At 38.5% G+C, this 72,089-nt stretch overlaps 1 protein-coding gene across 2 annotated transcripts; it reads left to right on the top strand.

Annotated features, from left to right (window-relative positions):
* The first annotated feature begins 26,823 nt into the window (after positions 1-26,823).
* On the top strand, positions 26,824-69,762 carry LOC124289748 (acetylcholine receptor subunit alpha-L1-like). 2 transcript variants are annotated; one of them, XM_046726401.1, is made up of 5 exons: positions 26,824-27,156; positions 48,644-48,688; positions 51,390-51,499; positions 54,559-55,576; positions 68,904-69,762. In XM_046726401.1, the coding sequence occupies exons 1-5, from the start codon at positions 26,953-26,955 to the stop codon at positions 69,069-69,071; spliced, it is 1,545 nt and encodes a 514-aa protein (XP_046582357.1). In that variant the 5' UTR covers positions 26,824-26,952; the 3' UTR covers positions 69,072-69,762. The 2 variants fall into 2 exon arrangements, with proteins under 2 accessions (XP_046582357.1, XP_046582353.1); XM_046726397.1 differs by lacking the exon at positions 51,390-51,499 and adding an exon at positions 52,193-52,302 and having other exon boundaries at positions 26,826-27,156.
* Positions 69,763-72,089: the final 2,327 nt, after the last annotated feature.

Genomic DNA, 72,089 nt, shown 5'->3' with positions numbered 1-72,089 from the left:
TTGTAAGTAGAGGAACCAATGCATTTTGTAAGTGGATAATTTTGGGTTTTCTCAAAAGCTAATGCTGCTTGTAAGTGGAGAACAACGTTTTTTTCAGAAACTAATGCTTGTTTAAAGGGGAGAACAACGGTTACGCTCGCTGATCGTTATGCATGTCTTCGTATGCCTATTGCGTAGATCGACACTCATAATGTCAATCACTGGCTCGAATTCGACCAACCACCTTCATATAGTTGGAACATTGGAGTCCTGCGTCAAAGGCAAACCAATATAAGGTACCGACCATTTTCAATATATTATATTCTCCATAGGCGAGAGAAAACATATGTTCAGTATGAACTCTCAAAGCTATCTAGCGGAGTTAATTCAAGTACATATGTACTTGAATCGGTTTTCGTCTTGTAAATAACGGCAATGTGTCCTTCTATATGTCCGGCTTTAGATTGTTGACATTTTAAGGAAAGGTTTAATGGAGCTGAAATCTTCAGTATCAACACCTCAATTAAATTTACATTTCCAGAAATCCTTCCTTCCCACGTTAAAAACACGGAAGCAAAATCAGTTATACATTTTTCCCTATATCTCTATCGATAAGGACAACTGTATGACTTCGAGCGTGTAAAATATGATTAATCTGTTTGGAGGAGATAACACTTAATTAGTGTATACAAATATACTTTATAAATTTTCGAATGACAATATTTAAACAGCATCCTCATAAGAGTGAGTCAGTTAAAATTAAACGTCACAACGACAATATTTAAGCCATAACGTGACGAGAATCTAAATATACATTCTAATAGTTTGGGAAATAAGCCTGTCATCAATGGACAATATAATAACTAGAATATCACAGATACAATGTAACACTTATTAACAGCAGTTGAAAAGAATGAATTATTTATTAATCAGCAAGACAATATAAAAATAGGCTTCTTCATAAGATGATCTAATATTAGCGTATTGTCATTTTTATCATTGACAGTAGCATATGCAACGGATAAACTGTTGAGCTTAACTTCTACAGAAAAAACGTCCTCAAATTTACAATTAACGAGAGATAACAGTACAACTGTAACCGTTAAAAAGCCATCCTTTTAGCCTAATGACACGGCAACCAGTAATCGCACTTAGTGACGGGTGTGCCAGTTCCTACCAGATGGAATCACTCTTCAAACTCTGTACATAATGGTAAGGTTTGGGGTTGGGGTCCGAACCTCCTCAACCCAATCAAGTAATCTAACGAGATAAGGAAACGAAAATATTCCTCATCTGTTACAGAAAGTTCTTGGTGGCTACTGGACGTGGTGGAATGTAATTTCCCTTTGATAATGAGCTGGCGTAACTGCTTGGATTTATCACAAATGTTAAATTACCCTTCTGAGTATGTCAATTAAACGTCGAGTGGGGTTAACAGGAACATGTGTGCCATAGTTACAACCAATAATACAACATCTTTGGTGCTAGAAAAATTCAATCGAACCTTATTATGACTCGTAGGATAAGTAGGACAACTGCTATCGATTACTGTTGATAATGTGGAAACGTTATAGGGCTGTATATTGTTCCGAAGTAATATCAAACATTGACGAGCTAAAGTGGATCATTTCATTATTTGGTTTGGGTTTTTTCCTTTCTGTGTTTACTGTTTAATCACACATATTTCAAAACTTGAAATCTGTATAAACATATGTTTCTTTGACCCACTGATAGAGAAAACAGTTTGAATCCTGAAATAAGCCCCTGTGACAAACTTGCATGCAGTGTTTTTGTAAGTGAGGTGAGGTGAGGTGAAATTGGGGATTAACGTCGTGCTTGAGAATATTTCGCTCATATGACGACATGCATGCGAGTGTATGTGTATGTGCGGCTGCTTGTACTAGCCCAGACTTAAGCTGGTTTTATAGTGCTAGCCCACTGAGATACCATGCCGCACTGAAGCACTCAGACACATTATACTGACTCCGAGCCAACCAGTCCTTGTTGTACCCATTAATGCCGTGCGCCAGGCAGGGACCAACAAGTACCATATTTTAACGTCTTTTGGTATGACGCGGTCGGGGATCGAACCCACGCCCTTCCGCTCTCCCGGGCGGACGCTCTAACCACTACACCACGGAGGCGGTTGTTTTTGTAAGTACTCAATGCACTAATGTTAGTAATATGCAAACCATAAAGCAGTTTTAAATTTCATGAATGTGACTCTCTTAGGGGTTACAAGAGCCCCTATAGAAATACCTTTCCCTTCATTGATACCGTAGATTATATCGCTGATATCCTCGGATATTGCAAAATGTCCCTTTAAAGACATTATTCTTCGTTTTAATATCTCATATCAGTTTATGTTAGTCATCAACTTCTGACATTAATGCTGTGGGGACTGCACAAAAACAAGCACATAAAGATTCAATAACATAATCACTGGTTGATATCAAACAGAAAGTAATTGAAAGGAAACCATGCGTGACGTTTGTTGGTGTTAACTCGGTACAGGAAAACATGTTAATGTGATTTGTTCAAAAATTGACATTATGGTCCTGTTCATGTTATCAACAGATGGGACACACATTTCAGAGACATTGGCTCATGCACAATAGCTTTGATATCTTATGCTTGAGTTAGCGAATATGGTGTTAGATTCTTTTGATCAAGGGCTACACTCAAGGTCAAAAATAACTTACCCCAGAAAGACATAGCGATACATACACCTAGGTTGGATGTTTTGTCAATGATGAAACTAAATGATTATATTACGACCCGAGAAGCTCCGGGTTAGAGTTGGTCTTCAGCAACCCATGCTTGTCGTAAGAGGCGACAAGCACGATTTGGTGGTCAGGCTCGCTGACATGGATGAACCGAGTCGATTCCGGAGATCGATGTTCATGATGTCAATCACTGCCCCATTATTACAGGACATTGCTCAGTGCAAAGTCGAACAACAAAGAATATTTTGACAAATATGTGTTTTGCTTGGTCAAACAGGTGAATACTCCCATTCACTTCTTGTAATCAACCCGTGAAGATCCGGGTTAGAATTGGTCTGCACCAGAGACCATATATGGTCATACTTGTCGTAAGAGGCGACTAACGGGATCGGGCGGTCAGGCCCGCTGACTTGGTTGACACATGTCATCATTTCTCAGTTGCGTAGGTCGATGTTTATGATGTTGATCACTGGATTGTTTGGCCCAGACTCGATTATTTATAACTGGCTGGGTTATTGCTGAGCGCGGCGTTAAACAACAAACAATCTTTTTGTAATTAGAAATGAAATATAGAGGGGTTTTTTCTAGCCTCTAGAAAAAAGGTTATTTAATAGCTACTGTTTACAGATATATGTTTCCAATCTCATATGAAAAAATACGTACCCTGGATTGAAAACAATCGTCTTCTTAATGCCACAGATACTCTCAATGTCAGTTACATTGTGATCAAAAACAGTGAGATTCAAATGGCTACTTAGATTTATTGGACAAGTAAGTGGCTGACCCAGGCAGACTGATCTTCACGAAATGTATATTCTGTACCTACATGGACCAAATGCTTTTTGGAACTATGATACGTCATGACTCTCCAAGAGGACGATTGAAATTTCTTACTTCAAGTAACCTATTCTTTTCTTGGTGTTCCTAATCAAACTTGCCAACTTGACAGAACTCACCAGGTATCTCTGTACGCGATTTTAGTGTACATTTGTAATGCACAATTTAAATATAGTAGAAAACTCATATACCCTTTTATTTGATTCTTAAAACACCAGATCAGCATTAAGTTGATTGTTTCAGTAAGGGTTTATTTTATAGGCACGAATGCATGCTATCTTTATCAATACACCTGCTTATTTTTATTTGCCAATAAATTTCACGATAGGAACTTAATTCTTCCTCTTTTTTAAAAAAAGATACTTTATCAAGGACCTTCTCTTTGAACATTGTTTATGTGATGTGTCCTAGATAAATTGTGCATGTCTTTAGATAAGGTGCATATTTATTGCTTCTAGAGAAGTTGGGTCTGCAATCTCCAGTTTCAATCAGTCTCATCATTGTGGCTAGTAACAAAGCTTCTCAATTCTCATTTCCCACTTTATTTACATTAGTATCCAGTTTACACAAGAGACCCCTGTGCCCCTCCTAACTTCACACTGCTAATTTCTGACAGCAACACGTCTCTCCCAAAACACGCATCGCTCTCACATCTATTATGTTTGGACTACCCAAATAAATAGCTCCACTTACTAGCGCAGTGGAAAGCCAAATAACGGATGCTTGGTAATGAATGGAATGTAGACACTACACTCGTGAATGCACAGCTGTGTATTATTGTATAAATCATTTCCAGTTTATCCTGCTGTTTTGTAATATTTGATATTATTAGCAATTACAGCGCCACGTATGCATAAATTCAATTATTCTTTTTATTATAAGATATCGATTCTGAATTGTCGAAAAGCTTCTAATTTTTACATAATATTTTATTGTTCTAGAAATGATATTATCATATTGTCCTGAGATCAGGGTTTTTTATCTAATAAGAATACAGGATCCCAGTTCACAAAACGTTCGTGGTGCTACGACATTCGTAAGCCTATGATAAACTATAGATTTACGACAGGTCGTAAAGTTAAGAACGCTTTGTGGATCGGGACCAAATATTACAAAAAAGTAAAAGAGTTAACAGTTTATTGTCAGCAGCTAAATATACTATTACAGGCGATCTAAGGGATCAAGGCCCCAATCAACGCTGATAAGGATCGCTGATAAAAAAAACATGAGCAAATATACAACCTGATTAGCTGAGCAACGGTATAACCGTTAGTACCGAAAATAGCTAAAACCACTCACTGGCAAGACAATCGACAAGATGCAATGACACCCGACGCACGGACGTCAGAGAAAGCAGCTAGCGCTAACTAGCAAGGTCCAGTAAATGCCCAGTTAATATCCTGATTTTTTAATTATTTTTTTTAAATGCACGTTAAGCACGATTGGAAAACTAACCACTAAACCACCTGAGGAGATGTACGTACCAAAGTAAGAGATGAACATAAGCATGAACATTTACAACCAGCGGTGTAAAACTCGTATTGTGGCTAAAATGACCGCAAATACATGAACAATATCCAGATAGTATTATATCATCAGTGTGCAAATCAAGGTTACTGAAACGTCTTCAGTGCACGGATACGCATATGGGATTACCTATATCAAAACAATACATGATATACGTATGCGATTAAACTGTCAGTAAATAAAGCAACGGACAACTATTCCCAATGAGTATCAAGGTACCGTGCTGAGTCGATGTAAGCCGAGCTGTGCCGACTGTCGGATAGTGATGAGTAGGGAAGGCGCTTTGGTCTCTGGACCATAAAAAGCCTTGTTTTACGTCCCGGTGACATATACGTCAAAAGGATATCGTCATGACGAATCTCATGAATTTTGCTGTTTATATGAAATATCACATTTTGCACCGCTGGTCTTTTACTATATTCCACTTGGATTAATCCGAAATTGACATCAAAGGTAACTAAAATTGAAACCTTCGATTGAATGCAATAGATTCAGTTGCTATCATCGCACTCAATGTTTATTTAACCACTTATCAAATTCATTTTATTATTTGTTTCGTAATTTGCAGCCATATTGATTTTGAAACTCTGCCAAGAGCAAAATGAACAAAAACCAGGTTGAGGTCCCCAATATTACAGAGTTATCTCCCCTGAGACCCTTTCGCTTGCATGCTGAACTTAATCTCCACCACACTGACAGCCACGTCAAAGGTCTTTGACGCAATCGGAACAATATTGACTCTGAAAGTGCTCTTTTTCGCAACAGAAAACTAAGTAGCTTAGCAATTGATACTACCAGATAGAAACACTATCATACTTGTGGAATTTCGTGTAGAAAAGCAATTATTTCCATTTTACGATTACTTTGAGGTTGTGACAATCTGACGTAATCTGGCTCCACTGACAGATTAGGGAGCCACGACATCAGTCCCAGGAGCCCAATACGCTAATGAATGTTTCTTTTCCTCTCTACACAATTAGGTATGGGTAGCGTACCGTGAGCTAGATCAGTAGAAATCCAGAATTCAGCAGCATGCCAGTTGTTGTGGGAAGGCATACAGAGCAATGATCAAAGAACAAAACGATCGCAAGACTATAGACAAATGTTATGGTTACAGCTTATATGTTAGATCTTTGTCGGTGAAGTGGACATGTGATTCCATTGCTTTCAACTGACCGAGGATACCCCATCTTCTACTTTAAAGCTTTACATCAGGAAAATGCAAACCTCCTAACGATATTCAACGTTTAATTCTTCGATGTCTTAGTTACATTTTTCTACAGGAGTCTGTTATTCAGTTTGTAATTACGATGGTATGGACATACAATAGTTACATGAGTGTAATTTGTTAATAATGTAAATACAAATCGTACGTTAAAACGACATTGTTGGGTTGAGTTTCTTTTTTCGGAACTTTATTCAGATGTTGAGTTTTGTTTTTCTGGAACTTTTTTTCTGCTTTGCCAACAACAATTCTACTCAGACGCATAAAGGGTTTATATAACACAACGCATATACAGGAATACTTCGTAATAATTGTCGCAGTTACCTCAAACTTCATAATTGTCATCTATCTGTACCAAAAGGCGAAAAACAGCTTTTGCTCCTGTTTTCTAATCAATCATTTAATTATTCTTTATTATTCTGAATTAATTATGCACATGAATGCCTTATGTATTAAGCATTAAACGTAAATGTTTTGATGTTAGAAAAATTAGTAACTACAAGCGACAAAACTCTTTAAAGAATAATAGGAAATCTCTGTTTCAAGCACAATTCCTTCCACAATTCCGACTATCAATAGACCATAATTATTTTCAAAAAATATTAAACAACTCTTTTAATGATAATACAAGAATTGAAATATTCTTTACATTTTCAAACAAAATTTACATTGTAACATCGAATAGTTGCATGCAAAAGAAAATGTAACCCTGGCCCTTTCTAACAACACACAGTACAGTAAAATGTTATAAGAATATTCTTAAAATGAAAAGGGGAATGCACAGCTATTAACTTATAAACTTATAAACTTATTAATAAGATGTGACTTTTCGCCCACATTAAGACGAAAACCCTTGTAGTAAAGCCAGATTCTTCAATGGCAATATTGCATTGTGCATTTCGCATGAATAAGTTTCGGGGTTTTTTTCAGGGGGACATCTCCACGATGTCAGCTTGCCGTAGAGAAGTGGTGTCATCGTCAAGGAACGTTATAACCGTAAGTTTGAGTCCAACTACGATTCTTGGTTTTCAGCACGTTACCTGTGTTCGAAATTTTGTTAACATCCGGGACACACATCACGTCTGACTTTCATCACGAAATTTGATATTATGTCAAGTAAGAGATCATATGATCATCTTATTGTATGGTCTCTGATGAAGTAGAAGACTACTAGGCTGCATGAAGCTGTACGGAATTACTTTTGTATGATGTAATCCGAACGATCATTGGTCCGAGTTCTCACTGCTTTTCCTCTCGATGGAGCCTGGTCGTTCATGGAAAAACAGATATGGTCATTCACTGACGATCGAGGAATATTCACAACCTCCTTGAAGCAACGACACTATTCTGCTACGGGTTCAGCAGACGAACAAATCTGTTGTTAAACTATCAGTTACACAAGTAACACGGTACATAAATGTTATGTTAAATATAGTACACGAATGGAAGTGTGATCTTCATAAATATATTGTACAATTGAAGATGGGATTTACATTTCCAGAAATCCTTCCTTCCCACGTTAAAAACACGGAAGCAAAATCAGTTATACATTTTTCCCTATATCTCTATCGATAAGGACAACTGTATGACTTCGAGCGTGTAAAATATGATTAATCTGTTTGGAGGAGATAACACTTAATTAGTGTATACAAATATACTTTATAAATTTTCGAATGACAATATTTAAACAGCATCCTCATAAGAGTGAGTCAGTTAAAATTAAACGTCACAACGACAATATTTAAGCCATAATGTGACGACAATTTAAATATACATTCTAATAGTTTGGGAAATAAGCCTGTCATCAATGGACAGTATAATAACTAGAATATCACAGATACAATATAACACTTATTAACAGCAGCTGAAAAGAATCAATTATTTATTAATCAGCAAGACAATATAAAAATAGGCTTCTTCATAAGATGATCTAATATTAGCGTATTGTCATTTTTATCATTGACAGTAGCATATGCAACGGATAAACTGTTGAGCTTAACTTCTACAGAAAAAACGTCCTCAAATTTACAATTAACGAGAGATAACAGTACAACTGTAACCGTTAAAAAGCCATCCTTTTTAGCCTAATGACACGGCAACCAGTAATCGCACTTAGTGACGGGTGTGCCAGTTCCTACCAGATGGAATCACTCTTCAAACTGTACATAATGGTAAGGCTTGGGGTTGGGGTCCGAACCTCCTCAACCCAATCAAGTAATCTAACAAGATAAGGAAACGAAAGTATTCCTCATCTGTTACAGAAAGTTCTTGGTGGCTACTGGACGTGGTGGAATGTAATTTCCCTTTGATAATGAGCTGGCGTAACTGCTTGGATTTATCACAAATGTTAAATTACCCTTCTGAGTATGTCAATTAAGCGACTAGTGGGGTTAACAGGAACATGTGTGCCATAGTTACAACCAATAATACAACATCTTTGGTGCTAGAAAAATTCAATCGAACCTTATTATGACTCGTAGGATAAGTAGGACAACTGCTATCGATTACTGTTGATAATGTGGAAACGTTATAGGGCTGTATATTGTTCCGAAGTAATATCAAACATTGACGAGCTAAAGTGGATCATTTCATTATTTGGTTTGGGTTTTTCCTTTCTGTGTTTGCTGTTTAATAACTCATATTTCAAAACTTGAAATCTGTATAAACATATGTTTGTTTGACCCACTGATAGAAAAAACAGTCTTAATCCTGAAATAAGTCCCTGTGACAAACTTGCATGCAGTGTTTTTGTAAGTGAGGTGAAGTGAGGTGAAATTGGGGTTAACGTCGTGCTTGAGAATATTTCGCTCATATGACGACATGCATGCGTGTGTATGTGTATGTGCGGCTGCTTGTACTAGCCCAGACTTAAGCTGGTTTTATAGTGCTAGCCCACCATGCCGCAGAGATACCATGGCGCAGTGAAGCATGAATACCCCACTCAGACACATTATACTGACTCCGAGCCGACCAGTCCTTGTTGTACCCATTAATGCCGAGCGCCAGGCAGGTACCAACAAGTACCATATTTTAACGTCTTTTGGTATGACGCGGTCGGGGCTCTAACCACTACACCACGGAGGCGGTTGTTTTTGTAAGTACTCAATGCACTAATGTTAGTAATATGCAAGCCTTAAAGCAGTTTTAAATTTCATGAATGTGACTCTCTTAGGGGTTACAAGAGCCCCTATAGAAATACCTTTCCCTTCATTGATACCGTAGATTATATCGCTGATATCCTCGGATATTGCAAAATGTCCCTTTAAAGACATTATTCTTCGTTTTAATATCTCATATCAGTTTATGTTAGTCATCAACTTCTGACATTAATGCTGTGGGGACTGCACAAAAACAAGCACATAAAGATTCAATAACATAATCATTGGTTGATATCAAACAGAAAGTAATTGAAAGGAAACCATGCGTGACGTTTGTTGGTGTTAACTCGGTACAGGAAAACATGTTAATGTGATTTGTTCAAAAATTGACATTATGGTCCTGTTCATGTTATCAATAGATGGGACACACATTTCAGAGACATTGGCTCATGCACAATAGCTTTGATATCTTATGCTTGAGTTAGCGAATATGGTGTTAGATTCTTTTGATCAAGGGCTACACTCAAGGTAAAAAATAACTTCCCCCAGAAAGACATAGCGATACATACACCTAGGTTGGATGTTTTGTCAATGATGAAACTAAATGATTATATTACGACCCGAGAAGCTCCGGGTTAGAGTTGGTCTTCAGCAACCCATGCTTGTCGTAAGAGGCGACAAGCACGATTTGGTGGTCAGGCTCGCTGACATGGATGAACCGAGTCGATTTCGGAGATCGATGCTCATGATGTCAATCACTGCCCCATTATTACAGGACATTGCTCAGTACAAAGTCGAACAACAAAGAATATTTTGACAAATATGTGTTTTGCTTGGTCAAACAGGTGAATACTCCCATTCACTTCTTGTAATCAACCCGTGAAGATCCGGGTTAGAATTGGTCTGCACCAGAGACCATATATGGTCATACTTGTCGTAAGAGGCGACTAACGGGATCGGGTGGTCAGGCCCGCTGACTTGGTTGACACATGCCATCATTTCCCAGTTGCGTAGGTCGATGTTTATGCCGTTGATCACTGGATTGTCTGGCCCAGGCTCGATTATTTATAACTGGCTGGATTATTGCTGAGCGCGGCATTAAACAACAAACAATCTTTTTGTAATTAGAAATGAAACATAGGGGGTTTCTAGCCTCTAGAAGAAAGGTTGATTTAATAGCTACTGTTTAAATATCTTTCCAATCTCATATGAAAAAATACGTACCCTGGATTGAAAACAATCGTCTTCTTAATGCCACATATACTCTCAATGTCAGTTACATTGTGATCAAAAACAGTGAGATTCAAATGGCTACTTAGATTTATTGGACAAGTAAGTGGCTGACCCAGGCAGACTGATCTTCACGAAATGTATATTCTGTACGTACATGGACCAACTGCTTTTTGGAACTATGATACGTCATGACTCTCCAAGAGGACGATTGAAATTTCTTACTTCAAGTAACCTATTCTTGGTGTTCCTAATCAAACTTGCCAACTTGACAGAACTCACCAGGTATCTCTGTACGCGATTTTAGTGAACATTTGTAATGCACAATTTAAGTATAGTAGAAAACTCATATACCCTTTTATTTGATTCTTAAAACACCAGATCAGCATTAAGTTGATTGTTTCAGTAAGGGTTTATTTTATAGGCACGAATGCATGTTTGGACTACCCAAATAAATAGCTCCACTTACTAGCGCAGTGGAAAGCCAAATAACGGATGCTTGGTAATGAATGGAATGTAGACACTACACTCGTGAATGCACAGCTGTGTATTATTGTATAAATCATTTCCAGTTTATCCTGCTGTTTTGTAATATTTGATATTATTAGCAATTACAGCGCCACGTATGCATAAATTCAATTATTCTTTTTATTATAAGATATCGATTCTGAATTGTCGAAAAGCTTCTAATTTTTACATAATATTTTATTGTTCTAGAAATGATATTATCATATTGTCCTGAGATCAGGGTTTTTTTTATCTAATAAGAATACAGGATCCCAGTTCACAAAACGTTCGTGGTGCTACGACATTCGTAAGCCTATGATAAACTATAGATTTACGACAGGTCGTAAAGTTAAGAACGCTTTGTGGATCGGGACCAAATATTACAAAAAAGTAAAAGAGTTAACAGTTTATTGTCAGCAGCTAAATATACTATTACAGGCGATCTAAGGGATCAAGGCCCCAATCAACGCTGATAAGGATCGCTGATAAAAAAAAACATGAGCAAATATACAACCTGATTAGCTGAGCAACGGTATAACCGTTAGTACCGAAAATAGCTAAAACCACTCACTGGCAAGACAATCGACAAGATGCAATGACACCCGACGCACGGACGTCAGAGAAAGCAGCTAGCGCTAACTAGCAAGGTCCAGTAAATGCCCAGTGAATATCCTGGTCTCTGGACCATAAAAAGCCTTGTTTTACGTCCCGGTGACATATACGTCAAAAGGATATCGTAATGACGAATCTCATGAATTTTGCTGTTTATATGAAATATCACATTTTGCACCGCTGGTCTTTTACTATATTCCACTTGGATTAATCCGAAATTGACATCAAAGGTAACTAAAATTGAAACCTTCGATTGAATGCAATAGATTCAGTTGCTATCATCGCACTCAATGTTTATTTAACCACTTATCAAATTCATTTTATTATTTGTTTCGTAATTTGCAGCCATATTGATTTTGAAACTCTGCCAAGAGCAAAATGAACAAAAACCAGGTTGAGGTCCCCAATATTACAGAGTTATCTCCCCCTGAGACCCTTTCGCTTGCATGCTGAACTTAATCTCCACCACACTGACAGCCACGTCAAAGGTCTTTGACGCAATCGGAACAATATTGACTCTGAAAGTGCTCTTTTTCGCAACAGAAAACTAAGTAGCTTAGCAATTGATACTACCAGATAGAAACACTATCATACTTGTGGAATTTCGTGTAGAAAAGCAATTATTTCCATTTTACGATTACTTTGAGGTTGTGACAATCTGACGTAATCTGGCTCCACTGACAGATTAGGGAGCCACGACATCAGTCCCAGGGAGCCCAATACGCTAATGAATGTTTCTTTTCCTCTCTACACAATTAGGTATGGGTAGCGTACCGTGAGCTAGATCAGTAGAAATCCAGAATTCAGTAGCATGCCAGTTGTTGTGGGAAGGCATACAGAGCAATGATCAAAGAACAAAACGATCGCAAGACTATAGACAAATGTTATGGTTACAGCTTATATGTTAGATCTTTGTCGGTGAAGTGGACATGTGATTCCATTGCTTTCAACTGACCGAGGATACCCCATCTTCTACTTTAAAGCTTTACATCAGGAAAATGCAAACCTCCTAACGATATTCAACGTTTAATTCTTCGATGTCTTAGTTACATTTTTCTACAGGAGTCTGTTATTCAGTTTGTAATTACGATGGTATGGACATACAATAGTTACATGAGTGTAATTTGTTAATAATGTAAATACAAATCGTACGTTAAAACGACATTGTTGGGTTGAGTTTCTTTTTCGGAACTTTATTCAGATGTTGAGTTTTGTTTTTCTGGAACTTTTTTTCTGCTTTGCCAACAACAATTCTACTCAGACGCATAAAGGGTTTATATAACACAACGCATATACAGGAATACTTCGTAATAATTGTACGCAGTTACCTCAAACTTCATAATAGTCACCTATCTGTACCAAAAGGCGAAAAACAGCTTTTGCTCCTGTTTTCTAATCAATCATTTAATTATTCTTTATTATTCTGAATTAATTATGCACATGAATGCCTTATGTATTAAGCATTAAACGTAAATGTTTTGATGTTAGAAAAATTAGTAACTACAAGCGACAAAACTCTTTAAAGAATAATAGGAAATCTCTGTTTCAAGCACAATTCCACAATTCCGACTATCAATAGACCATAATTATTTTCAAAAAATATTAAACAACTCTTTTAATGGCAATACAACAATTGAAATATTCTTTACATTTTCAAACAAAATTTACGTTGTAACATCGAATAGTTGCATGCAAAAGAAAATGTAACGCTGGCCCTTTCTAACAACACACAGTACAGTAAAATGTTATTAGAATATTCTCAAAATGAAAAGGGGAATGCACTGCTATTAACTTATAAACTTATAAACTTATTAATAAGATGTGACTTTTCGCCCACATTAAGACGAAAAACATTGTAGTTAAGCCAGATTCTTCAATGGTATTATTGCATGGTGCATTTCGCATGAACAGGTTTGGGGGTTGTTTTTAGGGGGACATCTCCACGATGTCAGCTTGCCGTAGAGAAAGTGGTGTCAACGTCAAAGAACGTTATAACCGTAAGTTTGAGTCCAACTACGATTCTTGGTTTTCAGCACGTTACCTGTGTTCGAAATTTTGTTAACATCCGGGACATACATCACGTCTGACTTTCATCACGATATTTGATATTATGTCAAGTAAGAGATCATATGATCATCTTATTGTATGGTCTCTGATGAAGTAGAAGACTACTAGGCTGCTTGAAGCTGCACGGAATTACTTTTGTGTGATGCAATCCGAACGATCATTGGTCCGAGTTCTCACTCCTTTCCCTCTCGATGGAGCCAGGTCGTTCATGGAAAAACAGATATGGTCATTCACTGACGATGGAGGAACATTTACAACCTCCCTGAAGCAACGACAATATTCTGCTACGGGTTCAGCAGACAAACAAATCTATTGTTAAACTATCAGTTACACAAGTAACACGGTACATAAATGTTATGTTAAATATAGTGCACGAATGGAAGTGTGATCTTCATAAATATATTGTACAATTGAAGATGGGATTACAATCTTTCACTGAGATGAATCTCACAGGTGATGACAATCTGGTATCGACGCTCTCAAGAGATGGGATACTTTTTATCGCAACTGTAGTGATAGTAGTCATTGTTCGGGGTAACTGATGACTTGAAGAGCTCGCATGAAGTAAGTTAAAGATTATGCATTGCTACTTGTAATTTTCTGTTGCCCTACCTCGAGCGCTTTGTTTGTTGAACGACATTTTCTACCGATTGTAATATCTGTCTGAAGACTGACTGACTGACTGAGTTTGGTTTTACGCCGCTTTTAGCAATATTCCAGCAACATCACGGCGGGGGGACACCAGAAATGGGCTTCACACATTGTGCCCATGTGGGGATTCGAACCCGGGTCTTCGGCGTGACGAGCCAACGCTTTAACCATTAGGCTACCCCACCGCCCCTCTGTCTGAAGAGCACATGTTACCAGATAAAAGCACGGGAAGTGATTCTGTAAGACTAAAGGTAAAATGGGCATATCCAATGAAAGAGGAAGTAATATCCGTTGGAAGTAGAGACTGATGGTTGTGTTTCTGTTGGGAGATCTGTGGTTATGGGTAAATGGAAGCAGGAATACACTACTCTTTTCACTGACTCATTCCCCAATGTTTTAATGATTTGTTTAATCTTTTTCATTTTCAAAACAAGGCGGGCCTCCTGAATAGTGACGTTTCACATGATAGACGTGACCTAGATTTACGGATCACGTTGACGGAAGTAGAGAGTGCCATTGCACGTGCAAACGGAAGAAGGCGGTGGGGTTTGATTTACTCCCGGTGGAGTCTCTTAACAACCCAACATGTATACAGCTTCTGTTTAAGACGATGCCTTATTGTTTTAAAAATGGAGTTTGGCATGACTTTTGCAGAGTTGTAGCATTAACCCCTGACTACAGCCTAATAGTAATCCAGGAGAGCCGTTCGGGTACAGGGGTTTCTGCTTATTGTCGGTCCTATGTAATGTTTATTCAGACGTTTTAAATGTTCGGCTAAGAGTACAATAATATTTTAGACAGTACAGAATGGCTTTCGTTCAAAACGAAATACAAATGAACATATATATAGTTCGGCTGTTGTTTTTTTGTAATTAATAACAGAGAGTAATCAATAAAACAATCTACTTATGTTTGCTTCATAGATGCTTTGAGAGATTTCAACAAAGTTTATCGCCATTCTCTATGGTTTTTAATTGATGAAGATCGGTATTGGCGGCAAATATCTTCATGCAATACAGTCTATGTATGGAAACACATGGACTCATGTACGTAATAATGGACCGCCTCCGTGGTGTAGTGGTTAGAGCGTCCGCCCGGAGAGCGGAAGGTCGAGGGTTCGATCCCCGACCGCGTCATACCAAAAGACGTTAAAATATGGTACTTGTTGGTCCCTGCCTGGCGCTCGGCATTAATGGGTACATCAAGGACTGGTCGGCTCGGAGTCAGTATAATGTGTCTGAGTGGGGTATTCATGCTTCAGTGCGGCATGGTATCTCAGTGGTCTAGCACTATAAAACCAGCTTAAGTCTGGGCTAGTACAAGCAGCCGCACCTACACATACACACGCATGCACGTCGTCATATGAGCGAAATATTCTCAAGAACGACGTTAAACCCAATTTCAACTCATCTCACCTCACGTAATAATGACTGTATCTAGCGTCATCTTTGGGGTCCGTCAGGGCGGTGTTTTGTCAACGACTCTTCTTAATTAATGTAACGCCTTGCCAAAAGCAGAAAACAACTTACAATGTAGTATTGACATCAATGTAACTGTGCTAAGTTTACTTGCTTATTCAGCTTGCCTCTGTAGCTCCCGCTGACAACTATTTTCATTTGCAAATTCAAGTCTCATGGAAAATTGTATTGTAATTTTTTCAGCTACCTTGTATGGCAATCTAGTATAACCTGTCTTAAATTATTCACCTACTGAAATGTAACAAATGAAACGGAACAGTACGTGACATTCTAATAATCCATGTTCTTCCCTTCTTGTTCTGTTGATCTATTGATGACGGGATATTTAAGAGGAACTTTAGAAATGAATGGAAACTGGAGACGAACACGTGGCTTATCCATACTAGTGCTCGACATTTCTATTAGTTAGAAAGATTAGATTAGACATTTAATTAAAACAAGTTAAACGTTTGTAATTGTACAATGAATCACTTTGAAAATGCTTTTGTAGTTATTGTGTGTAGTGTTAGACATTGCACATTGTGATCAACCAGTTTAAATACATGTACATGACACGTTTAGAAGTTGGACGAACATGAATACATGACACCTCATATATAGAATATAAAGAAGTTCTTATCCATAAAACGTGTCATGTATTCATGTTCGTCCAACTTCTAAATGCTTTTCAAGAACTTCAATCAACCAGTTTGAGTTGAATAAAATGCTATTCATACCACTTGATCTTATTTATCATCTTTGAAAAATACATTATCCCACGCAGGAGTCAAAAATTGCTGTTCGTTTTTCCTAGAAACGACTATATGAATATAAGTGGTCATTGTAAACTCTCAAACCAAAAGCAAAATATTATCCAAAAGCAATTGAGCTTGAGGACAAAATTCATTTTATCATCTTTTCTGAACATGCTGCAAAATCTGAGATTAGGGATCAGATTGAGGTATCACTACTTAACGCATGTATTTTCATCGGGCGGTGGGGTAGCCAAGTGGTTAAAGCGTTCGTGCGTCACGCTGAAGACCCGAGTTCGATTCCCCACATGGTTACAATCTGTGAAGCCCATTTCTGGTGTCCCCTGCCGTGATAATGCTGGAATATCGCTAAAAGCGGCGTAAAACTCACTCACTCACTGTATTTTCATTAGTGCAAAATTCTTTAAATATATGTATATTTTGCAGATGATTAAAACAATAATAACGAGCGAAGTCGATAACGTTTCCAACAGCTCAGGTTCAAATACTGAAATATATTCCTCGAAATTGCAAAGAATGTATGTTCTTTCCCAAAACTGATTTGAGAGCATGGTAATATTATCATATCTGAAATCCGGTATGTATTTGAAGCTTGGTCAATCAGAAATACGACTTTTAGTTGAAAACATTTTGCACCGTAGTTTAAGTCTGAGTGTTACGATTCTATCCAGAATCCCCAATTCCTTGATACGAATGCCACAATCGCTGTGACGTTTATTGTTCTTGGCCTGTCGGGCCCCAATCCGTGCCCCACCCATGCCAAAAGAGTAAACATGGACAACCTCTACCAACAAGCAGATTGTTCACCTAACACACCGGAGAGTGAGTGGTTCTTGCAGTATTCGGCAATGTTCCATTTATACCAGGCGGCCATTAAACAATCGCGTCTGGACCAGCCAAACCCCGGATTCACCACAGCAGACATTTCAACTCATATGTGATGTTTTCACTTACTCATCTATCCACTTTAACATTGCTTAACAAGTCATACTGTACAGTTTCACGAACACGAACACGTGTTATCTGTGATCTTGATGATTCGTGGGGCGGTGGGGTAGCCTAATGGTTACAGCGTCGGCTCGTCACGCCGAAGACCCGGGTTCGATTCACCACATGGTTACAATGTGTGAAGCCCATTTCTGGTGTCCCCCCGCCGTGATATTGCTGGAATATTGACTTGACTCTAGTATAACATTTTTACAATACATCAGGAATCATTACAAGAAGTAGAACAGACCTGAACTATACACGTTTAAAATGTGTGATTGTGTGTGTAATCACTACAGGCAAGACATACCTCACTAACAGGTATACAGTGTATGAGTGGTATGCGAAATCGCTACAGGAAGTAAACCCTCATTTACACAAGTACAATATATGCCAATACAAGAAGTCAACCGAGCCTCTTTTCCAGCTGCACATCGTATAAATGGTGTGTGCTATCACTACAACAAGGAAGATATACGTCATATCCACGTTCAGGGCGGTGGGTAGCCTAGTGGTTAAAGCGTTCGCTCGACACGAAGAAGGCCCGGGTTCGATTCCCCACATGGGTACAATGTGTGATGCCCATTTCTGGTGTCCCCCCGCCGTGATATTGCTGGAATATTGCTAAAAGCGGCGTAAAACCGAACTCACTCACTCACTCTGATGATTCGTCAGTAGTTTTTATTCCGAAAGTTTTCTGTTTCCACAGCCCAAAGAAACTTCCACCCTCATATAACCCTGAGAAACGAACGACAAGAAGTACTATGCCTTCAAGGTGAAGGTGAAGAAAATAAATTGTGAAGCGTTCAGTACAAAATATTGTAATTAGTTCCCATGGCAGACCATGCAGTCAAATGAAATGTTCTAAAAATACACATATATACTTGAGGTCAACGCATGAACTCTAACAAAATGTTTTTCAAACATGCGTTTGACTACTTTTTTCCGGCTGTCAAGAATAAGCTTATAATTAGAACATATTTCAGGATTATTAGAACGTGTTTAGATCACTGGACAGGAAAATCAATAAACCGTTCCTTTGTGTATGCACTATAGACACCAAAAATGTCATTTTTAATCCGAGCTTTTAATTAAGGCAAGACTTGTTCCATACATTGGAGACCATTTGCAGTAGATAGAATCACTACTGCGTGGTTTTTTCACGGTGTGAGAACACGTTGTTCCTTGTTATGCACCAGAACCCCACTTACTGCCCGTAATTTATTTGAGGAAGGACAGATAAGATTTTCGATTGCTAAAATGTCTTTCCCTGTTAGCTATTTAGTGTCGAGAGCTTCTTTGATAAAAATCGTTAAGGATTTCTTTGCGCTATCTGAAACGAACATCTAGGTGGTCTTTTATCAAATAGCACTGAGAAATTCAATAAACCCAAATTCAGTGTTCAAATTATTGTATCAATATCGGCTGAAATTCAATGAAAACTTCAAGCTTAACTAAGAACGTTTTTAAGGCTTTTATTTGCTATTTCTTTTTACGAGTGTAGAGTCTGAAGGGAGATAACAAAGCCATGATCCACTCGCAAGTCGAAGGGTGGAGATAAAACTAACTCTCGATTGCATTACCGTGGAAAGTTTTCTAACAAACAATTTGACTGAGGGAGCTGCAGCTATTTTGTGTTGGAAATCAGTGTATACATTCAGTGTTTTAGATTCAATCTTTTCAGCAAAATGACATTTTTAAGAGAGCCCGTTTTCATTAAGTCGTCGTAAATTGTAGATATGTCTGGCATAAAGTTAACTTTATCACAAAGTAATTTAATTGTATGTTGACTAAAGGCTTCCTTCATTTCAATAAACCTCTACCAAGAATAGGCTACTTGTGGTACGTGTTATTGAATTATATAATTAGATGCAATGTTTACGGGAGTCGGCGATGATTAGGCGAAGTTAGCAATTGATTGTAAATTTATGGGGCAGACATTTTCTTTTCATGTTGAACTTTATTTCAAAAGCGCAACATTTCCCTTCTTGTTTCGGTATCAGTCATTGATATGTATGTGGATCATGTGGAGCTACGAGCAGCATAAAGTGTTTGTAGTATTATCAGATTGAGTATTTGCTTTGACGACAATGCTGTTGGTCCACATTCCATTCTGTTTATTAGGGACATTCAGAGCTAACTTGCGTAGTATACCGAGTTTGTCTGTGAACATTTCTGTAAAATATTGACACATATAGGAGTTTATAAAGAAATATTTTTCGAAATATTTACGACTGACATGAAAACGATACGAATTGCGATACGCTGATCGAAAACCGGTATTTTGACTTGCATTCGGAAAACTTCGTAACACTCGGAAATCTTCGGATATTTCGTTTTTTCATTTGTGCCAAATATTATTCACATTTTTATTTTTAATCATGAATAAAAGTTGTTATTAAAGCTTAATCAAGCATAGTGATTTTGCTGTGTATTTGCTCTATAAATCAAGCATTACTTCGATTATAAGTAGTTTTTTGTTCAAAAATACTTCACGCAATATATTGCAATACATATCGCAATTCATGCTTTCGCATCGCAATATATCGCAATATGAAAATTCTCTGCAATACCCACCCCTACTGATCATACACCTGAACTCACTTGACTTGGCTTCCGTTTCGGATCTTTCTATTCTAGCCTTTCCAACATGTCGTTCTTTCGTGGTCAAACTAAACTCTTTGGCCAAAAGGCCAAAAGGCCAGGGAGGAGAGGTGCACATGTGCCCAAGGAGATGCCAACTTTTTGCCTACAAGCCTATCCTCAAATGTTATATAGATGTTACGTATCTATAATGTCAAGCATTTCACATCATATCCTGTTTCAGTAAATGTAAGATGAAATTTGCTTCGCAGCTCAGGAATTGTCATGAACCTGTAGAAGTAGGTATACAACTGTACATACGGTGGCCACTTCTGTGACATATGCCCCTGGATCACTGAGTTAAGATTTCCTTACTAGTTCCTCTTGTCAGGTACGCGGATGCAAGTTAGAAAATGTTTGGCCTTAGTAGTTTTCTGAGATTGTAAAAGTTTAAGCAGATCATTTGATATTTGTGGAATCAACATAGCGTTAATTCTTCTTGACTCCTAAACTTTCTGTAGATATATATGAAAGTCCTTCCCTGCTTATACCAAGAATTGTTATCTTTAGACAGTGACTTGGAGGTACACTTGCTGGACTAACGAATATATCTCTGTTTGTTTGGAATTTTATAGAGCTTTGGAATCTAGCACAAAAGAAGTGTGGTTTTCGTCAATCAGTGTCAAGCCAAATTCGATAGTTCTAATGGGATGATTGACAGATCTTTTCCTGAATTAACAAATGTCACTTGTATCAAGCATTTTGTTAAAAGAAAACAATGTAGTGATGCTTACATATAAGTGTTATAATATGCTATTTGCCGCCCGGGCGTCCTTTGAACAATTCGAAGTGTGAGTTGTGTCCCTTATCCATACCTCGCTGTCATGGTGACGTGTTTGAATGTTAGATTCGCATCGATTATAAGTGAGTGAGTGAGTTTAGTTTTACGCCGCACTCAGCAATATTCCAGCTATATGGCGGCGGTCTGTAAATAATCGAGTCCGGACCAGACAATCCAGTGATCAACAGCATGAGCATCGATCTGCGCAATTGGGTACCGATGACATGTGTCAACCAAGTCAGCGAGCCTGACCACCCGATCCCGTTAGTCGCCTCTTACGACAAGAATGGGTTACTGAAGGCGCATTCTAACCCGGACCTTCACGGGTCCATCGATTATGAACCTTGGTTTGCCAGCACCATATCCCGTGAAAGCTGCAATTGTCTAAGACATTAATTTTTGGGCTTTGGTCACACAGGATATTGACAGCACTGTGATCTAACTATATGAAGAGGCCTAAACCACAACTCACTCCCTATCCAAGAACGAGTAAAAGTCTGCGTACAATTTACGAATATGGTTCAACTATTTTTAAACTTGTGCTGAAATTATGGTTTTTTAATGTTCCGCAGCACAATATGAAAAAGTCAGCCCAAAGTAACAATATAAAACCTCCACAAATTAGCCAATGTGATTGATTGCATTAACAGAGTGTGATTGATTGCATTAATACAACGTGTTTCGAACACTATTTTTATAAGATGTTTTTCATATTACGGAATGCAACCATGTTTATAATTCAGATTTCGAAGGCTACAGCATGATCCCTGTGTGAACCGATAGCTTGATATCGAACAAACATGACCTTTTCCCCCGTGTATGCATCCTAAAGGATTTCTATTTTACACGGATGATATCACAATATGGATTGGCTTTTTCATGTTGACCCAAATTCGCGTATCCATAAACCACTGATAATAAACAAATTATCAACTTCTTTTCAAACGAATGAACTCAATATTCATTTTGTCATATTTTCAAAAATACACTCATAAAGTAAGCAGTTTATACGTTTTATTGCGGTATTGAGACGTGGGGCTCATTTATTTAGTATCTCCACAATGCTACCCGACGGCCAGTTATCATAATTGTATAATTCACGAGAACCAAAATATTCACTTTAGAGGAAGCTGGATACGTCTGTCGTATTAAACTTGATTTAGTACGTGTGAATACAAGCAAAACAAATATAAATAGTCTCCTTAAACAGGAACAGACATCGGGAAGTCGTACATTTCGGTCTACATTACATTTCATTAACTTACAAGTAATAATAAAATTAAGTCGAGGGTTCCTGGCTGAATTATATTGATAGGCACTGTGATCGATAGCACCGTCCCTGGTTCAACTCTATTTATTCGTTAACAAGAGGACTGCCAAGCTACCCCCAGAGTCTTAATTGCAACTGTAGAAGAAGTGGCCAGATTAGACTTTCGCCTAATTTCACATACGTTGTTGAAAATGAGATTGTGCTTTTGCTAGGCCCTTCTCAATATACATGACAAATCGCATACATCAAACGAATGGAAGAATGCTAATTTCGTTTGCTCTTCGAACCAATACCAAAGCTATCCTTTCTTACGTTGTCCTCAAAGTACAGTCTCATGTAAAGCAAGTCTAATTCTGTTAGAGTCCTTGCTTCATATATTAACGTGTACTACTCGTAAAACAAGTGCTGTTTGGGATCAGCATGTGTAACGGATATCGATTGGCTTACATATTCAGCATGAGATGTATATATATTATGTACATGAAATGGCGTTCAGAGCAGAGCGCACCCTATTTCTCTCAGTTCATTCCGTAAACATTACAGGCTGACTGAATATCATAATAATGTTATATTTATTTGGTTTATTAAATTAACTTTTTTTATTTATTTTGGTGAATCCACAAAGTAAACGCTTTTTGTGACAATACCTTTCACATTAAACAATATGGAGTTTCATTCATGTAAAAACTAAATGAAATATAATGGGGTTACTGTTTCTGCAGCCATACGTTCATGTAATATTGGCAAACAAATATTTACAACTAAGTTTCCCTTCTGGAACTTTGGAAACATTACCACGCGGTTTCATACAAAATATGGATTTCTCATTCGGTAGTGTCCTTTTTCTACCACTTGATCATAGTGTTTTAAGAAATTGTCTTCGTCTGCAGTGTCACAGACTAATAATAATTATGATTTTACTGTTAACATGAGTGTCACTATCGAAAACAGGGTACACAATGGTTTATTTGATCCCCAAATATGATCTGAATAGACGAATCTACGGGACCAGTTTGCAAATCCAGAAAGGCAATGTAATGTTAAAGTAAGATTATGTAAAATATTTTGAAACGCATTTCTTGCTTGACGTATGATTCTATAAAAGAACTTAATCATAACAAATGTCAGCTGTGTGTCTATACCATAAAGCAATTCCTGCAAGCTTGATAAAACATAACATGTCGTAATTATATATGACAAATCGATTGAAAATAGACCATGTCTATCGTTATTGTAATATAATATCATTATTCTACATGTTTAAAGAACTGTTCTATTGATGTGTATTAGTAAGCCATTGGGAATATATACTCAACAAAAACGTTCAGGACCACCCCAGTTTTCAATATTAAAGTATTTCACAGTTCATGTTATAATCCATATAATACTTCAATGTTGAATATTGGGGTGGTCCTTAACGTTTTGTTGAGTATATATAAATACAATGCGTTCAGGTTGACCTGTTCGTGGTCAAATATGAAATATTGAATATCGCTCAGAGCTTCAAAAGAAAATGTATTAACATTTGATTTAAAATATTCGTTCCGCTTCACATATGTAAAGCTTTTTTCTACTTGAGGGTCTGCGGAACATTCTCTGGTATATTTGTAACGTGTAATATTTTTTTATGTATGTTTTTTTGTGTTTACTTAGTATTGTTGCAAACACTTCACCGTCCTCCAAATGCATGTGGAAGCACACTAGCCGAAGCATAGCGTCATGTAAACAAAGATACCCTGGTCAGGCTCTACTTAAGCGAGCAAGCATATCTTAATCTGCTTACTTCAGGGCTCTGTGTCCAACAGTTGATACAAGGACTGAAAGCAAAATGATGAGGGGGATTGAGGAAACGGAAATTCGGGGATCTTATCAATGTAACGCACATGTGTTGTAGTGCTATGTCTTATTCCCTGAACATATTGGAAACCAAGACCGGCATGGTTCGATATCGTCAATGATAGATGCTTCACAAAACCCTGTGTATGGTAATGACCAGTAGAACCATATTGGCTGGTATTTAAAATGTCGCCCTCCTTGCAAGTACTTTATTCGCCTTTGGTGGATTTTAAAAGATACAAGAAAAGGGCAGTTTACTTGAAACGTGGAAGATAAGGGAATAAATCGGGTATCATTTCTAACTTTGATTCCACATGTAAAGATTTCGGGAAAGCACGTATGTTCCCAGCAGGCTATGCTTATCATAAGAGGGAACTGAACGTGAAAGCCTGGTGACACGGTTGATGGTGTATCCTCGTATCAAACAGGAGTGGGTCGATATTCATCATGTCAGTCACTGGGCTGGATGGTCGAGACACGGATATGTCCAGACAACCGTTATACGCCAGGAAAATTCTTTAATATATGTAATGTTGCGGCGTAAAACAACATACCGTGTAAGGATCAAGTGCTCTTCAGATGATTGACGTACGTGACCATATCAGTGTAGTGTAAATGTTTTTCCTTCAATTTGATTAAATATATTCTTCCCACCAAAACCTATTTGCACATCAGCACATATTTGCACATTAAGTATTACACTATATATTATGTTTCATTATGAACAGGACAGACCTTCCAACTGTTGGCATTTACTTATGAATATTTATTGTCATAGAAAGACAAACAGAAACCTGAGATATGTCTCACAGTTTACCCACAACCACGTCGCTCCTAAACAACGTGGTCTCATTCGTATCTTTATCACAAGACCATGAACTATGTGTTATATTTATTGTAAAACAGGACGTCAATGTAATTACAAAATAAACAACGTTCCTTGTTGGGATCTTCAAGATAAAACTAATTAAATATAACTGAAAGATTTTTCATAATACCAACTAAAAATACTTCAGAAATACAAATTTTCAGTTTGTCTCCTAAACGCCATATTCGCATCATAAGATGCAAGTTTCATCACCTCTATTTTCAGTATAAATTACTTCTAACGCTCTTTCCTCATGTTTTTACTGATCCTATATCATACTGTATAGTAAGACTAATAAGGACCACGAGTATTTTAGAACAGTGCCCATGTATTATCCCCACCCGTATGCATTCAGAACACCTAATGAAGCTTTTTCAAACGCTTTATCTTCTAATCCGCCTACAGGAACAAAGATCCGATCAAAAAGAAGGATTTTGACATAACATGAAAAGCTGTAGTCTGTAATACCGAAAATCTTACGGTTTATCTGGTCTGTGATCCGATCCGAGGTAATTATAGTTCAAAAAGATAGCTCTCTGGGGCTCTTAATGAAAAGTATGTTGAAGGTTATAGCATATAGTACGTGTTTTCATTTAAATTAAAAGCTATTCAAATACCAAAGGAAGTATTTTTTACGTTGTCATGTCAGTGGCATATATTTACTGCTATTATGACTTCTTTAGATGTTACTATTTGGTTGGAATATTGATGTGCTGATGCAAAATGAGGAATGTGCATGTAATGTACATGCTTTTTAGGAAAGGATATTTCAACTATAAAATTGATACAAACATGCTTAATGTTTCATAAGGATCACAAAGTTAAAGAGTTTTGTTAACCAAATGTGAACACATAGCCATTGCGTATGAATGAACTTTTGTATTAAGTGATGCAATCCTGTATATATCTGAAATTATATAATCGATATCTTAAACAAGTACAATTTGACTGAAGTGAAATGTGTTTTTTAACCCCAGCGAAATAGCACTTTTTTGCGGAACAGCGTTCAGTCCACTTAAAAGTATTATTTTCACGAGGACAAAAATGGACAGATGTTTTCACAACTTACATAGCCCAATTGACACCAGAACACTTGTTCAAAAACACGTTAATCTCATCTCGAGACTTCTTAAATTAAACAAGAATTCAAAAAGTAAATGTGTCAATTTATGAGACAGGCATGTCATTTGACGAGAAAAACAAGTATCATGTTTGTCACAATATGTAAATTGCCTTTAAAAGTGCCTGATAAATTTAAAACATATACACAACAGGTTCCTCTTCCACTTAAGATTCTGGGATTCTCAAAACACGCGTACGCATGGTACAATTACAGCTGTCGGTGGAAACCATGTGGAGCTATTCATTTAATTATCAACCTAACAAAATTAATTTAATCAAATATACGGTTGGTTAGGGTGCTTCTCTGTGTGAAAAACAATCCCCAGCGATTTACGTGTCCCCAAAGTTTAGCAACTATTTCATTTCGTCAACGAAAACCCCCAACACTGAGTTTTGGGAATTGTCGTTGCGGTTTGCCTTGTCAAGGGTCATGAACAGCGGCAGTGCCCCATCAATCAGCAAATGTCCAGTGAATTCACGGACGCTGCTTCTTTATATCACCCATGCTTTAATTCGCTCCACAAAGACTAATCTAGAGGCGAGGAACTCTTAATTCAAGCATCCAACATGAAAACGAAGACGGCTCATTTCCGTCAGAAAGCGTTTGTTGGCCAGGAGGTGGCGCCATCTAACGTAGGGAAAGCAAGATATCGACTGGTATTGCCTAGCGAGTGATCGACTGGGAGCGCGAGCCTCCACGGTCAGAGCAACAACTGGCGAGTGTTATACGCTACAGTATGCGATTGACAGTATAACATGGGACCCGCTACAACCATGGATATGTTAAGGTATATTTCCCTTATACTTCTGACAGTTTGTGATGCAAATGACAATGCTAAAAGACTGTTCGATGACTTGTTGAGAACAAGCGGTTATAACAAGCTTATCAGGCCAGTGGGGAATGAATCGGACAAGTTGTACGTGAAGCTGGGTATGAGATTGTCCCAGCTCATAGATGTGGTGAGTATACAAGGTGATATACTTCTATGACACCTATTGTCTTTCCCTGCCCTTTTAAGCTGTTCAAGTACAGTCTATGTTTGTTGTTGAGGCGAGAACTCTAGAAGCCCACTCACCTCTCCTGTGCGGCGTGTTTGCGAGAGTGCATATGCGGGCGAGGGTTATATATAGTAAGCATGTTCAGCCTCCCATGTTTCGTTTCTCACCTTAAGCTGTCAGTTTTCTCGTTTCTAATTCGGGTGAAAATATTTACGAATCATTTGCGCGTAACTTCAGAAAAAAAATTCTAGTTAGATTAAAAAATATTGATAAATTTTCGTTGATGTATTTCATGACATGCGGACATCTGTGCATTTTTGCTGTATTATTGACATTATACTATAGCCTATCGTTAGATTTTATTCTGTTCATGAAGATTAATTTTTGGAGAGTTTTCCGAATATTGTAGATAATTATTGATATATATTGATAAATATTAAGTTATTTTGTAAGTGTACGTTAATAAACATAACACGAAAAAAATTCACATATTTTTACGTGAAATTAGTTTTGACTGGTACTGTTTAATTTGTGTCTTGTTTGTTTTTAACCCTCACTGAATTAAGGATGTTTACCTATGATAACGTCTAAAACATATTTCATGAACCGTTGAAAATTAGTTTCTGTATCAGTTCTGTATATTTCGCGAAAAAATCGACGTTTTCACCAGCATGAATGAAATATAAGTATATGCAATGGAGAATAAATATGTAAAGACTTTCAATTGTTTATCCCTCTCGCGAAGATTTATGACCGTTGCAACGCGGTACGTGAATGGGCCTTGTGTACTGTGTGTACCATACTTTGTTTACATATGTTCGATAAGGGCCCGTGCTATTTAGGTGTAACGGTAACGTTATTGGACGGTCACGTGACACGTCCCGCACATGTTACAACTTTAAACATTGACACGGTCTTAAGTTATTCGTGCGTTTCACGCGATCGATCAGCAGATCAGATGCGACAGGAGTACCACGTGCATTTATAATAATAATGATGATGGTAATGATAATTTCGATTACCATACAATAGTACTATATTTTGTGTTTTGTTTTCACTCTGGATCGAAGCTGAGTATTTTGTAGATTTAATTTTGACTTGTTCGTCTTTTTAGTATCTTTAATTTTGTCATATTCAGAGGCATTATACTTTTTGGCAAGTTAATCCACTTTACAAAAAAAATGCATGTCACTTTAATGACATTATTGAACGAAGTCGTACTTCTTTCGTAGAATCTAATTAAATACTATATAACAGACAATAAGATGCGTGCGCACGTGGCTATAATGAAGATCATGCTAAGATGCCCCAAGTCCCATTAGGGAAAGTTGGGACAAGTTTTAAAGAACAATTTGTCTTGCTTTAAACTAAGTTAAATATACATTTCCCTACACTCATTAAGGGGCGGTGGGGTAGCCTTGTGGTGAAAGCGTTAGCACGTCACGCCAAAGACCCGGGTTCGATTCCTCACATGGGTGCAATATGTGAAACCCATTTCTGGTGTCCCCCCGCCGCGATAATGCAGGAATATTGCTAAACTCGGCGTAAATTAAACTCCTCACTCACTTACCAGAACTGTATTGCTACTACCATTGTTGATGCTGCTACTGTTGATGCTGCTAAACTCTCTCACGTAGTTATTAAAGTACTAACCCCCACTTCCAATCGATAATGTTTCGATTTAAGGGTCGTTTGCAAATGTCTAACCCCAAATACAGCCAATATTTCACAGTCATTCGTTGGGGTCAAGGTCGTAAAGACACATCACTGCGTAGAAATACAGCGTAAGTGCGGGCAGTGAAACGTTCCACACAAAGAGATATACCTCATTCTTTGCTCCATGTTGTGTGCGATGGACACAGTAATATTTTCTTTGTTATCTCCAACAAATAGTGACTCTTGTGACGACATTGCCTTTAACCTCCACAGCCAGGGCGCTTGACCCCTTTCAACTGCAAGGGCGTTCAGTAAACAGATCGCTCTCCTCAGTCATACCAGAACATCATCATCAATCATACCAGAACAAACCTTACCCTGATACAACGCTAGTGGTGTGTTCATTGTTTGTCTGCTCGGCTTTCAAGAAAGCATTAACAGGATGAACTTCAGTTTATGGGAATCTCTGGCGCTGAGTTCAGCCAACAGATATTGCGGGTTTCTTAAAGATCCGTATAATACGTTTGAAGTATTTTATAGACCGAAGGCCTTGTTATACATTGTGACGAATGACTGGTTCGCACGCTAACATGAAGAAGTTACCGAGAGCGTTGTTGGTAAATGTTTGTTTTAGATCCAGAACGTATGGCCAGAAACTAGTTCAGATTAGTTTAAGGGACGATACGTGCGTGTTGAACTGTGCTTTGTGGATGGGCACAGAACAGTAACTGTTTATTGTCAATAAAAGGGTTCATCAAAATATAATTTTCAGTGTCAGCAATAAACACTGAAAAATGTGTGTGAAGAGGATATTTTCCAATACCGATAATGCTCCTCAAAAAGTAAATTGAATGGCAGTGCCAATGTCTTTTATGGTTTTGCCTTTCCCCAAAAAAATGAAAAATGTTTTCGAGCTTCATAATAAATCGTACTTTAGGACTGGATAAGAACACCTTTTCGGACACCTGGTGTCATCGCTGTTTGCTTGTGATTGATAATAACGTGTCCATGATATTGTCGGTATCGTGCAGACTACTCTTTTTTCTACTATTTTTTCTCGTGGATATGCAAAGGGGGATGTCGCTGTTATTTATCGTGGATATGCAAGGGTGATGTCGCTGTTATTTATCGTGGATATGCAAAGGGTGTTGTCGCTGTTATTTATCGTGGATATGCAAAGGGAGATGTCACTGTTATTTATCGTTGGTATGCAAAGGGTGTTGTCGCTGTTATTTATCATGGATATTCAAAGGGTGTTGTCGCTGTTATTTATCGTGGGTATGCAAAGGGTGATGTCGCTGTTATTTATCATGGGTATGCAAAGGGAGATGTCGCTGTTATTTATCGTGGATATGCAAAGGGTGATGTCGCTGTTATTTATCATGGATATGCAAAGGGGTGTTGTCGCTGTTATTTATCGTTATGCAAAGGGAGATGTCGCTGTTAAATCGTGGGTATGATGTCGCTGTTATTCATCGTGGGTATGCAAAGGGAGATGTCGCTGTTATTTATCGTTGGTATGCAAAGGGTGTTGTCGCTGTTATTTATCATGGATATTCAAAGGGTGATGTCGCTGTTATTTATCGTGGGTATGCAAAGGGTGATGTCGCTGTTATTTATCATGGGTATGCAAAGGGAGATGTCGCTGTTATTTATCGTGGATATGCAAAGGGTGATATCGCTGTTATTTATCATGGGTATGCAAAGGGTGTTGTCGCTGTTATTTATCGTGGATATGCAAAGGGTGATGTCGCCGTTATTTATCATGGATATGCAAAGGATGTTGTCGCTGTTATTTATCATGGGTATGCAAAGGGAGATGTCGCTGTTATTTATCGTGGATATGCAAAGGGTGTTGTCGCTGTTATTTATCGTTGATATGCAAAGGGTGTTGTCGCTGTTATTTATCATGGATATTCAAAGGGTGTTGTCGCTGTTATTTATCGTGGATATTCAAAGGGTGATGTCGCTGTTATTTATCGTGGATATGCAAAGGGAGATGTCGCTGTTATTTATCGTAGATATTAAATGGGTGTTGTCGCTGTTATTTATCGTGACGAATGTAACCTGTTTATGACAGCAGCATCCCTTCACTCCAACAACGCAGTCCTCATCCTATGACCCTTCAAACCCTCACACTTCCCCTTTACCCTCACACGACACCCCTTCTCCCTCAACCACGCCCAGGGGCGGTGGGGTAGCCTAGTGGTTAAAGCGTTCGCTCGTAAAGCCGAAGACCCGGGTCCAATTCCCCACATGGGTACAATGTGTGAAGCCCATTTCTATTGTCCCGTGCCTTGGTGTTGCTGGAATATTGCTAAAAGCGGCGTAAAACCATACTCACTCAAGCACTCAAGCACGCCCACCACTGAGGCCCTTCCAGCAATGTACCTGTAGATAAGCTAGGACTATTTTGATATCACTTGATATTTTATCCGTTGTATGTAAAGCGTCATAACAGAATCAGATTAATAATGCATAACACTCATTTATAGATCACCTCACCTCTCATCCTGAAGACACACACACACACACACACACACACACACACACACACACACACACACACACACACACACACACACACACACACACACACACACCGAAACCAGTCCACCCCTTAACACGTGGATCCGCTGTGTACAAAAACGTCTTGTTTGACAAAGGCAGCAGGATCTTTTCCGAAACGTCGCATCATAATAAAGATATTTCATCCATAAAAAATATTGCCTTTATAAGTTGTAGTCTATTCATGTAAATTGTACATTAATTTTCGAGTACTTAGTATATTGCCGGGCTAAAAAATATATACTTGAAAACCGGGTGTTAAAAACTTCCCAGCCCTGAAACAGTCACCGGAAAACTGCAAGGGTACTAAACACAACTATGGCATCCATATCATGTACGATATCAACGATTAACGTTTATTGTTTGTTTAATGTTTAGACTCCAGCTAAGAAGGATAACGAAAAATCAACAAAATACTTTCCGCATCCCGAAAAAATCCCTTCCAAACGCAGATAAGGATTATTTTATGAGCAGGTGTTTATGAATCATTATCAAATAGTGATGATAGCAGGTGCTGTCGAAATCTGAGCGTATCCGGCCCAAACGGTGGCATAATGCATAGTCTAGTCCATTGTTCACCTGAAAAACACACGGGAACATGTGGCACAAGTCAAGCTAGGGAATTACACTTGACATCAGTTCCGCCACAAATGTGATTTGTAAATGTATCCAGCGTGTCTGCCAGAAGACTTTTTGGAAGCATTACTGAAACCTTGATTGTGGTAACCCTAATCAAACAACTGAGCATGGGTCGTATGACACTCTTTGAAATCCAGGTAAGTTGAGCATGCTCGAATGTACCTAAAACAGCGAACTGGAAATACGAAGGCTGGGGCTGCATGAATATTGTTCGACATAAAGAGAAAGTTGACAAATACATGTTTTCTAAACAATTAAATTTGCCTATTTTGTTAAATATATAATAGGCCAAGTACTGTTATCTTCCGTTCGTCTTACATCTTCCGTTTAGTGGAAGACCGTTCGTTAAAATAGATGCCATTGACAATGAAAGTGCGGTTCACAGTGCAGGTAGGTATACAACCACTCGCTGACAGATAGAGATTTATGACAACGGTTGTCTGCAACATTACCAGTCATAATTTGAACGCAGTGCCGTTCTTGTTCCGGAATCTTTGAATGTAGATCAGGTCACGGAATATTTTGTGATCACGACAAGTTCTCAACCCCGTGATTGACGTGTATTGTGACGTTAGTAATATCGCGTGACTTATTTATAGTAGGATGTAAAGTACTTCTCAAACACCGTGAAATCAGACATTATAATATTCTGACGGCTTAAATCTAGCTTCGGTTTCAGGCTGTAAAGATTGTGCGTCATTTGATCAGAACTATCGCATTATTTTAATTTACAGAAGGACATACGAACATTCAAACAGTCCTTGTGTTCTGGGTTCCTGGACAGAGTTGTTTGTTTGTTTGTTTGTTGTTTAACGCCACACTCACCATCATTCCAGCCGTATAACGGCAGTTTGTATATAATCGAGTCTGGATCAGACAATCTCATGATTGAATCATGAGCATCGATCTAAGCGGTTGGGATCGTGACACTTATCAACCAGGTCAGTCAGCCTGACCACCCGATCCCGTTAGTCGACAAGCATTGGTTGCTGAAGACCAATTCTAAACCGGACCAGGTTAGCTATTCTCGAAACGTTCGTAGCCCTACGAACTTCTTAAGCCCATTCTTAACACATTGGCTACAATCAAAGTTAAGAATTCTTAGGGGTACGAACGTTTCGAGAATAAGGCCCCTGAAATGGTCCCTTGGCAGAGTAGGTCCCAAGCATCGTTGTTAGATCTGACTAGAACATTTGCGTCAGCGTGCTCATACTATCAGCCACTGGTTCAGACCCAAACTAGTTATCGTGACATAGCTGGAAGACTGCTAACAACGTCGGCAAGCAACATTCACTCATTCACGGTTTTCCAAGGAGCTCGCAGATCAAATTAGCTACAACAGCCACAAAAGCTACAACAGCCATCCAATCCCCAGTCGATAACCTTTGTTGATGTTCTTAACAATTTTGGGACTGTTGGAATCAGTCAGATGTCAGATCCAATGCCATTCATACACAAGTGCAACGAATGAAACTCATCGTGCCCTGTTAACCAGCATCAGTCATTTTCCTGTAAGGATATATGTTCTATTGAGGTGTAGCCCTGCTGGAAATCACAATAGACCCCCGTGACCTGTGCATGGCAGTAAAATTAGTGAACCTTTAAATTCTGTCCACATAGAGCAATTTGTTAGGGCCCTCTCGTTTTCTCCGCCCCTGGTGTAAACACGTGCGTCCTTGCTTGTCATAGGTTGTCAATTGCATCGATCAGGGACCAGCTGCTCTCGTGTCACTCAAACCAACCAAGGGGGAACTTACCTGTCAATCACAAGCAAAACGAAAAATACAACGTCTAAATACAGTCTGGATGCTTCGTTCTCCAGGAAACCTCGTGTATAGATTGCCTATTTGTAAGTGCACTTGAATTACGGGTAAATACGTTACGTGAGCATCAATTTAGTTAGGTGATTAGAAGGTTTTGTACCGGCTGATTGCGTGTGTCGGAATTGCGTCTCGTTATAATGTTACGAAGGTTTCGATCTTATTTTGTTATCTGCTTGGAACAATTGACATGCCTTCACGTGTGTGTGTACCGGGTACCAACGGTACAGCAAGGGACGATCACCTTCTTGCGAACACCTGATATCAGTTTGATAGTGATTCTTGAACATGTATATGCGCATGGTAGAGTCAGAATCGTTCAATCTACTCTCTCACTTTTATTTACAATTTTCGTATGTAGTGTTATGATTATAATATGTTATTAAATCTTTCATAAACTCTTTATTGAATATTTTTCTTCTCTGTAAGTTTCAAAGATATTGCTAGTTTTTAAAACACGATTTTTTAAAAACGATTTTAAAAATCTCAAAACACGTTGAGTGATTCATCCACAATCGCCTTTTCATATGAAGTCAAATTATTTTGTAATTGACATGCAAGTCATTCTTAAGAAATTTCGGACCCAGCTCTGTGATCCTAATTTCCATAACTGACTGATAGCGATGATGTGTTCATTAAGTAAAACAACATCGTAACTCACGCGTAATCACATACTCTCGCTACTTCAAGCAGTAGTCTACTTGTTCCATTCCCCAGTGCGGTATGTATATGATAAATCATTAAACTCTGTATCGTAAAAAACGCGTTGACCTTCACCCTTATGCACGTTCACTGATTCTCATCCGTCCCCGTTGACCTTGCGTGCTCTGTAATCGTTTTCGCATGACGTCGTTACACTATACTTTAATTATGAATCGATCGTAATGCAAGAAATATAAACCACCTGAAAAGAAAACTGCTATTGGAAGTGAAATTTCTGTTGCGAGCTAATGGTATCTAAAAAAACACATTGCACATGCACAATGCGGAAATTGTGGATCCAAATATGTCCAGATGTTATTTTAACTTGCGTTAATACGCAACCCCCATTATCAGCTTGATGATACTATTTCCTCAACATCTCCACCTGTGTACGAGAAAGCGTTCATTGGAGACTACATGTAAATAAAGATAAACATGCATGTTTCATTTACGAGACGTACGGTTGGTTAGGAACTGTGTGCGTAATGCGTAAGTCGTTGAGTTTTCCCACTTGTAACGTGAGTTCAAACTCGCCTATGTTCATTTAAAAACCAACCAAGTAAAAGAACTGTTAATCAACCCAGTGCCTGTCTACATCCCAATCATGTTCCGCCAATTTCCATTAATTAACATGAAACATGCACAACGCACTTTGATCAGTAAACCCCCATCTAATGACGGATAAAATGAGATTTTCACTGGAATATCGTTACTTCCGTAGAAAAGACGGCATGGCTGAAAACAAGCTTAGGAATCTTGAAAGTGTTATTATGTCAGTTTTTCTTTGATGCATCGCACGTGCTCATTTCTCGTAGAAATTCCTGCCGCCTCTAAGTTGTATCTTGTGAATGTAAAAATCATTTTAGGAAAGTAACGGAAAAATCATAACATGTAAGCTAGCAAGGAGGCTTGGTTCGTACAACTTAACCAGGATTGCTGGATACGTTAGTGTTGTAGAGTCGGACAACTGAAACAGTACGGCTGTGTACGTCAGTCCGTTGTATCGGGCAACCAATCTGTCTATGTGCGTCTGTCCGTTGTATCGGGCAACCAGTCTGTCTATGTGCGTCAGTCCTTTGTATCGGGCAACCAGTCTGTCTATGTGCGTCAGTCCTTTGTATCGGGCAACCAGTCTGTCTATGTGCGTCTGTCCGTTGTATCTGGCAACCAGTCTATGTACGTTAGTCCGTTGTAAAGGGCAACCAGTCTGTGTACGTCAGTCCGTTGTATAGGGCAACCAGTCTATGTACGTTAGTCCGTTGTATAGGGCAACCTGTCTATCTGTGTACGTAAGTCCCTTGGGTCGGGCAAGTACTCTGTGTACGTCAGGTCGGTTAAAATACATTAAGGCAATGTGATATATTTTGTTTCGTTCTCAAAACGCATCACACCATTAAATTGCGGTTTCAGAGTAATGGGCGACAAGTGTAGCTCGACGCGATTTTCCTCCGATCCAAAGAGGAACGTTGTTAAGTTTATGTCTGCGTTAAATTCGGTGGTCTTTGCAATGGCTACTTTATGTCCAGGCCAGGTTGGGCTCCAGAAATAACATCTTTGTGTAACAGAATCAGTTCGTATGGGAAGCTTTTAGCCATAGAACATTGACTATTATCAGAGCAAATATGCAAGGAGGTTTTGCGTCAGGAGCTCCTGGATATTACCAAAGGAATGTTCGATGCGAAGTTTTTAGAAATGCAATGAATCACTGATAACCTTCTGGAACTCCTATCCTCATTTAGACAGCAGGAAATCGGAAAAGTAAAAACCCATCGCTATCACCATTCTGTCATGACAATCAGCCAGGGGATCGCTACCCATAAATTATTCCCGTGCTACAGGCCATAGCTTCTCTATTAACCCCTGGTGCAGACCCGCTGCCCAACATATCGGTCGAGCAGGCTGGTTCATGGCGCCGCTTAATTCCAATTATTAATTCACAAAAATGCGCCCCGAGAAGAGGATATTTTAATGAATCGTGGGAAATAAACCTTGTACTTATAAATTTAATGATCTCATCAGATATGCCGAGACTTAAATCCCTCAGCTGATTAAGGGCGTTTTGGGAATTGAATTTACTGTTGTCGATGAAGCTCACCTACTAGAATACTACACAAGTATTGCGGTATTGACGTCTTCATGATACTAGTTATTTCCTGGTGACCTGGCCGACAGGGGTTGTTTGACAACTTTTCTGGTTGACATGCTCAACGGAAATCAAAAAGAGATGTAACTCCCAATTGTAATGTTTTGTGAGTGCCCAATCTGAATACTAGGCTGTTGTTATTTAGGGTAGTATTAGTGCAGTATTTCAACATTGAAGTCTCCCGATTCCGTTCAAATATGCTTTATGGTTTGTAGTTCTCCGTGGACTCCCCAGTGTAACATTTACCCCGCTGCCGTTACGCTCAGCGCAGTGTGTTTAACAAATGATAATTTAAATCTTCTGTATCTACATTTTTCAAACATCTACAGTATGTCTTATCAACATGTCTTATCAATAGTCTGTACTATCAACATATTTCAATAGTCTACACTGTCAACATATTCCAATAATCTGTTTTATAAACATATTACAGTAATCTGTTTTATCAACAAATTCCAATAATCTGTTTTATCAACATATTTCTATAATCTGTGTTATCAGCATATTTCAATAATTTGTATTATCAACATATTCCAATAATATGTTTTATCAACTAGTTCCAATAATATGTTTTATCAACATATTTTAGTAATATGTGATGTCAACATAATAACAAAATCTGTTTAATCAACATATTCCAATAGTCTGCGCTGTCACAATATGTCAGTAGTCCGCAGTGTCAACATATTTATATATTCTGAGGTATCCTAATAATTCAGTCGTCTGTGGTAACGACATATTGCACTAGTCTTTTGTTTCAACATATTATAATCTACAGTATGGCCATATATTCATAATCTGTAGTATAGGCAGATTCAATAGTAAGTGGTATCAACATATTTCAATTAGCTGCGGTGTCCATATTTGTCAATAGTCTGCAGCATCAATGCATTCCAATAGTCTGTAGTTCTTCTAAATATTTCAAAAGCTTGCAATTTCTCAAACTTTATGAGACCAGGTTTTCATTTGTATAAGCAGTTATGTCATAATTTAGCAAATGCTATGGCAGTTTGTAAACTTTTTCCCATTCTTCTGTCAAGACCGGATTTTAGTCATGTTCGAGGGATGTCACTGACCTTGAGAACATACGGTAACTCTGGTCGACAGAAATCCGCTAGATCTTAACCAATCAATACTAAGATGTGCTCAAACGGACCAATCAGAAAGTTCAATACCTTGAGTCAATTTGAAAAGCCAAGATCTAGTTTCAAAGCAAGATGAAGCGGATGTTCTCAATTCAAATGCCTTCGATTTAAGAACTTCCTGCAACTTCTCGTGACATGGAGAAGCTTTTTCTACCACGCATTCTTGGAGTATTGAAACATCAAATGAAAACGGAGTCATGGTTTTCAGGTCCGACACTGACGTGTCCGCCACATTGGTCATGCATTAGCAATGGAGGGCCGTGTGTTCGGTGATACCTTTCATCTGGATGTTCTCGCAGTCGGGTAGTTTAATATCACATGTTCAATTGCTATCCACTCCATGCACAAAATCCAAGACCATGTTGTTTGATAGAAAATCTTATTCCATTCAAAGTCCTTGAAAAAACAGTCTGAATGTTTGTTCTGTCCCTTTTTCACGAACAGCTTTGATTTAACGAAGATTATGATATTTGAATATCCCCCGAGCTGCCCTTTGGGATTCCAATTGTGTTTAACGAGATTCCCCTAATATTATTCATGTATTTCTTTTTCATGGCGGGTCCTTTTAGAATCATTTGATGTTTGTCATTATCAGGATGTAGAATTGATTAATTTGCAGGAGTTATTGAGCTCTTCATTTTCGATATGACTGCACAGTCAGAAGGACGGTAACACGAGCATAAGGTTCAATTTGATACGGCGTGTTTCATTACTGGAATTTGATGGAAGAAATGTGGTTTCAACATTTCTGCTATGATTCGATAACGGATTTATTCCAGCAGTTCTTGGGGATCCTCGTCGTCTGAAAACAAATCGTTTGTTTCACTTGATGTCACTAAACCAGCATGGCTTAATCGCGGGATCTGTATCTATCACAGAAAGCCAGCACAAGATCTTGTGTTCGGCAGCTCTGTATTTCCTAAATTAAATAATATTGAATAATTTTCATATTGCTCTCGAAAAATATGGCATTTCAAGTGCAAGGATATTTCATTAATAGGAATTAAGCCCTGATGTAGTGAATTTGGTATCCTTGTCTTAAATAATATATTATTGAAGTATGGTACGTACGAAATCTGTGTCTGTCAGCACATGTGATCTGCTAGTAATGGGACCTGTCGTCCGGGACTAACTTGGGATATTTCACTTGCCAACACTGCACGACCTATTTCAAGGGTCTAGGCATGTTCTTTCTGTTAAAGAGGAGTACATTCCTTTTTGTCTGAACTTTACCTGTCGCAGCAAAGTTGGTGCCTCAAAAGAAATGGTATTCATAAAAGCGATTTTATCAAAGGGATAATCAACGCAGTCTGTTTGATTTATCCGTGATGCATTTCATACAGTTAAAATTGCTATAAAGAATTTATTATGGAAAAATGATAAAGGTTACATACACAATGCAAAGAATACCCATTGACACATGCTTAATTCTGAATCACTGTATACTCCAATTGGAGATAATCTCTCTTAGGAATATACAACGTTTAGAATTGCCAATAGGTTTAAAGTCAAATCCCATCCTTCAGGGTACCCATTGACTGCGTTCATGGACTTTACATCTGTCTAACATTGTCTTCTGAATAACTCGTGTTTTCATACATGTTATCCATGTTCAATATTCCTGTTTGCGATGATTCCGTTTCGAAGTAAACAAGCCTAACAATTGCAAGTGTCATTTACTAGAATGAATTCAATACACCATGAAAAAAGTATATACCACGAATCGTGCCAAACTGGATACATAAAAGCTCTTCATCATTTTAACTCATCACTAAATGCGAAACCTCAACTGATCAATTCTTTTTAAGGTTTCCCGAGAGCAATCAAGCCCTGATGTTAATTAGATTAAGAGGTTTTAAAAGTAGCACTTGGCATTAGGAGAGACGGTCTTGCAGCGTGAAATCAATGCTTGTATAAGACAGGAATAATAAGACGTGATGCCAAGCATTGATTAACTACATCAAATCTCGCAATCTGCGATACATCGATCAACCTCTCCACTCGATCTGCCCACAAGTGTTAGTCTTTGTTAATATCAGTTCTTGTGTCTACACTGGTTGCTGTCCAGGTATGTGTTGATCATAGCATTACAATAGGGGACAATTCCATGAATACACAGTCCAATGGGAATATTGAATGTGCAAATCGTGAAATGAATACGTGTGTATTTGATAGTAATGTTATTGATGTATCCAGTGATATAAGCATACTAGTATGACATCAATGTAATGTGTTGAAATTTGCTGTTTGAATTAAGCACATAAGGTCTGTATTATCTTATCTCATTTTAAATCTCTTTTAATCGCCAATATCTTAGTGATGTGCACAGTTGTATAGTACTCATCTATTGAAGTAATTTTATCATAAAGTTGAAACGAAATGTCCTACGTGAGTGTATAAGGAACTTGCCAAAATACTTTCCTAAAGAAACAAAAATGGGGATCGGTTTCTTGAATGAATGTATGTATGTACTGTGTTTTTGAGACTCAAAGTTGGTTTTCGTATTTGATAACCATCTCTACTATGAATAAGGTTTACCTTTGAGAACATTTATTTCTGTTAACACTTGGATGGGCAACTAACCATGTCTTTCTCATTATTCACTGATAGAATAGATGTGTTGGTCAGGCACCATGTTGTTCTTGTCGCGTGATTTCGAGTCTCTGCATTATGTCAAGCTAAAATAGAAGCACAGCATGATCAGTCACGTAACATTACATTCAGGAGGTTTAACAGCAATCGGTACATTACAAGTGATTATGATGTATTGTTCGGAGCAAACTTGTCACCAGATGAAGTTTGATTTATGTACATTAATAAACAAACGTAAATTATGAGGTATGTTCTTTTTACATATTTGAATATCTTACCTCGTGTAGTTTAACTGATTTCGCAGTAGAGCTTCAGGAGAAGATGGCGAATACTGTGATGTCTTTAATGGGCTCAGAAGGGTTTTCCATGATTACGTCATTAAGTGAGTGGCCACGTGGGGCTCAAAAGAATGGAAGATTTGAGGATGTATAATATGCATTACAATAATTATCTGGTGAAGAATAATTGGTAAAAATAATTTGTTGAAAAGTTCAAAATATCAACCAAGTGTTCGTCAGGTGTAAGCATGATAATTCAAACTGTTAAAACCCCTTAACTCACTTTACAATGAGCTCGACAAAGCCCTTTCCATATTCAGAGAAGCCACTGCCAAAAGTAGGTCGACTGTACGATTCCGATCCAAGCATGAGCATGTGTTTATGAATCATAACATATAGTGATGTTACCATGACTTTGTGTTCACAAATAGGTAAGCGTGTCCTGTCCCACAGATGGCACCAGCCACAAGACAGTTTCAGTAACTTCATGCTTAATCACATTCAACACAAGGTCCATATTTACATCTCACAAACTGACACTGTTAGTAACGACAGAATAGGTAATGTGTTAAATCAAAGTCGATTAACTTTCCGATAAGAATTATGAACTTGTATAAAGAACGTTACAGTAGACCAAACTAATAGTGTGCGATGAGGAAGACATTCAAAACATTAAATATATAGGGGCCGTGGTACCCTGGTGGTTGGAACGGGTTTTCGTCACGCCCTAATTCCATTCCCCATATGTTAAAGATGCCAGAAGCCCATCTTTGGCATCCCCCGCTGTGATATTCTTAGAATGTTGGTATGAGGAGTATTCACTCACTCGTTGTAAAATATTGAAAATACTGACCTCAGGACCTTATATGTCCTGAGGGGAGAAAGCTTATTAAGGAGATTTTCTTGTTTTTAATAAGTTACAATGTCTCGATGTTTCCTTTTGGAACTCACGATTAAAAGACAACCCAAAGTTAATATTAACTTGGAGGCAAGTTGGACTGTTTCCGACTGGAAGATTTACGTGTCAAGGAAAGTCGAGTAGTTTGTAATCCGCTATGCAAATATGTACAGCTGATTTGGACCTAATCTTCTTCAATCCATCACCTTCTTTTAATGCTGTTGACTCACTCCGACTCTATGCGGTGTGATCCCATGTACATCAATGTGGAGTAGGGGAATGGCGTCAAAGGGTTTGCTTTTTGAACCATGCTTTTTTGCCATTTAATATCGCTTGCTTCTCTGACCTAAGCCAATTGAGCAAAAAGTTTGGATTAAATTGAACAGTCGATGGAGGTACAAGTGAAGTAGCCTTGTAATTGAAATGAATGGAGAAGTAGCAGGCTAGATTCCATGACAAATGCAGGCGACAAACAAGGTTTCCCACTTAATCAGTCGGGACAGATTCACCAGCACGAACAGCGGACATGACAAGAGAGCAACCAGAAACACAAGACAAATGCAAGCTCTGGGACGCCTGTCTGTGTAAAGAACACGACCTTGGCGTTGACTGTGTTCAAATATCACCCACAGCATATGTTGCCCTTACCATTAAACCGTAGTCGTATTTAGGAGTCACCGATAGCTGTTTTGTATTGATGATTCAGGGGCTTGTCCATTGCGCAATCTTACGACAAAACCTGTCACATATTTGCATTACTGATATATTTTTTTTCATATCTGTGAAAACACCTTTAAAATGTTCGTGATTTTCTGTTGCTCATGTTCCAACAAGTTTTAGTCAAACTCTGATCATGATATGCCGGATTTTTACGGTCTATTTCTTCTAGTTCTTCTATTTCGGCTTGTTTGCTCTCTGAGATGTAATCTATATCAAAAACAAAAGTGGAGCATCTGTTGAAATGGAAATGTGATTATGTGTAGGGAGAGAGAAAGATATTGTGTTTAGTCTGTGATACGTCTATGATGGAGGTCTCGGCTTGACAAAAGCTTGAGTTCGGTTCCAAACAAACACATTTCACTCACACGCTTCAAACTACAGACACACGCGTGCGCGCGCCTCAAACTCTACACACACACACACAAGCCTCAAACTCTACACACACACACATACACACAAGACGCCTCAAACTCCACACACATAACACGCACATGTCTCAAACTCAACACGCACACACACACATGCACAAGTGCCACTCACACCGCTCACATCTCAAACTCCACACCGGAACACAACACTCAAGCTCCACGCGCGCGCACACACACACACACACACACACACATGCACAAGTGCCACTCACACCGCTCACATCTCAAACTCCACACCGGAACACAACACTCACCCACCTCAAGCTCCACGCGCACACACACATACACACATGCACAAGTGCCACTCACACCGCTCACATCTCAAACTCCACACCGGAACACAACACTCACCCACCTCAAGCTCCACGCACACACACACCTCAAACTCCAGCACACCATTCAAAGGCCTCAAACTACCCACCCAAACTCACAAGTACCACTCACGTACGCACACACACACACACACACACACACACACACACACACACACACACACATACGACTCGCATCTCAAAAACCACACATAAACACACCACTCACACATACCTCAAACCCCACAAAAAACATCACACACCACTCACGCTCCTCATTTCCACACGCATCAACCACATCTCAAACTACACGCGCACGCACGCACGCACGCACGCTCGCGCGGGTAAAAAACCCCAGTACTGATTCACTGGTTTCCGACGGCAATGTAGGAAGATTTCAACTGCGTGTACGCATTCCTAAGTTGACCCATGATATCTGCTCAAATTTATTTCCAATTATGTCAATTGCAAAACGTCAATATGGTGATTTGATTAGTGACTATTTTGACAAACGAAGTCCCGTAATATCCCTCCAGAAAAGGAAAGTATCTCATTTCAATGAACTGTTGTCGCTTTGAGCAGTTCCCTTCTTCAGTTGATTAGCTTGACGAGAGACCGCCATGATCTCGCCTGTTAGCGCAGGAATAACAGATGCAGAACGTATGCAAATTACTGGGTTTTGTTCATCCGTTTTGTTCATTGTGTTGACAGACCTGTTGCTTCTGTCACATACACTCAAGCTGCCTCTGTTAAGATCAATAAGCAAGGATTTCTGTCTCCCGTAACTATCCACACACACGGATCTCCTGACATCAAAAGTTGCCACCGTCAATAGATTGATATCGTGTCGAAGTGAGGTGACTTCTACTTGGAATTAATCGTGTAGATTTATTCGATTAAATGTCAGCCTATTTTTTGTCGTATTTGAGGAAGCAACATGGTAATCCGAGAGTCCCCTGTCGGTTCTGTGACTAGAGTCTCTTTGATCAAGCACTTGTGGTAATTTGAATACGTAATTTAACACGAGAATTCTTCATTTGAGGCGCCGTTCTTGAACTTCTCGCAAGACGTCTCTTGTCGAGATTACTGGATTCGGTGTCGACAGGAGAAATGCAAAGCTTTCCTCTTTGTTGGATGCACCACTAATGAAGTCATACCCAAGTTCAAACAAACTTTAAACCGAATTTAAAATTCAGGGTTCTGTAAATCTATATAAACGCTTATGAATGTAGAATAAGATACATTAAAGGGACAAAGCCCTTTCCACATCAAACAATCTACTGTAACATTTCAGCTATATCTTGAACATGTGTTTACGAATCGCTATAAAACAGTGATGACACCAGGTCTCCGTGAAGAGTGGATCCTATCCAGCCCCAGCGGTGGTAACCGTCATAAACACATACAAAGGCTAGTCAATTGTTCACCTGGAAACAGCGAGAAAGTTAGAAGGGAACACTGAGAGATGTCGATCGTTGACGTTCTGTATTTAAGTATCTTTAGAACAGCATTAGTGGTGGGGTGTTGACGGTAGCAGCATCAACAATGGCAGTAGCAGTACAGCAGAAGTAGTGGTAATAATCGCAGTAGTAGTAGTAGTAGTAGTAGTAGTAGTAGTAGTAGTAGTAGCGACAACAGATAGTAGACTGCACGTGAATAAATCTTTTCTCGTTATATCTCACGTTTGAAACATAATTTGGGAGGAGAGCCCAAAGAGATGTCCGTATTGGACGTATTACTTCTTTGTCCAGCCTTTGTAAGGACCATACGGTGTAATGATAGCACACACAACTACACTTTCTGTTGTCATTTTGTAGTAGTGAGAGGACGCTTAGGAAAGGAATAATTACCTCGTCTTCACCACACAGTCTAATGCTTGTCTAAGGTATATTTATCATTCAATTAAGTCGGTTTGAAGAGACTACTAACGTGTATCGTCGGAAGAAATGTTGGACCATTGTTACAGGAGAGGTCAGCCATTCGACGCCTGCATGGACAACTCAAATAACCGTCAACGTTACCCTTCAAAGCAGATAATTGTCGTTTATTAGGGTCATCACCATCAATTTGAGCTTCATATTAAATTAACCTTCGGCCGACCAGCCATTGCATTCATGTACAGACATTAGGCTAATTGAAAGGAGAGGCTGCAGGAAGATTCATGTTTAATATGACGTGTTCTATTTCCACGCACTATCCAATACTAATTCGTCTTAACGAGAAGCATTTCATGACATATAATCCTAAAGTGCCCTGGACGGAAGGTCACTGTCCCAAGTGTGAGTAGTGTGTTTCAATAAGAAATCGCAGAATTACGTTAGTGGACAGTGACCAGTGTGAGGTCCATCATTTGATTGTCTTCGATGTTACTGATGGTATGTAGGTTTGTTGTATAACGCCGCACTCAGCAATATTCCAGCTATATGGCGGCGATCTGTAAATAATCGAGTCTGGACCAGACAATCCAGTGATCAACCTCAAGAGCATCGATCTACGCAACTGGGATACGATGACATGTGTCAACCAAGCCAGCGAGCCTGACCACCCGATCCCGTTACAACAAGCATGGGTTTCTGAAGACCAATTCTAACCTGCATCTTGACGGGTGGATGTTACTGATGAGATGAATCTGACAACAAACACATGCATTTTTATACAAACTGAGAGGCGCACGTAACCGGTATGGTAGGACCTGCTTACCCGTTTAGCGAAACCTTGGTGTAATCGCTGATTTGCAATGATTGACTAGCAATATCTTCACCACTGTTATACCATTGGAATCAGTTTCAACGGAATATGTGTACCTTAACATTGACGTTTTACATTAATATTCCAGACAAGACACGCCATGAACACAAACAGTAGGTTTCACATACCACACTCGGTTGGAGGATCGAACCTAAATGGCGTTATAACTGTATACTTTGGGATACGTGGTATCACTTTGGTTCAGGCTGATCAAGCAAGACTTTATGTTACGAAAATAAAATATTGTATGTTTAAATATGTTGATTCAGTGACCCAGAAGTAATCAGTAACATGCATGTGGAAGAACGTCAAAATATGTTTTACATCTCTTATACTGTACAAACGTTCTGCATAAATTAGTAAAAAAAATTATTCATATCTTAAACAGAAACTTACTTGAGCACATTTTTGCTGACAATGAATATATTATTTGTTTTCCTTGGTACTTGACATATCTTCATATTAGGAAAGGATGACTGTTTACGAAGAAAAACACCAGGAATACAAAATATAAAATGGAATTCATTTTCGATATATGTTTACCTAAATGTATAGGTGGGATGAAACTGATATTATGTAAATATATACAGACAAAGTCAACACCAGAAACCATACAGTTTCACTTTTCTGCCTTAAATGAAGAAAAATGAACATTTTAGTATTGGACGATGCATGCAGTGGACTCCCCTGCTATGATTAATCAGCAAGTGCATGATATTGATTCCTTGATTTAATCAATTATTAGCAATTTTGTTTGAAACAAAATTATTAAAATATTTTTTTCAAAAGACTTTTGCTTATTTTCGTCGTCGAAACGACGGTGAACGGTGACAGGACGATGCATCGCCATGTCGACTTCAGTGTATTTAGCTCACAGCAACTTCAACCCATTATCGTATAAGTTCAAGATGTCGATCCACCGTGTAACGTTAACAGTATTTATAGCAGACTGTCTGACTTATTCATGCAGTTTGTGTCCTCATAGATTGAGTATTGAACGCCCAGTCCTATAGTCGTGTCACACAGTGTCTCTACCACGGTCAATCGCCTCCGGTCAATCTCCTTTACCCCGCCTTGCATACATTTGATTAAGCGTCCATCTCGCAGAGAAATCAGGTGATCAGACCTCATTGAAACTTCCATTCTGTACACTTGACTTGGTGCAGCTTTCTACCAAGTGTCGCGGAATCACATTGATTCTGTAGTGGAAAGTTCGGGACTGGTATTCCAAGGCCTTGCTCCACAGCTTGACGTCACAGTTCTTGACATTTAATTAAAGCTTTACCACCTTCAATGTGACCCCACGCTGCGATGTATCTATCACAATCATTCAATTTCGGAAGAAGAATTGTTTTTGATGACGTACTTTTTAACCTTCAGCTGAAATAAAACCTTAGTTGACCCATCTTTCGTTACAGGACTTACCCGAACCATTGTGTAATGCAGTGCAGAAGGTTGTAGCTGTGTGCCCCGTCGTGTTGCGGGCACTGGTTCAGCTCCTGATGTTATAGCCTCTGGTTGGCATTCAGATCCTGGCCCTTATTGTTAACAATGGTTTGAGCGCTACGTGACAGTTTGACTGCTCTGACACATCGTTGACAGTCTTTTGTCTCCTTCACTGAGGCTACTGGCGACACTTTGTCAGCTCTCACACGTTATTGACAGTGATGTGTCTTCTCCGTCACATTGTAGACAAGTGTGTGTCTTCTCCGTCACATTGTAGACAAGTGTGTGTCTTCTACGTCACATTGTAGACACCTTGCAGCAAGTGTATGTCTTCTCCGTCACATTGTAGACAAGTGTGTTTCTTGTTGACAAGTGTGTGTCTTCTCCGTCACATTGTAGACAAGTGTGTGTCTTCTCCGTCACATTGTAGACAAGTGTGTGTCTTCTCCGCCACATTGTAGGCAACTGTGTGTGTGTCTCCGTCACATTGTAGACAAATGTGTGTCTTCTCCGCCACATTGTAGGCAAGTGTGTGTGTGCTCCGTCACATTGTAGACAAGTGTGTGTCTTCTCCGTCACATTGTAGACATTGTCACATTGTTGACAATGCATTTTTCTGTTTTCATTGTTAACAGTGTTTTGACATCTTTGTGAAATTCGTAGCCCTGGCATGTCCACCCCATCACCTTGCAGCACACCGTGGTTTGTCTACCCGTCGCCTTGCAGCAAACCGTGGTTTGTCTACCCGTCACCTTGCAGCACACCGTGGTTTGTCTACCCGTCAACTTGCAGCACACTGTGGTTTGTCTACCCGTCACCTTGCAGCACACCGTGGTTTATCTACCTGCACCAACATATCGTCGGCTCTGATGTGCTCTTACACCATGTACTGTTTATGTACTTATCTGGTATGACAATGTCATCCCCAAACCACTGTCTCAGGATTATGGGAACAAGAAGCGGAAACGGACGCTTTCACAGCTGTTTCCCAGATCAGAACAAAGTGAAGCAAATTTCTAATGTCCGAATGTATTTACACGGATCAAGGCTACCTGTTTAGTGAGTGAGTGAGTATGGATTCACACCGCTTTTACCAATAGTCCAGCAATATCACGGCGGGGGACACCAGAAATTGGTTTTACACATTGTACCCATGTGGGGAATCGAACACGAGCCTTCGGCGTGACAAGCGAAACCTTTAACCACTAGCGTAATCAGACACCGACATGTTTAGTAGAACGTGTCATTGTGATACCATGGTCAAAGACTGTTGCTCTCACTCATTAGGAGATGTCATGTCATGTCATGTCCATATCATGTTCATATTATGTTCATGTCTGTTCCTCTGTTTCAGGATGAGAAGAACCAGGTGATGACGACGAACGTCTGGCTGAGACAGGTGACATCAGCTTCTATTCACGTTAGACGTTGCAACTAGTATCTTTTACTCCAGTTAATAGAAAAAATACAACCAGGAAGGTTTAACTTTTTTCCTGATCTTCGGAACCTAAATTCATGAGTAAAATTTCTCATAATCTTGATCAGTATCCTTATGGACTATTATCATACTGCTTATTGCTTTCATTTAATTATGTATAAATAGATGTACGATATGCCATAAAGTAATAGAAACAATGACATAATAACTTAATATTATATACTTTGATCAAGTATTGATTGTTGCTATATTTCTAGCATGGAACTGCTCATTTATGTAGTTTGTGATAGTACCAATCTTCCCTTGGTAGTGTCTCTCTCGTCTACTGCCTAGCACTGTTCTCTGTGTACGTTTTTATGCACTCAGTCTTCCTTTCAGAACTAGAACAGACGTTCTGGAGCTTGACGTTTTTCTGTCACCCGTGACATACTTGAATATACTTGATTTATCTCTGAAACTGAGTGGAAATTACGTTGCAAACCTCCTATCCAATTTCTGTGAAATGTGCCTCATTTTCGTCTTTGTTCCGCTCAACAGCCAGATTAAATAACAACCGCAGCATAAATCCTCATCATCTGACCTAGATGAAGACTTTGCGTTCCACACCTCTTAAATTGATGAGGTCTTTACATAGCATTTGGTCATGTACATCCTCTGAAAATGTCCACTGATCACGATCCAATCTGATACCCATGTTTCCAGGCTTATCAGCACATGTAGAGTCCCCGGGGTCTTGCAATACACACACTTTAATACCAGGTATTGACAGTTTGGGGAATTTAAAGTGATTGATTTCTTCTCAATATTAGTGTTTCCAGATGCCATCCATCTCTTGTTTGAGGTTTGCTCTGAACACGCTTCCATCGATGTCTTTAGGTTTGGCGCATTACGTGACCGTCATGTTGATACTGTGCTCTTTAGTTCGGTAATATTCAAGGAAGATTTACTAACACATCATAGCTTTAAGGCATATCTTGTTAAATGTCAAGATGAATTTGATAAACACGACAATGAGATCGACACATTTAACATTTTCTTATAATGGATTGAATTTGGGGTCATGTTCATATTCAAAAACGGAAGTAAATTTCAAGCTTCTTTTGATAAATCAAGTAAAATATTGTCTGTAAAACTGTATAATTATGAATTTTAAACATTTCTGCCTCACCCTGCATAACCTTTGCTTCCGCCCACTAACTGCTTTTAATTCTATTCTTGTGTCACTTTTGCCACTAACAATTTGCTTATTTGCATGGAAATTGGTATTATCGCATCTCCAAACAGCACAGTAAGAAAATCCCGAGATGTCACGATTTGAATTACCCTTTCGTCTTGCATTTGTTTGCGAGCACTGTTGACAATGTTTGCTTAATCTTGGAAATATGTGTTCAAAATCCCACGTAACGTTGGTAACAATACATCCATGGATAGCAACGTCGCAGATCACATGACCCGTATGACAACAGTACGGTATTAACAATTATTAACATGACAATCTGTGTCGCTTTACTGTTGACATATAGTTTACGTTTCCATGGTCATCAACATTATTTATAACACGAAATTATTGAAAAATACCAACAGTGATTATAATTATATGATGAAAGTATGACTGAATGTGGTTTTTAATTGTCTTGGCTCGTATGTTGCTGTCTGAGGTATCTACACTACGTCAATGACATGCTTTTTGGAGTGTTATGTACAATTATTTTTAATTGAATAAGTTCATAGAAAAAGTTAATTTCTATTTTATTACATATAACAAATATACGTTTGTAATTGAGATTGTATATTCAAACTCAAGTCTATTGTGCGGTAAATGTTTGCTTAAGTGTCAAAGTATTTGGTCTAAGTTTTAGCTAATATGTCTTAATGCTAAATATATCATAAAGTGTTTCATTAGAAAAACCGTAATCACTATGCTAATGATTATCACATACACTGAAACAGTCCAGTCCTTATGTAGCAGTATCCTCTGAATAGTTCTCGTCATCTGTCAAGCCAAAGAGAAGAAAAATACGAATCAGAGTGTTGTGACTATACATTCTTATTAAGGTTTGTTATCGGAAATTTACTGGAGTGTGTGAGACTGTTTATTCCCCATAATAAAGCTTTATCACCTGATGTGATGTCGACAGTGCTCGTCGAAGAGAGATAAGGCGAAAGGATCTTTGTTAAAGTATGCGACAGTTTCCATCTCGTTCTACTGTAGAACGTTGAAGTGGGTCGATCGAATCCTCCCCTTTGTGCATGACACGCACATTGAACTATGTCCATTTTAGTAAATTCTTTCACACTTTATACCAACATCACTTGGTGCACTCCCCCTAATGAATGTTGTATTGTCTGATGCCAACAATGAAATTTATGATCTACTTGTGTGGCAATTGTTATGATGCATATCTTTCTTTTCCAGCCAATGTATTTAAAAACTGTCTATTTAATATTTTTTATAAATTTGTCACTATCATTTCCATTGCGATAAATAAAAAAACTCGTTTCTCACCCCATTACTCTGTGCATACAACCGTCTCTTCAGCATGTTTGACAATTGGTTCTTTGATAAGATTTACGTGTTTGATTGTAATACGTCTTTCGTTCCTTCTTACTGTGCCGTGAGGAGAGTCTTATCTCTGCTTTATTTCCACCTAATGCATACCAGGAATGGGTCGACAGAAAGCTTACATGGGTCCCCTCGGAATACGGGGGCGTGGACAGACTGTATGTCCCGTCCAAAGACATATGGCTTCCTGATATTGTTCTCTACAATAAGTAAGTGACTCTGTGTGGCCTTCTGTTGTCACAGAGATGTTGTCATGTGATGTCTCCGTATGTGGTAAATTGCACATTGCTTAGTCTTGTGGCCCAGTTGACAGGCGGAAGGTAAGTGTTGAGCTTTTGGGTACATTCCTGCTGACTTATTGCACATTTTATTATTCATCCTCTGTTCATACAGAAAGTTCAAAATAGACTTAATGTTATTCCGTTGGTTCTGCAGTTAACGGAATTAGCCAGTTCAGTTCAGGGGGATAATTAAGAAATTTAAAATTATACTCCCCATGAACTCAGCTGTTGTACTATTACTTCGGTAAGTGACGGTGTACCCGCCCTGGACTAACAAATAACACTTGTGTAATTTCTTGTTCCTAACTACCAAACCGACTTCTTTACTAACGGCATGGACTGGGAGTTTGGATTTACTCAGCCTCGTTTTCTCCTATCGGAACTCCGCTCTCTCTTTGCTGAGATCCTTCGCCTAACCTTGACTGCAAAGTGACACCTCCACTGCCTTGAACCCGGGTGACCTCATCTTTACCTTGACCTTCAAGCAATATTCTCACCTTAACCTTGACCTTTGACATGTTCCTGCCTGGTACGAATATTTCGACTTAGTTTCGACCTATTTTAGTTCGAGTAGACACACGACTGTATAAAGTTAACACGCCCGACTGTTGTATATGAAAGGTTTGGGAAGACTTCAACCTAGAATGGGATCCCTTGGAATATGGCGGTCTCGACAGACTGGAGGTTCCTGTTTCTGCCATTTGGACCCCAGAGATTGTGCTTTTCAATAAGTGAGTAACGTGAGCAGGCCAGCTCCAAACGCCAAAACGGGCGTCAAATTTAATATCTTAAATGAATATATCTGTGTTGATATTGATGATTTATTAATGACAATTTATGAAATGTGAAATGAATATTGAAGAATCTGTTGTTGCTGTCATTTTTGTGTTTGTTGGAGGCGCTATGCATGAAGACGCCATTTTGTTCAATGTCGGCACTTAAGTCACCACAGATGATACACAACCAAAATAAAAATAAATGTATGTATTTTATTATTTGTTGATTCAAAATAATAAGCTGCAGTTGAACACGATTCTGCCTTTTAGTATGACTTCTAGTATGCGTTTGACTTCTAGTTATCTAGAGATAGTAATAGCGCTAGATACGTAGATATTTAGATATTATGTACACACAGATAGATATATTGCTCGATAGATATTCTAGCTTTGTTTTTTTCTCCTCAATGCTCTTCAACTTATACCGATATAATTTCTCTTTCTCATATTAGCAATACAGTGAAACCTCTGTGGCCCGGCCCCAATTAACCAGGAAACCCCACATTTCGGACAATCATGTTGGGGCGTTTGTCCGGATTTACGAGGTTTTCTGTGAATGACTACTTGTTGAAATAAACGCTTTATCTTATTTTGACAGTTCATGAAAAAGATTATTTGCACTTGTAATTCCTCCCAATTTCTCAGCGTGATGGTACCGGAGACTATAAACTACGTGTCATACTTATAGAACCAGTGATTGCCTTCTCTATTAATGTCTGCTACCTGCAGTTAATGAACTACACCCACGTTTTCTCGGCGATCTCAGGTGACAGAATCCTCCTAGAAACTTGCCAACTTTTCGTGGAGTGTTTATTTTGGGGATTGACAATTTCGGATCCTTTGCAGACTTGCCCACAATAGAGACTGAGTCTAGACAAAAACATTACTTCAGACAGCTAGTATTAAGACCGATTAGTTGGAGAGGACTAGCTTCGCGATCGTGTTCATTATTATGTCTGTGGATAACAGATATTAAACAGATAGACACGTCCACTTGAGGAAGATAGCATTGACAGGCCCTCTTGGCAGACTATTTTTTAGTATAAGGAAACGTAGTGGACATTGATGTGTGTCGCAGGAACTAGGATAAACACAGACTGTGGATGTGAAACAATAATACATTTTCATAATTACATATGGTTATTATGCGACCCAGAATTTGTAACGTTCACTTGTCTCTTGGGTCCAGAAACCATGTTCGTATTATAATGACTTTGTATAATTCTCGCCATTTCTTTTCATTTTAGCTTTCAGTTTTTCACCACAACTGTTATGCAACAGTAATTTCAGCATATCAAGAGCACTGTACGCATTGTTTATCGTGTGAAGCAAATGGCTTGTATTTTCGTTCACGAACACAACATTGTGCCATAATTGTGATTGTGTTGCCTTTTCTCTGTCCATGTTATGTACAATATGCATTTGTGTCTGGAACTGTATTGAAAACAGATTAATTGTTTGTGCTCAGCAAGTAAGATCTCTTCAATAAACAATGTCTATTCAAGGATCCCTTTAAGTCGAAATCCTTGATAATGAATATAGATAAAGATATGACATTGTGTAATTTATATCATTGCGTGTATGAAGAAAATGATTGCTTCTACTGAACTCATTTTCACCATCAAGGAAGAAACATTGTTATGAGTCATAGAATTTCAACGTACTTACAGGGATCCTTGAACGTGTGTTATAGAGTCTTCTGATGTTCTACTAACACTCTATTATAGTGTGGTTTCTTCTTCCAGAGCTCTATACAATATTATGCATATTCTTAACTATATCAAAAAGCAAAGAGTCAGTAAAAATATTAAACAAACGCTTAACTTGACCTTATGATATCATGCAGGCCTGTGAGATTTTGTCAATGGCGGTTTTGAATGCCAGTTCAGATCCTCCGCAGGCACTGTCAGTTGTAATTTCTTCAAAATTGAGATAATTTCGGAATGACTTAAAAAAACAATCTGAAATTTAAAACTCATATTAGATTTATTTCTATTCTTTTGTTTGTATTGTATGGCGTTCGTCAAAGTACTAATACTTAGAGATAATTATAGCTGTATTCTTGTAGTGTCTCTTTTTAGCCAACTGCTTTGTATCTATTTGACTTTCAAAATAGCAAGTAGAACTGTTCGTAGCCATTAGCAATGGGTGCAGGCCGGAGCTACTGAGGGTAACCTTTTCTCGTGAAATGATGTCGTCTATTATTTCCAGTGCCGACGGCAACTACGAGGTGACGTTGATGACGAAGGCGACCCTCCATCCCGATGGTCTTGTGGTGTGGGAACCTCCAGCTATCTATAAGAGTTCCTGCATTATCAATGTCAAGTTCTTCCCATTTGACGTTCAAAATTGTTCAATGAAGTTTGGGTCCTGGACATATGACGGCGACCAAGTAGATCTAGTCCATATGTGTTCCAACACACAAGGTCCCAGTGCCACTATCCCCCAAGGCGTGGATTTGAGGGACTTCTATCCTAGTGTGGAATGGGACATTTTGGACGTATCTGCCAGGAAGAACACAAGAACGTACCCTTGTTGTAATGAACCATATCCCGATATCACTTTCGAAGTAACGATCAGGAGAAAAACCTTATTCCATACAGTCAATCTGATTATTCCCTGCGTTGCCATTTCGTTCTTGACCGTTCTTGTGTTCTACTTGCCATCAGACTCGGGGGAGAAGGTTACCCTCTGTATCTCTATCCTGCTTTCATTGACCGTGTTCTTCCTGCTGCTGGCCGAGATTATTCCTCCAACATCCATTGATGTCCCACTGATTGGGAAATATCTACTTTTTACAATGATTCTTGTTACATTGTCTATTATTGTGACTGTTATTGTTCTAAATGTACACTTTAGGTCACCCTCTACCCATACAATGGCTCCATGGGTAAGGCGAGTGTTCTTAAACATTCTGCCTAAACTTCTTGTTATGCGTAGACCTCAGCAAGAGCCTGAACGCATGCAACAAAAAGTTGTTGTAAGGACATGTAACGGGATCGAAGTTCGGGACACGTCTGGCGAAAACAGACATTTGAACTTAGGTCCTGGCTTCGAACCCCCCAGGCCAACGGACTTTGGTCGACCGATCCATGAAGAACTGGTTCCCACCATTGACCAGCATACAGTGCCGCGACTGAGAAAAAGATGGCCAAAGGACGTTCAAGAGGCCATCGAGTCAGTAACCTTCATTGCAGAACACATGAAGAACGAGGACAGTGCAGCATCGGTGAGAAGAGCAAACAAGGCTCTTGGCCTTTTACACCTTTCTTTACAATTGCAGCAACATTTATTTTACAAGCGTTTTTATGTCATGTCTAATTCACACAATTCTTAATTTCAGTTTTTTCGCCACGAACAACAAAGACATTTTCTGATCATCAGGATCACGGCTTTTTATAAGCTCAATCGTCTTTTCGAGATCAAGTGGGTCGGGAGATGTTCGGTTAATCTGTGCATTCACGACAGCTACGTTTTAACACGTTTGATCTCTGATCAATAGGCATACGATGTAAACCTGCAATCAATCGTAAAGAATTCAGTGGTTCACAGGAAGATCTATGTAATTATGTGCTATCCCCTTTCAAATGTGTATATTCCCATCACCCTTTTGAGAACAATATTGAACGTATAAAAAATCTGAAGGCCATGCAATGCAAAGTGTTAAAGAAGGAATCGTTTTGTCAAGGTCTGTTTTGTTTTGGGGTGTTTTTAACCATCTTTCCCAACAGTTGATGATATCTGAAGAGAGACAGTTGTCCAATTAACATTATTTACTCTCAACATATAAAGCGAATGTTCGCAAAACAAGTAAAAAACGTGACTATGCTTCTTTGGCCTTACATTCCACATCAAAAACACCGTTTTTACGAGTTTAAAGCGCAAGTTCGCGAAACCGACTGTATGGGTAGACTACATTCCTCTGTCCTTTCGACAAAATGATATTAAGTCTTGGCTTCGTTACTTCTGTTGAAGTAACATGATCTAATCACTTGGATTCTATTCTTGGACGATTAGGCAGAGATATTTGTTCTACATAGCATGTGTATGGTCGATGATGTGTTAAGGAAGATAATAGGGTCAGCACTATGTGTCCAAACGGTTGTAACACAGTATGAAAAATGTTATTCATGCAGAAAATAGACCCCACATCCCAGTGCGCCATAGACGATGATAAACATAATATAGATAAGGTTACATCTAAGTAATATATCTAGATATTTTTAGATGATACATATTTCAGTTCTGTCGTAGCAGTACGTTTGTGTAGCCGTTGCCTCTTCAAGATTTGGCCGCGACAATATTTTTACTCTCATGAATAGGTTCATCGTTGTCTGTGTGTTTAAGATGGTGTATCGGTCCCTAATTCGGTCCCTAATTACAGACCTAAACCAAACATTGCCGCTCTGGGTGCCGTTCCACTAACCGATCTAACGCCAATCGTAAACCCCTAAAATCCCAATCTTAGCGTGACGTTACGATCGGCTTACCGTTCCACTAACCAATCTTACCCAAGTCAATCGTAAAGTTAAGATCCAAAGTCATGACCAACTTAGGATCGCTAAAATCAATCGTAGAGAAACCAAAATGGTGGCTTTCATATTCTATGTGAAGAAGAAGAGCGAGCATTTCACCATGAAATGAATTTGTTTATTTCTGTGATGTAAACACACACTGCACTGAAGCCTTACAAATGTGAGGCCAGTCTGACCACTGTCGTCCTTGGGAAAACAGCCGAGGGAGTCGGTGTAATACATTTGTACAACAATATTGCAACGTCATGGTTAAGAATAGGGACGGGTCATGAAGTGAACAATGTTCTGAAAGAAAACGATACAAATATGTTTGATATCACTGCGCATATTTGGTGGGGGATTCCAAAGGCAGGCTGCGTGTTTTTCAAAGACCACTGACAGATTCTAGATACGTTATCAGATGATGTGTTTGTGGCGAGGTCACTCCCTGTAATACCCACCAGAGATAAGACGTTTGCTAGTAACCGTTACCGTTTGCTATGTACAGAGTAACGGCTCGATCGCTACGTCTGAATGACATTGGTTGCGTCACGGTGACATTTTATCACATTTATACGCTATATAATAGTAAAGATCTTGTCAGTCATAGATAGCCAGTGCTTAGACGAAGTAATTGAAAATGAGAGTGTGTTCAAAGGAATTGTGTTAAATGTGAATTTACGAATTTATGAGCTATTAATTCCAAACAGAGTTGATGCTTTCGATTTCATTTGTTTATTATTATCTAAATCTGTCGTAAAGAGAAATTCAACTTTTTTTTGGTCACATATTGCAATTTGCCCATCATGGATGGGTGTTACAAAAATGTTGGATAATTTCATCAAATAAGTCACATTTAACATCCAACTCGTGACACCTGTACTTCGTGGACCTGGAAGACACAAAAAAAGCAAAACGTATCACCAAAATCAATGCTAGCAAACCGTATGGACGAAAACAATATGCAACTAGCAAACGTGTGTCTCCACGTGTAGCAAGTCGTAGCCTCTCAAATTAGACATTCGTGACTAACTTCACTATTTGAAATTATCCACACCCAGTTACACGCCTGCATATCGTAATACTTGTCACCTGGTACCACATTGGTTTGTGAAATGTATGTTATTTTGACAAATATAACCAGACATTTCAAATATAACCAGACATTTTGACATTATGCCAAAACATACCGAATAACATGGAATTTTCACACAATTCTTGTAACATTTAGTCCAATTTTAGAACAAGTTATTTCATAATTAAGTTATCAAAATACGATAAATTTGCCCCCCAAATGCTTAACGTTTGTGCGGCAAGACCACATGGTGAAAAGTAGTTTCAGCCGTAGCGAGCCGTTACTCTGTACATAGCAAACGTAACGGCCACGAGCAACAGTGCGTGTGGTACTACAGGGTGTGAGGTAGAGGATGCCTCGTCACGCCTTGTTTATTCTGATCGACAAGGTTCAGCCACACATTATGCCTGATACCAAGTGTTCACACGCATTTGCCCCTGAAACCAAGGTTCTCACTACCCTAATATATTTCTCGAGGTATTTTCCCCACGTTTTCACTTGGTTCAAAACTACTTCCATCGTCTTCTACAGTACCAGTATGCAAAAGGAGATAACTCGTGCCTTGCATTTCTCTATCTCTCTCACGAAAGAGTCTCGAACGAAGCTTGGACCGGATCGTAAGTTCGGGACCGGCTACGTTCGTTCAAGATCGGTTAGTGGAACGGGTGTAACTTGTAGCTAAGACGATTGTAAAATTGGCGTAAGCTGCTAAGATTGATCTTAGGTAAGATCGGTTAGTGGAACGGCATCCTGCTCTTATCTCGTCAGGCCTACTTAATTTTCATTATTATTTTTTTTCAAAATCGTAATCCGTTGCCATCTATGATGTTATGGGAAACCTGATATCGTTTGAAAGAGCTGATCTATTTGTGAAATCAATAGTTGAAACAATAAATGTTATGCTACACATAACTTTGCCTTTTTAAAATATCCTTAAATATCTTGTAGATTCAGCAATTTTTATAGTTTTATAGTTTCAGGCTAATATTCAATTGGAACTATGGATCTGCCAGCCTCTTTACATGTAATATCGTCAGTTCCCTTGATTCCCATCATTGAAAGTACTTTCTAGTATAGAGATATTTTGGGGGGAAGTACTTACCTTTAGGCTTAATCCTGCTAAAGTGTTTGGGAATATATGTTTTAAAGCTCATTTCCATAAGCCGGACCATTTTCTCAACAATAAATAATTATTTATATACGCGTTAGATAGTATCGGGTTGCCTTTTCTATAATAATTTAATATTGCAACATTAATGTATTCAAAGCGGAAAATCGACCAACCACAACCCGTATTGTTATATTTAGCAACGTTAAAATGAATTGACGTTTAGCTCTATTCTGTTACGTAATGTGATGCTTTCACCACTCGCGGCTTCGACTTGTTGACTATAACACCTTCTGACGTGTTAATAGTGATGTTTTGAATTCAGCGTGGCAAGGGTTGCGTCAATTCAGCAAGGGATGATTGTTTAAATAAGGCTGATATGACTTCTGCGATAAATACGTTTATGCTTTCTTCTTGAATTGGTTTAACTATTACTGTGTAACCGACCATTACTCATCTCTGAAAGTCGTCCAGTGAAAGTAGTAGGAATGTGAGGTGTGAACATCAGCATACACAACCTCGTCTCAGAAACCATTAGAATAAGCTTTGATACTGTTGTGACCGTTGTTTCAAGAAGGCAGTCATCATAACATCCTACTATTTAATTGAGGAAAAAATACATACGAAGAAAACAAATTTGGTCGAATGAATTTGATTTGTTTCAATATGTCTTTCAGGTGAATATTTTATGTTAATTATACTTCATTAAAAACTGAAATGAAAAATAGCTGTCAAAGCAAGAGTGCTTTAACATGAAAATACTTGGTTTCCCTTCTGATATGACATTTTACAGCTTTTAACAATACTGTATGTTATATTAATGTTCTCCCAATATCAGCATACCTTCAAGTCACTGTGCTCAAGAGTAAATATATATGTTATTACATCTTCCTTGGGATGACAATCCTCTTCCTCATCTTCTCGAACACACTTGAATTCCCATGTCCCTTCCAGCATGCTCTCAACTCCTTGGGGAAACGACAGTGTATACTTATGTCAGCTTATATCATTCTGACCCAGTCTTAAATATGGCAAGCTCTGCAGTTTACAAAATCCTCATGGAATCTGCATTTCAGAATACCAAAGGAGAATATTGGACGGTTTCTCTGCCGTGTATTTTGTTATTGTCTGCTTCGTAATGTAGTGAATGAGATGAAGATATCGTGGTTCTTGTACATGTATACCACACCCAAAAGAAGACTGAAACCTGTCTATAGTTTACGTCTCCAAATCAAACGAAGGCTTCCGGAGCATAACTCATAAACCATTTTAATATTTCTTCAGAAAACCGCATATACACATCTGCGATGCTCTGAAATCGTGCGTTTTCCAATTAAGGATTTTTTAAATTTGTGTATGTTTCCAAGGCAAAAAAGTTGAAGCATATCTTATAAACTGTTTAATAGTTTTTTTGTAAAGTATTGTATGCTCGTCAGATATCATACGTCATATAACCATGTAAGGATTCGGAGTTAAGATAAATCCTCAGCGTTTTTAGAGTCGAGTGAATGGATCAGGTTGTCAGTTTTGGTGGCTTGGACTATCGTGTGACTTACTGTCCATGGATGATTGCGTAGGGATTCCATTTTATTCTGGAATTACAATTTTGAAAATTTAATGTGTAGTATTACTTTCAAATGAAAAGCTATATATGTTGCTTTACTAATTCATGTCGTTGGAAGTATTGGAAACATATCAAGAATGGAAGGAAGTATTTCTCATCTGTTATAATGAGTCGATAATCTTGCTGACTTTTTCATGACCAATGATCACGAAGCATACATCTCATCGGAATCTGTGTACAAGGAAGAGCTCCCCAATTGGCTCACTTAACCCTGCACGCTAAACTCCAATCCGATTTCAATATGGCAGCCATTTCTGTGTTAACCTGTTATTCGTGTATAGATGTACAGTTTTTAAATAATCTGGTTAGTAATCAACCAGTGTTTTCGTCGTGGATCCCTGACAGACAGTTAATGGCGAGGCAGTCAGTCATTCACAATTTAAAATTTGAAACGTCACATTAATGAAAGCTGATCTTAGTTTGGTTTTCCTTTTTTTATGACCAGTATATAACGATATGGAAAAATTTCACCTTGTAATTACTGTGTGCAAGAATATTTCAAGTCCATTAACCAAATACAAATTATGAAATACAATGTGACAATCATTATGAAAATGTTACATTCCGGTTAGCTTACAGGTCAAGTGCAGTAGGTAATGGAACATATTAAGGAAGTGATATACCAGTCTGTCCTGATTCATTATGACCAAATCAAATAGTAGACATCGTTAGTGACAAACACATTAGTTCCAATAACCATTATTCATAGATAAATACAGGACTATTAAACAGTCTATTTCAGGGGATAAAATTCAAAACTAGCTTTTTATTATTCGGCCAAAAACATTGTAAGGTGTCAAAGTAACACGTTTGTATCACCCTGGGTGATGGTCTTTGTTTGTTACGTGGAAGAATTTATTGTCTATATTTGTTACCTCGACGAATTAATGGTCTTTATTTGTTACTTGAAATAATTAATGGTCTTTATTTGTTACCTGGAAGAATTAATGGTCTTTATTTGTTACCTGGAAGAATTAATGGTCTTTATTTGTTACCTAAATTTATTAATGGTTTTGTATGTTACCTCGAATAATGGTCGTTATTGTTAACTGGAAGAATTAATGGTCCTTATTTGTTACTTAAAATAATTAATGGTCTTCATATGATGAATGGAAAAATTAATGGTTTTGGTTTGTTACCTTGAAGAATTAATGGGTTTTATTGGTTACGGGAAGAATTAGTGGTCTTTATTTGTTACATGTTGTGGATAAAGCAGTTCTAAGTGAAATCAAAATGTCCAAATAACTGCGCATTTCCGTTTTAAAGGGCCATGTGTCTTCTGTGAGGGTCTCATGACGCACAGCAATCGTTTAGTCTCTCTTTTAACTAGCAGAACATATGTTTTAGACGTTGAGAAAACAAGGATTGGTTTTGGTGGTATGAAATGTGATCTAAGGCATTCTTTATCCTTCTGGATTTGCATAAATGTTTAGGAATCGGGATTTTTGTTGTCAGGTATCTTGACAAAAAATGCAGGCTTTGTTCATTCCAGCTCTTTTGAATGTATAGGAACTACTTCAATGTGTTGAAGACGCAGATATGAGAAATGTAATCGTCCAACAATCGTCTCTTTTAACTAGCAGAGCTTTTAAGGCTAAAACTAGCTTTTGTATTATTCGGCCAAGGACATTGTATAGTGTCAAAGTAACAAGTTTATCGTACGCTGGATGATGATTTTTACCCAGGTTGCGCTCAAGTTTGAAATTAATGGTCTTTGTTTCTTACCTGGAGGAATTTATGGTCTATATTTGTTACCTGGAATAATTTATGGTCTTATTTGTTACCTGGAAGAATTAATGAACTTTGTTTGTTGCATGGAAAAATTAATGGTCTTTATTTGCTACTTGAAATAATTAATTGTTTTTATTGGTTACATGAAGAATTAATGGTCTTTATTTGTTACATGTTGTGGATAAAGCAGTTCTAAGTGAAATCAAAATGTCCACATAACTGCGCACTGCCGTTTTAAAGGGGCATATGTCTTCTGTAAGGGTCTGATGACGCACAGCAATCGTTTAGTCTCTCTTTTAACTAGCAGAACATATGTTTTAGACGTTGAGAAAACAAGGATAGGTTTTGGTGGTATGAAATGTGATCTAAGGCATTCCTTTTTCCTTCTGGATTTGCATAAATGTTTAGGAATCGGGATTTTTGTTGTCAGGTATCTTGACAAAAAATGCAGGCTTTGTTCATTCCAGCACTTTTGAATGTATAGGAACTACTTCAATGTGTTGAAGACACAGATATGAGAAATGTAATCGTTCAACATGTTTTGACCTCAGATATTATTACAATGATTGAAACTGATACCCGGGTTTCAATGTTTTCCGTATTAATTCGAATATTATTTGTGAGTTGAGATTCTCGGTCTAGTGTTTTGTTTGAAATTGACACATTGTCCCAGCAAATCAGTATTATTATTATATAAGGCACATATATGTCATACGACAGACATTGCAAAATGTGATTATTCAGGGTTTGAATCCCTTTACTGGAACTGAACATTTGCTCAAGTCCGGTCTCATTCAGTGTGAGAGGGTTTCTGAGAAACTCAGGTCCTTCTGATTTGCGTACATCTTATATGAATCTAAACAGGTGCTCTTAAGCAAGTGTCCTTGAGCTAACTATGTTCTGCATGAGGAAGACGATTTTGAAAGTAATCATGTGGTGAATATTGATTTTCTAGCACCATCCTTAGATAACGGTAATAGAAAATAATATGTTCAAAATTTCATCTGTAGGAATATTTTGATTCCTTAAATAAGAACGTTTCTTTTCAGTAATTGCCTTTTAATCTTTTTATGTAAATTAATATTATTGATCCCCACTGATACGTGTATTGTTTCAATCTGTGACGAAACCCTCACAGTATGAAAAAGTCAAGTCTTATAAAACATCATAAGATGTGCTCCTTTATACCCGTCTTTAGGCTGAGCTAGTTTCCGCACACCGTCAAATCCATTAACTTACCATTCAAAGACCTTTTTAATGATCAGGACAAATCGCGACGGAAAGCCTTGAGGGACATGTTGCAGCGGTATCATTTGCAACCTAAAATGTCTGGAAATCAAGGATAGAGAAGAGTAGAGTCATATCTTTGAAGCCCCGAATGATCATTTCAGCTGAAGTAGAGTATGTTCAATCGGCTTTAGGAATTGTTCTTGAACGTATAATTAATCAAACTATTAGTGTCATGCTTCTGCAGTTTCTACCCAGGGGAATTTGTTAGAGATGATCGACATTTACCTAATGTTGCGTCACCTTTGAAGTTAAATTTGTTTTCTTAAATACACAGGAAGTATGACCAGAAATGTTTTGACTTACTCGAAGTATCCCCGATTTCATTACAGTAAATGGAATTTTATTTCTAATTCTTCAAAAATTGTTATTTATCAGTAGGTACATCATAACGGTTATGCAAAATGGTTGCAGAGGGTATTCGTCTTTGTCCTTATTGGCAAAGTACGTTGAATTCTAAGGGCAAGCAGCACGGCGTCAGTTTTTGTCCTAGCTAAGTCTAGGCAATAAATCGGCCCTGCTGTGTTGGATCTTGTGTTGAGTTCCCGGATCATCGCCATGTTGATTCATATCCAAGATTCGTACTCTTTATCATTCTTGATCAGACTGTGTAGCATCATGCCCGTGCGTTTCATATCCCATCGCACTGGGTAGTCTGTGGTAGCACGGTGCTTGTAGAGTTTGGTGGTAAGTAGAATAACAAGGTTTGATTCCCTACGTGGCCACGTCTGTCGTTAATGTATCTTTTAACTTCCTCACTGCCTCATTCGCCCATTACGTCGTCATATGAGCGAAATATTCTCAAGCACGACGTAAAACCCAATTTCACCTCACCTCACCTCATTCGCCCATTTTCGGTCCATGTTCCAAAACCACTCTTATGTGATCTTTACATCTTCCCATGCATTTTCCATAGCTGATATTAAATAACATTTAAGCAAGACCATAGGTACAATGTGTACAAATTGTGTTCCCATTTTTTTATGCATATACTAGTACATTGGGACGTATATCGATATTCTTATATCGTAAATACAATATGACTTCGTAAAGCTTTGAAGAACATACGTAGACATGCTGGTGACATTACCAAATTTGGTGACCAGAAACAGGTGAAATGCAATTTGTGACTAATATCGTATGATCCTGTATTTGTTCAAGTGAACATTTGACATGCCTTTGCATGTATTTTGGAAAGGTGTCACCGGCTGTACATTTACGTTAACCGTCATGAACACTTTGTTATCGACAGAATCATAAAATGGACTCTAATGAATATGAAAACGATCATGTGACGTTTATTTTATTATCAGACCGTATGATATATCCGATATACATTCGTATTTCCTTAATAAATACTGTAAAACAAGCTTGTACTAACAACCTGAGCTAAATGAATTTGCATATTCTTCAAATTCTTATCCAAATTTTAATGTGTAAATACGTGGAAGTCGGACTACAAATGCCATTTTGATCATATCCTTCTGAATAATAGGTACAGCTTTATATTGTCTTTCGGTTTGGCGCAACACCAACATGTTAGCAGAAGCTAGAATAATCTTCAATAATATACGAGATTTTCTTTTCGCGAACACATGGTATCATCCCCATTTCATTGTGATGTATAGCATATGCCCCAGATTCGTACGATCGACTCTGCGTTTCGCAGAGATTTCTTATGGATGTGGAACGGATTGTGTGGCTTTCATTGTAAGACTTTCAAGAGACATGTTTGTATAGTGCTATAAGCGTCTGTTGTAAAAAAAATCCCGAAACATTTAAGCATACCCAACACGTTCGTCCTGCAAAATGCCCTTAAAGTTGTCCAGTAATAACCGAGAATGCAGCCATCAATGCGAAATTAAATATGTGACCTTTTTGGCTAAGATCATGTTTTACACTGCTAAGGCCTCTCACCTCCACATTTACCCAGCTACCAAGCTGGAGCAACTCAGCATTTTGGACATTTCCCTGGGTCAATAATCCTGTACTTGTGAGTGTAAATTATGTTCCCAGGAATTGTACGTTTAACAACACAGATTTTTCATACGATTTCCAAATAGCAGCAATATTGAATATGCCCTTTTGGCACTAAGTATGGTATTATGGAATATTCAAGCTGTTCTGAAAACCTCCCCCTTCAATATGATCTCCATGAGGGCAATTATTTATGTTGCCAATTTTCCAAAAACGATGAAGATATCTACCCAGATTATTTTATCTCCCGTTTTACTTATTTTATCACCAGTAAACAGTTAGCCCTGGGCACATTTCATTATATTGCATCTGAGTTTCCGCACAACCAGAATAGCAGTGAGCTTTCCCAGTCGATTGTGAGACTCCTGGTTGCAAACTGGGCTGTTCATCTTTGAATATTGGTTTGAATTCTCAATACAGCATAATAACATTTGACTGCAAACCTAATTACTTTATTTCAAACATGAGTGCAGGTTATTACCATTGAGAACATTCCGATTGTAGAACTGACATGGGGATTTCATCCAAATTCATCAACATTCAAACAAGCGTTTGAATTAGAAAATAGATTGCAGATAAAAACAAAATCTGCCTTTTCATCTGAAACACAAGTTCTACAAATTCCACTGCGAAATGAAAACAGCAGAATAGAATCCCCAAAGGATTGAAAATGTTGATTTGTTTTGATAACACTCTCAATATATATAAACATAAACAAATAGCTATGTGACGTGTCTGTTAAATAATGCTAAACTTTATTGTAAAGCCCTTTTAAAATCCTGTACATTGTTATCATTATGAGAAGCATGGTATCCTATATTTGGCTGACATATATCTTCTTTATACAATGATTATTGATAATTCTGAAACAGCAGAAATAGCTACGGACGCAATAACTGTTGGAGGATCAGGTCAACGTTATTTCATCTCGGTGTTATTTTAGGGTTTTGAATGAAAAGCAAAACGGGCATAAAAAGAATGGTAAACATTTTTATTAAATAATGAAGAGTTTAGATGTAGGTCATGTGAACTTGCGAGAGAAGCAGTTATATAGCTCATAAAAGTGACCGTCGCTGATTGCAAGGAGTGAGTGAGTTTAGTTTTACGCCGCTCTTAGCAATATCGCAGACACCAGAAATGGGCTTCATACACTGTACCCATGTGGGGAATCAAACCCGGGTCTTCGGCGTGAAGAGCGATAACTTTAACCACTAGACTACCCCACCGCCCAATATTGCAGATAGGAGTACGTGTTCATCAAGGTACGACTGAGGGTCATCGTGAGTTTTTCACCAACTGAATATGGTTAAATACACTACTATGTGTTCAATTCGGAACATTACGTCTACATTTACATTGTAAATGCATCTTTGTGATTGCTAGATCACAGTACTGGGCATATAACATGCGCTTTCCATAATCCGCCAAACGGGAATTCAGTAAAACCTTTTTAGATGTTTTCCGAACCTGTTTTATTCTTCATCTGACTATTAGATGGGTGGTGAGGTAGTCTAGTGGTTAAAGCGTTCGTTCGTCAGGCCGAAAAACCGGGTTCGAATACCCACGTGGGTACAATGTGTGAAGCCAGTTTCTGGTGTTCCCCGCCGTGCTAAAAGGAGCGTAAAACCATACTCACCCGTCAACTCACTTAACCTGACCTTGAGTCGATGTCCAGATTGGTCAGTAACAGGTCGCGGACCTAAGTCAAATACGCCCAAAACAAAGTAACCACATCGTGTCCTACCTCCTTTCCCTATGGGGCGGTGAGGTAGCCTAGTGGTTAAAGCGTTCGCTCGTCACGCCGAAGACCCGGGTTCGATTCCCCACATGGGCATAATGTGTGAAGCCCATTTCTGGTGTCCCTCGCCGTGATATTGCTGGAATATTGCTAAAAGCGGCGTAAAATCAAACCCACTCACTCACTCACTTCTTTCCCTATTTCCTTAACATTGACAAACGGTATCTATTCCTAAACTAGCTGAACATACATAATCGCAGTTTGGGCGCCACTTTATCGTTAAGCCTGTGGGCGTCCTTTGAATGCTTACTAACATTTCCTAAAAAATTCCTGCAGTCTCCCTTATGTTAGTCTTCAACCCGTATATTGTTTTAATTTTCGAAGTGGGCAGTACAGATGCGTTTAATTGTCTGTAAATGGTGATCGGTTGGTCGTATATTACACATCTTGGTTGACTGTATGTCACCATGCCCTGAAGATCTGGGTTAGAATATTGATCTTCAGTAACCCATGCTAGTCGTAAAAGGCGACTAACGAGATCGGTGTCAGGCTCGCTGACTTGGTTGACACATGTTATCGTATCCCAATTGCGTAGATCGATGCTCATGCTGTTGATCTCTGGATTGTCTGGTCCAGACTCGATTATTTACAGACCGCCGCCATATCGCTGAATATTGCTGAGTGCGGCGTAAAACAACGAACCTACATACCATCAGTAACATCGAAGGAGGTTTGTAAGACAATCAAATGATGGAACTCACTCACTCATGCAATCGACCATCCTGAATGAACAGGGGGTGTCTGTTATTGTTTATTTTGTACAAAGGTTTAGGATTTGATGTTCTATGTTTGTGTTTAACATTGCACTCTTCATGAGATACGACATGCCATCAAATCCGTCACCCAGCCTACCTACTTAATCCGTTTAATCATCTCTTATAACATCCACAGCTTACTGACCTATATTCGTGCCCCGAATTCGCCGGGTATTTTGTATGCGAATATCTTGTCATGCAAACCGTGTATATATGATATTAAGATAATAATCAGATTCGATATGAATCATGGTATGAATTATACTTAACATTAATCCTTGAGTATGACCCCATAATAAGTACAAAGGTCTGCTGATTATATTATAGAAAACCATGCCCGTTAACACAAATGACATACTGCATACTCTAATAACACGTAAGGTGCATTTAAGTGTTTTTCCTAATATTTTCTTTTCAGGAAGTTAATGGCATTTCAATTTTATCAATAGCTGTTTAGCTTCTGAAAGGAAACTGTCTTTAACTGAAACTTTACATAAGACTTTATAACAAACAAAAGTACATTTATATTATAAGTAAGTATCTTACTCATTCATACCACGTCTTTGAGTCAATTACATACCATCTGTCAGTATTTACATCCGATGTATCTTGTTTTTTCTTAATTGTATCCAGATCAATAATCATTAAATGTTTCCAAGGTAAAAAGCATAAGTCTTATATCAACAGATTATTGAAGATTGGAAGTACGTGGCTATGGTGCTAGATCGGCTGTTTCTATGGATCTTCACGATTGCCTGCGTTGTTGGAACTTTCGGCATCATCCTGCAGGCTCCGACAATTTACGACAACAGAGAGCCGCTAACAGCGCACCAGAGACCTGACGACGAATGTTAGGAGGGAATGGGAAGCCAGCCCGCATCTACACCGGATTCTAGATCGTGAGCCGATACCAGGTGCCATCCAGCTGAAGACGTTGGTTACCTGAAGGTAGTGTAGGCACCGCTGTGGTCGTCCTTACTGCCCATAGGGAACAATTCTAGATTTCAAACATAGGAAAGATCACAGGCGTTCAACTCTTTAATGAACTCTTTTAACTATGTGATGAACCTCCCATATTTCTTAGCAATGGACATTGTATTACCTCGTCTGTTTATTGAGATATATTAGCACAAAAATACTCTTTGTGTCAAGATGATTACATACTATTGAATGTTTTTCAATCGGTCCTTGTGATAGCAAAGATTTTAAGTTATTGGAATCATGTTGTGTCTGACTGTAGGTCCGGTTATCCTCACAGGATTGTCATGTACGTTCGGTTATTCCTGACACTAACACTGCCTCATACCTTCAGAACTAAGGTGATATATTGTAAATGTGTGATTGTATGTTTCCTGCCATGAGCATAATTCCACGATCTCTACAAGAATGAATGAGTGATGTTGTCCTGTATGAAAGCTGATTAATTTTGTACATTACAAAGGTGACTGTTATAAGAGTAGCATATTCTTATCATTTTCCTTCTGCACATTGTCTACCGAAGGCAATATGCAGAAATCATTATTGCTTTAAATAAATTCCAATGAAGTACGCGTCTTATGTTATTTGTATTCTAAATTTGGTCTTGTACTGAGGTTTGTACAAATTGTATTGATTGTTTTTTGTTAATCAAGGCAAATTTGACTTAATGTAAACATATTGAGAATCTTAAACTTCAAATGTTTTGTTCTTGTTTTGGTCTGACAAACACAACTTTGGTATGAACATATGCAGATATCTACAATTATACCCAAGCGTATAATATTTAGAAACAACCAAAATGTGTTTTTAGTATGTCTAACCGATGACTTTCTGATAGCTTCATATCGCATGATTTATTTTGAACATATATAGTACGGCGGGTACCCAAGCAGTTAAAGCGCTCGCTCGTCACCCCGAAGACCCAGATTCGATTTCCACCATGGGTAACATCTGATGTCCCCGCCGTGATATTGCTGGAATATTGCTAAAAGCGGCGTAAAACTAAACCCACTCGCTCACTTGCAAATTGAATTGGTAACATCGGATCTGCCTCTCAGTCTTTGATACTAGTATATTTGCGGACACAGATTCCCCCTCATCAGAGAGCGTCTATACGTCCGTTTACGCTTCATTAATGATACATTTGTCGGAGAAAATCAAACGTCGGGAGGTCGCTGAATCTGCTTCATTAGGCCAGGTCCGCCCTGCAATATTCCTTGGTAGCAATCAGGATCTAATTTGCAGACATGTTTGTCATTTAGACTTTTGACTCCATTTGTAAATTTGGTAAACTGTGGAAAGTAGATCGGTATGGGTAACACTTTGTGGGACGTTTTAGACGTGGTATGATGTATGGGAAATGATGCTATATGAGACTAATCTTACCTCTTCCCATTGCCGCCGTCTAGAGAAGGACTCAGAAAGCTTAGATTGGAGGCAATGTATGATGATGTCAGTTTTATTGTATCTGTCATTCGCGCTGGGAAATGACAAGGGATTGTCGCGTCAAACCTTTGATTAAGAAATTTATCTCTCAAACGCAGTGTAGACCAACTTATCATGTTACGGCCATGTAGCATGAAGTACTCCGTTAATGCAATAGAAAATAAGATGACAGTTTATTACTTCTTTTTATCATTAACAAAAATGGAACATGACGAAATGTATGTTGTTTGAATTAACTTTCTTCAATTTTCTCTTAAGGTGATCAGCTGTGGGAGGCAAATGTTATTGGTAGAAGGCCTCTCTACATTGTGTCGTCATTGTTTGGAACACTTATTCTATCATTTTATTGGGGGCACTTACTTGTATGTCATCACTTATTTTTACGGGATGTGGAAGATATAATGGCAAGATAACATGAACTGACGAGCCACGGACCTATCAAATAGTCTGAATTAGTCGTGTTCCAGACTATCAAATGGTATTTATACCTGTGGCTATGTGAAAATAATGGCTGTGACTAAGTCGTGTTACATTTGGGGCAGCATGACGGCGGTCAAGATTATAGAGGATGTTATGGCGCGCCAGACTGGACATCAAACAGCATTATCCAAGTGTTGCCTACAGCAATGTATGGAAACTTGGTGAATAAAGCTGCATTTAATAATGTGGCACCGTCTTTTTATTCCCTTCGCTCAATATCTGATCAGTATTCACCCAAAATCGCCCCTGGCAGGAGATTTCGACATGGACCTAAGCCTTTCATAGACGTGTTTGCTCTGGAGAGTCGATCTAGAATTAATATCGACTCGTATTTGGTCTTAATTGTTTGGACTAGAGATTCCACGATGTGGTCCCGCGACGATTGGATTGCCGGACAGACTAAAGCGATAAAGCAAGTCTTGCTCGTGCAAAACGTGTTTGACAACATTTCTGTTTGTACGAACTCTTAGTTCATCTACGTCGACGTCTTATCTCTTACGTGTCCAAATCCATGGCGTTGGTGTGTTTAGTGAAATACTGGATGTCATTCCCCGACCTCTGCTCCTCAATACCTCCAGTACAAGGTGGAGCAGTAGTTCATACCAAAAGTCCCCACGATCGAAGACTCTCCTATTTTCGTCAAAGAGAATAGGCATTCCTCGCTCCCCTTCACGCTTAAATTGCCACCCACTGATAAATTCCTGTTGACAGTGAGAGAAAATAAGATTTCCGAACTCCAATGAGAGTGACAGGAGTTTAATTCAAATATTTTTTAGGGAATTCTTCTTCAGAAATTTGCGAGAAAGTTCATTGAAATCTCCACGGGCATTCCTAAAGTATGGGCACTCGACGCTGACAGCTGCTTTGGCGATGGTTTCAAGAAGGGCCTAGCTCCCTCAAGTGTTCCCTGGCCTCATTGGTTGCCACAATTTCACGTCATTGTAAAGACAGTTGCGATGTTGGTAAACG

The sequence above is a fragment of the Haliotis rubra genome, unplaced genomic scaffold (assembly GCF_003918875.1).
Source record: "Haliotis rubra isolate DU_JTF1 unplaced genomic scaffold, ASM391887v1 Scf112, whole genome shotgun sequence".
NCBI classification, from domain to species: Eukaryota; Metazoa; Mollusca; class Gastropoda; order Lepetellida; family Haliotidae; genus Haliotis; species Haliotis rubra.
Note: the sequence above shows the minus strand (reverse complement) of the source record. Positions and strands in the feature narration are given on the sequence as shown.

Bases quoted from the DNA above. Each gene is read 5' to 3' on its own strand.
- LOC124289748 (XM_046726401.1), top strand. From the start codon at position 26,953: ATGGGACCCGCTACAACCATGGATATGTTAAGGTATATTTCCCTTATA. The intron at 51,500-54,558 runs GTAAGTGACTCT...TATTATTTCCAG, and splicing joins GATATTGTTCTCTACAATAA to TGCCGACGGCAACTACGAGG. The intron at 55,577-68,903 runs GTGAGAAGAGCA...TTATATCAACAG, and splicing joins ACGAGGACAGTGCAGCATCG to ATTATTGAAGATTGGAAGTA.